The sequence below is a fragment of the Asterias rubens genome, chromosome 8 (assembly GCF_902459465.1).
Source record: "Asterias rubens chromosome 8, eAstRub1.3, whole genome shotgun sequence".
In the NCBI taxonomy this organism is placed as follows: Eukaryota; Metazoa; Echinodermata; class Asteroidea; order Forcipulatida; family Asteriidae; genus Asterias; species Asterias rubens.
In genome coordinates this window covers 11,027,187-11,088,134 of record NC_047069.1, presented here as the reverse complement: position 1 = coordinate 11,088,134, position 60,948 = coordinate 11,027,187, and the positions used below count along the sequence as shown (strand labels likewise).

Below are 60,948 nucleotides of genomic sequence, written 5' to 3'. Positions count from 1 at the left end.
TACGAGTTGAAGTACATCCAACCATACAGTCAGTACAATTTAGAAGTGTTTGGGAAACTACACTTTACCACTCTATGTCATATCCATTTCACTTTCAACATTCGTCATGTTTCCTGAAAAAGTTCGGGAAGATAACTAGATAGATTATACAACCAAAGAATTATTGGGACAATTAGTGACGAGGGTTTGTTCGACAGTAATAAGCCAGTTTTAACTGGAACTTAAAAGTTCCACTTATGTGAACAGTTCAGAACATAATATTTCTTCAGAAGACTTAATCACATTGTCTTGTTTACTTCATGTACCAATTCAATGCATGCACTGTGGTCTCTTGCTTAGCACATTAGGCAAAAAAAAAAGTCAACATGCAGTATCAATTAAAGACATTGGAAACTATTGGTAATTGTCAAAGACCAGTCTTCTCACTTGGTGTATCTCAACATATGCATAAAATAACAAGCCTGTGAACAATTGAGCTCAATTGGTTGTATAAGTTACGAGATAATAATGAGAGAAAAAACACCCTCGCCACACGAAGTTGCGTGCTTTCAAATGTTTGATTTTGAGACCTCAAAATCTAATTCTGAGGTCTCGAAATCACATTCATGGAAAATTACTTCTTTCTCGAAAACTACGTTACTTAAGAGGGAGCCAATTCTCACAATGTTTTATACTCTCAACATTACTCGTTACCAAGTAAGGTTATATGCTTAATACTTATTTTGAGTAATTACCAATAGGGTCCACTGCCTATTAATCAAACTGGCCAATTACTACAAGCTGTGTCATACAAGGGAATTTTAACAGGCAACTAGTGGGCAATCCAAATCTATGTATGCACAAGCAACACTTTTGTAGTAGCTTTCTCCAGAAGACGATCAGAGCATACTGATCGAAACGTCGAGTTGAAACCAACGGTTCGTTTCAGAACCACCCCAACTCATTAGAGATAGTCATTACATGGTGTTACCGCAAACCTTTCTATACTTTTGTAGTACACTAGATCTTTTCCTTGAAGCATGTTACTACATGTATTCCCCAAAAAGGTGAACATTTCTCTGAAATTTGTTTTCTCTTCTTGGTGAGTGCCTAGCGGTGCCTTGTAAGTTGCCTGAAGTCAAATGGCCACAAAGGTTTACAACAATAACCACATAATAATAGTCCAACTTTACTTTCTTCGGGAGATTGGAGTATATTTGTACTTCACATTACAAGGTTATATACATTTTGTTTGAAAAACCTCATTAAAATGATAAATCATCAAGAGATTGTTTTGTTTGACCGAACCACAATGTGTCTGTCACTCAATGCCAAAGTCAGGTTTCCCAGATTGGATATTTGGGCAAAAAACATTGGTGTGTATATTGAACAACATTGCAGATACCAAAGACACAAAATTGCTGCAATGTGAGAGGTACCTAGCCAGTGTGGATGGTATATGCCGTGTTCAAATTGGCGGTGTCAGCTAGGGCTACAGCGAGATTTGCCGATCAATATGTGTTGAGGTATAGGAGGTCCTTAGCAACATTCTTAGCAACAGCCGTAGCCGCAGCTGTAGATGCCTATTCGGATTCGACTGAACACTCTTCAGCAGCATTGGTGAATAGTCAGTGGACATTATCTATATTAACCAGTGTGTGGTGAGAAGACTCCACTTTCATGAGTCACAATACTTATTAGAGTCAATGTGAAATCAGCGGTTAACTTGGGGGATTCGAACCCACAACCTTGTGATTGCAGCAGCATTGATGAATAGTAAGTGGACAGCATCTCTATTAACCAGTGTGTGGTGAGAAGACTCCACTTTCATGACTCTCCATGGAGCTAGATCTTGACAAATCCTTCTTGGTGTTGGTTGGGGATCGAACCGGGGACCGTGACGGGGAGGTACAAGCGGTAAAACTATGAGGGGAAAGTCCCACAGGGGAAGAGTTCTCTGAGTGGAGAGATAGTCGCCATGATAACTGTTCCTTCTCCATAGAAAGGCGCTTTTTCTCGTTGACTTCTCGCTCATAGTTTTCCCGTAATGTGATGTGGTCTGATGAGAGTTGCCTGTAAAAGAAATCACATAAACTAAGTTAGAACTCTTAAATTCATCTCTAAAAATTATTTTGGTTCAATGTTTCTGACATTTGTTGTCACATTACAGTAACCACAGACTACAATCCTTCAAATTGGAAACGATATGCTTGTGTGTGTGTCGTACGGGATTGTGCATTTAGTACATCTTGATCGCCATTGGGTCAGCCTTTCGCTGCACTTTAGAGTAATCTCTTTTACGCTCATTCAAACAATAAAAAATGCTAGCGTGGGATGGATGATCGTGTTACCCCTAACGCACCCCCACCCTCATTTCAAACCGGGCTCACATTGAACTCTGAGAGATAACATTTTGCCTCCAAAACACAGGTAAATTCTCCTGCCTGTCATGTCTTCACGAATGCAACACAGGCAATTGCCACTGTTGCCCCTGGTAATTGCCTCGGTGCCCCTTGAACCATAAATTGGAAATTTCCTCATAGAAGTGCCCTATAAAAAGGTTAACATTTCCTGGTACCCTTGCCCTTTCAAGAACGAAGCCCGATGACTTTTATCTTGCCCCCTGAGTAAATGCTTTTTTGTTCATTGGAATGTTTACCGTTGATAGTTTTGCTTTTCCGCCACCATGGCTTGAAGGTCTTCTACTTTGGCTTGGAGTCGTAGAATCACATCTTCCTTTATAGGTAGTTTCTCCAACTGTAAACAAAAAAAGTGGAAATAAGCAAAATGCATGTCTGTGTAAAAAAGAAATTTAATAAGGAAGAACAGATTTAGAAAATGCTCTAGGGTTAAGAGGCAATACTGACGCTTTGAGGAGTTTGATTTTTCAAGTCAATTTGGATATCCGCTTGAATTAGCCAAAATTCCTTACAGTGGAGATAAAGACCCTGGCAATCTGCCCATCAGTAACCCATGGGGATATGCTAAGCTAGGTACCTTGATATACATGTACAGATGCATTCAGCACACCACAGGCCTAGAGTTACATGCTGGCCTCGGAGGCATAGAGAGAGGGTTTGGCAGGTGTGTTTTCTGGTATAGTTGGCTACAGATTGTAAGCCATTACATATGGTGCTAGAGTGAATGGATCTAACATTGAAAACAGTTCGGCATACTGCGTAGATGAGCACTTTGAGAAGTTCTCAGGGCCCAATTTCATAAAGCCTGTATATATAAGCACAACAAATTGCTTAGCATGAAATTTCTTCCTTAATAAAAACAGGATTACCAAACAAATTTCCGTTTGTTGCATAGTGCTTGATACTGGTATTCAGCTGTTGTTTGCTTATCCTGAAAATCATGTGGCAATTTGGTTGGTAATCCTGTTTTTATCAAGGAAGAAATTTCATGCTAGCAAATTTTTGTGCTTACAGGCTTTATGAAATTGGGCCCAGGTGTGCAAAAGCGACGTACAAGAACTGCATGTTTTATTAAAACTTACCTCTTTCTTGAGCAGCATACTTTCTCTTCTGAGCTCACTCAGCTGATTCGCTCTCAGGTCTACTACTGACTTCATGCTATCAACGTCTGCTTCAAGTTTCCTCTTCTCCAAGATCGCCGCCTGTAAAAATAGATCACAGCTCACAGATAAAGTGTGCTCAACCTTTAGAGGCTGGTTACTTGATGTGTATACATCATCTTGAAAATATATTAGTGTATCTGGTGTTTCCTAATCAGCAGAGTATGGGTTCGAATCCCTAGCCGTGACACTTGTGTCCTTAAGCAAGACACTAAACCATTGCTTCGTCCTTCGGATGGGACCATAAGCCGTTGGTCCCATGTGTTATGTAAAAGAACCCAGTGCACTTATCGAAAAGAGAAGGGTTTGTGACGTACAAAAAGTACCCAAAACCCTTTAAGACGGTCGTCTCATTCTCAACATCATCACCACAAGATAAGGTTAAGGTTTATCCTGAAACACTGATGAAAATACAAAATAATCTTGACTAAAACCTTCAGTCAATTTACCTGTACTTTGGAGTCCGAGTCTTTCTGAAGGGCCTCCTCTAATCTAATCACTCTCTCTTTCTGATTCTCACACTGGAATGTCCACTTGTAGATCTCATCCTGACGACAAAACAACAATAATAAAATAAAAGTGTTATTATTTTATTACTGACATCTCTAGTTTAACATCTATTATATCGCTGCGGTACCTGCTGCCAAAACATCGGATTTGAACTGCCTCTAGCTACTGGGCAATCTCGGTAGTCTAGTTGGTAAGACAATCTCATCCTGACAACAAACAACAACAATAGAACCCAGTCAAATATAATAATCAGGTCTTTTATAAAGCTCTTTATACACCCAAAGGGCATCTCAAAGCGCTTCCAACATTAGTACCCCTGGTCACTGGGCCATTTAAATCGCTCCTTAAATTATCTCAGCTCCCTGAGGAATATACAGCCTGTGCTGTCAAGTATGTAAAACACCAAGTTAAATCAATCACAAGAACCATCTCTGCCCTCACAGGTACCCATTTACCTCTGGGAGGAGAGAAGCAATTATAGTTAAGTGTCTTGCTCAATGGACAGATGGGCCGCGAGCGAAACAGAAAACACGAGAGCTTGAGTTCAGTGCTCTTATCCGCTCGGCCACGACAGCCCAAAAAGTATGTATAAATGCTCTACCCTACATTGAAACTGCACCATCTCTTTGTTTCTTAGAGGAGTGAATTCAATCTGATCCCTGTTCATTAGTAGCATATTTATTATGTGAAACACATGCAGATGGCACTCCCAGAATGGAGTTGTTATGTTCATCAATAGGCAGTCATGCATACATTTCATAGCTCATAGCTAGCTGTGAGACTTTTAAAGGCACTGGACACCTTTGGTAATTATCAAAGACCAGTATTCTCATTTGGTGTATCCCATCATATACATAAAATAATAAATCTGGGAAAATTTGGCCTAAATTGGTCATCGAAGTTGCAAGAGAACAGACAAAGAAAAAACACCCTTGTGGCACAAATTTTTGTCCTTTCAGATGCCTCAAACGGGTTCAGGTCTGAAGTCATTTATAAGATTCAAATATTTGAGTAAGAAATTACCTCTTTCTCATTAACTACGTTACATAAGAGGGAGCCATTTCTCACAATGTTTTATACTATCAACAGCTCTCCATTGCTTGTTACCAAGTAAGTATTTAACTAAGAATTATTACCAAATGTGTCAAATGCCTTTAAACACTACATGAAACACAAACAGATGGTAATCTAGGTCTCCCATGGAGTCATCATATTCCATAGCAGTGATGCAGATACAAATATCTTACTTGTAACTCTTGTTTCTTGGATTGCATTTCCTCCCTGAGTTGTTTCTTATCCTCATCATGTTGTCTGTTTAACTCCTCCATGTGTTCTTGATGTTGTTGTTGTATCTCGGATACTTCTTCAATATGATGCTCCTCCATCTCATGTACGGCTTGATGGTGTGAAGACGTAACCTCAGAGATCTTAAGAAACAAGATGAGAACATTTGTACAGTAGAAACATTTTAGGGGGAGAATGGGACTGCAGGTTTGACAAGAATCATCAAGCAGATTCAGACCTAGATTTAACATTGAATAACTTCAGTAAAAACGTATTTGAACTGATGAAATCTCTCTTAAAGGTGGACACTATTGGTAATTACTCAAAATAATTATTGGCATAAAACCTTTCTTGGTGACGAGTAATGGGGAGAGGTTGATGGTATAAAACATTGTGAGAAACGGCTCCCTCTGAAGTGCCATAATTTTCGAGAAAGAAGTAATTTTCCACGAATTTGATTTCGAGACCTCAGATTTAGAACTTGAGGTCTCGAAATCAACCATCTAAACGCACACAACTTCATGTGACAAGGGTGTTTTTTCTTTCATTATTATCTCGCAACTTCGATGACCGATTGAGCTCAAATTTTCATAGGTTTGTTATTTTATGCATATGTTGAGATACACCAACTGTGAAGGCTAGTCTTTGACAATTACCATTAGTGTCCACTGCCTTTTAAGATGCTATGTCAGAATTTTGGCCGATTTTACCCCAAAATTTTGATTTACAATTCAATAGGTGTTTTGATGGGGGTCGAGAAAGTTACAAGCTTTCATTTGAGCCATTGCTCGAAAAAGTCCGCCAATTATTAGTAGCAGTGAAATAAAGTGCTCAAAATTAGTTTTTGTCGGTATCCCGACAATATATCACGTGACCAATTCTTATGTGTTTTATAAGAAACGTTTTGAATTTTTTTCAAGGTTCCTGACCATTAAAAGTAAAACTTTTTTTCGTTAGAGCTGGTGATACTCTTTGAAATACCATTCACTCAAACAAATCTATTTTTTAATGTTTGGGTCCAAAAATCTGACATAGGATTCGGCTTCTTTTTCAAAATGTCCACAGATTTACATTAAACTTTCAGGGTTTGAAGATAATGATAGTGGAAAGCTTCCCTTCAAATATTACCAACTGAGGTTGTGTAGTTTTTGAGAAATGAGTAAAACAAGTCACAAAATAATTTTCGTCTCAGGAAGTTTAAAATTATTTTAGCATGCAAAATCCCATTAACCAGTTATGAAATTATACCAAAACCATAGCATAACTGGTTACGTTTTTACATGCTAAAACTTACACAAAAATTATTTGTTTTACTTATTTCTCAAAAACTACAGCACCTCAGTAAGTAAAATTTCAAGGAAAGCTTTCTTCAAACTGTGTAAGTTTAATGTAAATCTGTGGACATTGTGTTTTGTGTTAGGAAAAAGTACATAGACCCTTTAAAGGCACTGGACACTATTGGTAATTGTCAAAGACCAGAATTCTTCTTTGGTGTATCCCAACATATGAATCAAATAACAAATCTGTGAAAAATTGGACTCAATTGGCCATCGAAGTTGCAAGAGAAAAACAGAAAAAATATCCTTGTTAATTTGTGTTCTTTCATCAGATACCTAAAAAAGGCTTCAGGCCTTAAGTCTTTTAATATTTGAATGAGAAATTACCTCTTTCTCAAAAACTATGTTGCTTCAAAGGGAGCTGCTTCTCACAATGTTATACTATAACAATTATTTTTAGTAAATACCAATAGTGTCCAGTGCCTTTAAGTTAGTTGGAAAGATGAATAAATTCACAGCTTTCATTGAGTCATTACATACCTGAGCTATATGGTCTTCCTTCATGGAGGTAATTTCACTTTTGTGTTTGCCTTGTACTAAAACAGAGAGAAAAAACCAAGCTTTTTATAAAAGTGCAGCTATTGCCATTTTAACGGATGTGTATTGTAACCCACTTCTTATTACAGCATTCAGACTATACTATGCTTTAGAATCAACTCAGGTTTAATCTAGCCTCGCTACCATGGGCAGCGCGCTGTATCCATCTTGTCACTAACCCCTGGGAGGGATGAACTGGGAAACAACGCTGATTGGCTCAGGAAATTGGTTATGCATTAGATGTCAAGTGCGTGCGTGCGTACTTTTAAGGCATGTTGATCACGCCCGCCTTTTTAATGACACAATTTTTTATTTTTTTTTAACATTCTTTAAGATGAAAGACATGCGTGTGCGCGCAGAAAACATTGAAAATGTACACTCATTCATGGCTCATTTAAATGTGCTAGCATATACATGTAGCACATTTAAATTTGCCAATTCCAGGGGTTATGGTCGAGCAAGGCATGCCGGGAAAAAAATGGCGCAGTGAGATCGATCACCCCTGGGAATGAGGTTGGGTTTATTCCATAGAGTTATATATAAGAACTAGAGGGCGCACGAGTGATGCTTCGTGCACAAACGCCACGGGACCGCAATATGACAAGCGCGTCATTCTGCACGCGCGTTGAATATGAAATACACGTTTGAAGTTTTTTTTATTGAACGCTCACGTGATGCTGTTTGTTCAACTTACGAAATGGCTGCACAAAACACACGCTGTGAGATGCCAGTTTTGTCAACTTAGAAAATGGCCGCCTGCGCGCATGCCGGAGCGCGTATATAGGCCAGTGCGCCCTCTAGTTCTTATACATAACTCTATGGTTTATTCTTATGACAGTTCCAGTCAGTGTGCATACCTCTATCTAGTTCATCTACATGTTGGTTATTTAATCTCTGTTCTAGGCATGTGAGTTGTTCAAGGTGATCATTCTGTAGTTCACTGATTTGTTCCTCATGGCTCCGTCTTGTGTCCACCAACTCGCTCTGGATGCAACCAAGCTCATCCTCTTTTTGAACTACGAACAAATCAAAATCAGAGGGAAAAATTTGTCGGTCAAGTAAGGTTTTATTTTGGGAATTTTCACATTGCAAAGGTACAGCTGTTGCATGTTATGATCAGGGTCCAATTTTATGGCTACGCTTAGCCTTACCATGCAATTCTGTTCTTACAGGGACCTGAAAAGCACAGTTTAAAAAGTGCTAATAACAATAACAATATATTTGATTTATATAGCGCCTATTGATGGATGAATAGATAAATAGTTTATTAAAAAACTGTCCTCGCAGCACAAAGGCTGAATTACAACAATTTTACATAAGTTTAAAAATTGAAATTAAATAGGAGGCAAATTGGTAATAAAAATCTAAAAAATATGTGGAATAGTTTAGTCACTCCCCTAAACTAACACATTGAAAATTGCACATTGAAATTAATTTTACTCAAAAATATAACTTTACTCAATATAAATCGCTAGGTGCTTTACAAAGTATAATAAATAAAACAAAAGTAATGTAATATATATTCATTTTAAGGCAAGTTTGCCCCAATTAAGGCTTTAATCTACTCTTGATAAAGGGGTACAGGAAGAAAAATATCTGAGATGAAACAACTCAGGTGAGCTGAAGGTAGAACTGATACTCCTCTTAAAAAAAATAGATGTTGGGATGTACTTTTGAAGGACCCAATCACTAACAACCAAAGACAAAAGATTCATACCTGTAAGGCTCTTTGCATCTTCAAGTTGTACTTCAATTTCTTGAATTCTCGTCTTGAGGTATGGGTTTGCAAAGGCATCCAACTGAAACAGACACAAACAATGGGTGCAAAATATTAAATTTAAGATGGTTGTTTTTGGGGTTTTTATTAGACAATCTCCACAATTTTTGTTTAAGTACAACAAGTGGACAAAAACAAGTTAAACACAGACAAGAATCATAAAAGATCTGAGGAATCGTGGAGTTTATTTCCACTGTGGTCCTCTGTATAAAATTACAATCAAAAATGCACTCAAGAAGATAAAACACTAAAAAAACATGGATGACAAATTTGTTGTGCGGTTCAGTGTGGCAGTTCTGCCCCCCCCCATACAGCGACTGTGTACAAACTATACTTCTGCTTGAATTTTGACCCCTGCATTTCCTTGAGCAACATTATTTCCCAAAACGCTAAAAAAAACATGGATGACATTCCCCTTCACGATCAACATTATTTCCCAACACACTTCATACCATATTTGGCAATTTTCCATTTTGGTTAACTACAGGTTGACCTCTTTGCATGCTGTTTCTGATCTCAGACTATGCCCTCTGTAATTAGCCTCTTGATCTAATAAGTAGCAGACAGTTCATAAACCCACGAGAACAAACTTATTCTGTGGTTACGGTGTGGCAGGAGATTCTGTCGAAAATCTGTCGTCCCACCCCCGAGATTCTGTCCCTCCATACAGCAATAATTGTACAAACTACTTCTGATAACGCCCTCTTTTGAAACAACCTCCTTCAGCTCAACATAAGATGATTCCCTATTAACCCAGACCAGTATTGTGCAGTCTTTCATATCCATAAAAATAAAATGCTAGAAGACAGATATAAATACACAATGCACATGTATGCACAGTCAAAAAATCCCTTTAAAATACACCCGATAATTATCCCATCAAGTTAAAGGGTCTAGGTACTTTGTACATAATGTCCACAAATTTACATTAAACTTAAACAGTTTGAAGATAATGATAGTAGAAAGCTTCCCTTAAAATAGTACTTACTGGGGTGCTGTATTTTTTGAGAAATGAGCAAAACAGTGTCACAAAAATTATTTTAGTCTCAGTTTTAGCATGTACAAATGTATTAACCATTTATGGTATTTAACCATAACAACCCCTAACTGGTTAATAAATTTTTACATACAAATTTTTTTTCGTCTCACTGACAGACTGAGACGAAAATTACTTTCATGACATTGTTTTACTCATTTCTCAAGAACTACATCACCTCAGCAAGTAAAATTTTAAGGGAAGCTTTCTACCATCATTATCTTCACACTTCACACATTGTGTTTGTGCTAAAAAAAAAAAGAACCCAAGTCCTTTAAAGCCACTAAGGGAATATCACTTACTAACAACCAAGGTCTTCACAACAGTAAATGGTCATGGTCAGAGCTAAGTAGGTCAAAGCACAAAGCCTTAGATTTATTTCAAGTGTTCCCCAAAGAAAGCCTGCTCAAAGGAATTTTAAATAAGGTAAAGAACAAGGACACCCCTGTAAACAATGCAACTGTTTCTACCCTTTCTTAAAGGCACTGGACGCTGTTGGTAATCACTCACAATAATTGTTAGCATAAAAACTACATGGTAACGAGCAATGTAGAGCTGTTGATAATATAAAACATTGTGAGCAATCGTTTCCTCTGAAATAGTTTTTGAGAAAGAGGCAATTTCTCACTCAAATAATTTAAAAGACTTCAGGCCTGAAGCCTTTTATCTCAGGCACAAATTCTGCAACAAGGGAATTTTTTCCTTTCATTATTTTCTTGCAACTTTGATGACCAATTGAGTCCAAAGTTTCACAGATTTGTTATTCTGTGCATACATGTAGGGATACACCAAGTGAAAATACTGGTCTTTGACAATTACCAAAGGTGTCCAGTGTCTTTAAAGGCACTGGACACAAAATAGTTTTTAGCATAAAAACTTACTTGGTAACAAGCAATGGAGAACTGTTGTTTTTTACAGGACAATTACCAAAGCTGTCCATCAGATTTCACGAAACGCTAGGATTAATCCCATCTCAAGTTAGGACGAGTAACTTAGGACGGGGTCAATTCAAAGCGTCCTAACGTTTTTTGATACGGAACTTAACTCGTCCCAAGTCCTAGGATTAGTCCTAAGTTAGTGAGTTTTGGTGACGCAACAATTGGTACGCGCTACGTTTCCCTCTGTGACGCAATGAAATTCGCTTGCATGAAGTATGAACCAGGCTTCAGGAAGAGTTTGGTGAAATCGACGGCAGTGCCCTTAACTTATGCATAGTGTAAGGTAAGACCTACCTTCTGTGTGAGATACTGGACTAAGATGGTCATAGCTTCAAATCCCTGCAGTCCTGACTTGAGATTCATCTTGACCATGTTTAGTTCCTTAGTTCTGCCTTCACACAGAGCCTCTAAGCGCTTTACATCAGCATTAGCTTTGACTAAGAGACCATGGTCACTAGTTGGAGATGGGCTGGAACGACCCTTAGCAGACTTAGTGGCATCAGCTTCTGGACAGAAATCAAAGAGACATTGATATTGAAAACAGGAACGCTGTATATTATATTGAAAATTATAACATCTCTCTGTAAAATTTGAACTACACAAATAAGAAATATTAACACAAAATACATACACTTCATTATTTATTCACTGCAAGGAGTCAGTGATATTTGAATTATATAAAAATATATATAAAGGAGATGATTTGTCATGAGGTCACACTCCATTGTTTCTTCTTGTTAAAAAACAACACAGGAAACATGAGTACATCTTTATGTTATGGTTTATGCTGATTACAAGTGAGGTTATCTCTTAAATCTGACAACTTGCTGACAAACACCCAACAATCCATGCTACTGGAGGATGTTTTTACAATAAAACAATCTTTCGTCAGACCCCTGTGTTTTCCTGGATGTGGGTTTTGGGGTCGAGTTGTAGCCAGAGACATCAATTCTGAATCTTCCATAAACAATGACTCATCCAATCAAAACAAAGCAGCTCTGCATAAAGATGTTGTCTAGAGCCCCTTTCACACGAGAGCATTTTCTTGCTAAAATGTAGCATTTTACAAATAATGTACAGCGTGTGAAAAGTACAACTGTACAAATTCTCTTGCAGAATCTTGTCAACCGAAAATTTTACAACCATGCTAAAAATTAAGCAAGGGACCCCAGTTAAATTGCTGTTGTGTGAATAGCACTTAGTACTAGCTGCATGTTCATGTTTGTTGTTGCTGTCATTTAGCCTTCGAGAAAGACTCTGCTAGGGTTAAAACGTCAGGCCATTAACTATTTTTTGCCGGTACAAATATTTACAACACGAAAGTAATAAAATGTTCATTTATTTGTACAAGGCCAACTGCAAAAATAATGTTTCAAAATAGAAACAACATTTTTTCAAATACAAGCCAGTATCCCAATGACCCCACAACAATAGGGACTTTTCGTTTTCGGCGACGGATGGTTCTGCGACGGTTGTTCAGCTAAACGTTGTCGTTTTCAGCACAACGAAGATTCATCCCAAGTACTGTCGTAGAAATTGAGGGACGACCGTCCTCAAAGCCGACGCATGCGCAGATGACGCCAAATGTCATCTTTACCGTCGCAGAACTATCCGTCGTTGAAAACGAAAAGTCCCTACTACATCAAAAGCAGACATCTGTGAGTCCTGATACTGTAGCTTTCCTTATTCTCAAAATGTGTTCCTAATCTTGAAAGAATGTTAATAAGTATTGCCATCATGTAAAATTATGCATCAGTTAGACAATTACTCGCGATAATGTACTTCAATGTTTCACATCATTATAGCAGCTTATTTAGTTCTGGCCATTTTATGTAGAAAGGAATTTGTGTGAACAAAGTTATATGATGCTTCTTTCCATTGACGATTAATGACTGGCAGTCACACAATTTTAACTGATCTCATTTTATGTAAATCTCTTTTTCAGTAGTGATATGGTTCTGAAAAGAACCGGTGGTTAAAGAGATATTCACAAAGTAAACCTCTCTTAGTTGTACTTCCACAATGCAAACTATCAAATCCTACTAATCACATTTTGATATAATTTAATTCTCCTGAAGTCCAAAAATGTGGACAGCAAACCAAACAGCTCTTCATTCTTAGAACAGCAAGCACTTCTTCCAAATCAGATTTAACCAGGTGGTACCAACAAGAATTTACCAATCTTTGCGTTTTTTTTATAGTAAATCTTTATTATAATACCCACAGCCACACGGTATATCAGCAACATGAACCCAGACATTTTGGGTTGCCACTCGCACCGCAATGGTTCGCCGTAGAGGTGACGATCCTTTTGAGAAATGTCGGTTCATTCTCCACACCATCAGGACGTCGATCTACAAGTGGAAACTCCTTCTGAGAGTTGATCAGTTCAGACAACGGCGCCAACTTAAAAAAAAACTGCCCTCCTTCTCGGAGCTTGAAAACAATCAGCTCATCACAAACTCAGCTTTCAACTGAGTGTTTACCATTGCTTAGTGACAAAGCAGTTTCTGAAGATTCTCAAGTTGAAAGATTGACAGAATTGAGTTGAAAGTTTGACAAAGTCAAGGCTCAGTGAGTGCTGCCACAACAAATCACAGTGTCAAAGAGTCTCATGGCGACTCAGAAACTAAAATCCTCAAAAAAGGGAATACAAACTTTCCAAGTGATTGGAACAGGAAATATATAATCAAAGCTATTTCTGCGTTAGACTAGTTACTTTGCATGTGTGCAGTTCTTCTGCTGTATACATGTGTCTTACTTTGACATATACGGGTTACAATGTGCTGAGCGTTTGTGAGTAATAGACACAGGAAGAGGAAGCTGTCACAAATGCAGTGTCATAGCAACAGTGTTACATGACGGCCATTGTTGACTGCGCCAGAACAGAATCGATTGCAAACCAAAATATGTCATGCCCAAGATACATGTATCTGGACCTAAAAAAGCCATGATACTGGACCTAGACAAGCAAGGATACATTTGGGTTAATTGAAAAAACAAGAGATAGGTGACCGCTGCTAAAACATAGGATTGGAACTGCCTCTAGCTACCGGGTAATCTCGGTGATCTATAGTTGGTAAGACACTGCTCTAGAATTGCAAGGGGCGTGGGTTTGAATCCCACCAGAGTAATATGCCTACAGGTGATTTTTTTTTCCCACAGGACTCAAGAAAGGACTGAGTATACAGTGCTACACACATTGGTGTAAGGGTAAAACCCCAATTATCATTTAAAAAGAGACAACATTCATATTCAAGAAATGTTTGTCTGAATGAAGAAAGAGTATTTTAGAAGCATTCTACTGGTGGACTTGAAACTACAACTCCAGTGTATTTCAAAGAGTTTGTGACAGCTGCATCTTGGAACGGTAGATCGATGAATGCAAATATCATCAACAACAAGCGGCAGAATTTTTTTTACTCCCTCATGGCTGCCTATATCTCAATATTTCAACAAAACACAACTATCCAAACAACTGCAAATGGAAGACGAGTCTTCACAAGAACTAGCCAAGGTGTATCGTATAGTAGCTACAAATGTATATGACACCATATTTGATATGGCTCTAGTTTAAAGGCACTGGACACCTTTGTTAATCAAAGACCAGTCTTCCCACTTGGTGTATCTCAACATATCCATAAAATAACAAACCTGTACAATTTTGAACACAATTGGTCTTCGAAGTTGCATGAGAATAATGAAAGAAAAACACCCTTGTTGCACATAATTTATTGTGCTTTAGAATGCCAAAAGGCTTCAGGCTTTGAATTTTTTTATATTTGAGTGAGAAATTTTGAAAACTATGTAAGTTCAGAGGGAGCCGTTTCTCACAATGTGTTATACTATCAACAGCTCTCCATTGCTCTTTACCAAGTAGGTATTGATGCTAACAATTGTTTGAGTAATTACCAATAGTATCCAGTGCCTTTAAACTGTTCAGGGCTTTGCACTCTGCTCCCACTGTAACAGAAGTATCTGGGCATCTCATATAATATGATAGGATCTGAATCAGGTTACTACAACACACACGAAGGTATCAAATGGATAATCTCAAACCAAATAGGGCCACCATCATGTACCAGCTAGAGAATTTCACAAAATGTAATGTATTATGGACAAATAAAACATCACAGATCAGGCCTGTATTGATTTGTTTCTGAAAGGGCAAGGCAACCTAGGCATTTTCTCCTTGGTAATAGAGGGCACCCTATGAGGAAATAGTAAAATTCTACTGGAGCATTTCAAGGGCACCAAGGCAATCAGTAAGGGCACCAAGGCAATAGGGGGCATGCATGGAGGCAATTACCTCCATTGCCCATGTCAAGTATCAGGCCTGAAAGCTCCAATGGCAAAGGTAAAGGTACAGGCATACATGTATGTATTTGTCAAAAACTTTGAAATGTCACCACTGATCCATTGTAAGTATAAACCCGACCAGAATTTGCAAAAATAAATAAAAAATTTGTGCCTTTGACCAAATATCATGATGACTGGACTGGATTGTCTGTGTAATACATGGAGACTATCCATTAGAGGATTATTTTTATCAAGGGATGCTACACATGACAAGACCCGATAATGACCCCTCGAGGTCAACTCAACACAGGAAATGGTGACAGTGTTGAGGACTGTGATTCACTGGTACTATACCACAAGGCTGTTGTTGGATGTAACAGTTTTACACAGTGGTACCAGCTGTCTGACACCCAGACATCACCTATTGACTGACACATTGATAATTGGTGGTTGACCCTTAGCGAACTGACTACTCGTGCCTGTTGTAATGAGAGTGAAAGCGTGTCAGACTTCTGCAACAAAACCCTGGACCTACTTGTAATTTCATAGAGCTGCTTTTTAAAAAGCAGAAAATACTGTTTATTTTTTGGGGCTTAGCAGAAATGAGCGGGATACCAGTCACAAAGTCTAAATATGACATGGTATTTTGGCTGGTAAACCTAATCTAGTAATTAAGCATAATTATGTTGCACTAAGCTACTTTTTGTGGTTTAGCAGCTCTATAAAATTGGACCGTACAAACATGACTACAGTTGGATGAACCAGAAACACTTTGCGTATACTTTGTGTATCTTACTCCAGAATTCTTAGTTCTTGAACAAGTTTACTTTACCAGGGACTACAATTTATCCTCGGGTCCAACAAAACAAGGCATTGATTGCACTTGCCAACAAAAGTTGAGAATTTAAACTACAAGAGCTGACATAGCATTCGCCAAGGCAGTGGTGCAAGGTAAATATTGGCATGAAACGACAGGTGAACTGGACAAATGCCAGAAACTCTATCACATCATCATTCATGTGGTTCTTGTCTCTATTAATCTTATCGAAAGAAAGGAAAAAGTATGACCAGTGCAGGATATTATCATGTGGGAACTGAGCCAACATGATTCTGCAAACCGTAGGTTTTTTAAAGAAAGGTAAACATAAGTTTTAAATGCGCTCACTTTCTTCAGTTATCAGTTTTGAAAGAACGTATTCCCAAATTATTAGGATTTCAGTAAACGCAATTTGCAAAGTTTTGTAATTAGATTGTTGAATTTGTTGTGTTTTGATGTCAAGACAAAAAAAAAGAAAATTGTCCTGAGATTGAAATCAATAGAGTATTAATTTTTTCCAAAATTTAATCAACCCCCTCAAATAACAGTTTAAGATTTCTTTTTTTTGCAGTGAACTAAATACCTTTGATGGAAGCTGCTTATATGAAAATCAAAGAATCCCGTGACAGGTGCATGCACAAATCCAAGGAGCTAAATTGGAATACCTTTAAATTGACTTCTTTTGCAAACTGAAATTGGATGCCATGTGATGATGAATCACAACGTTGACATTTAAACTAGAATTAATCCCTGTGATTACACTACCCCATTACATCGGCAGGTGCATTCGTTTACACCTGCAGCAATCCACTAATAATAGATCCCAAAAGGTAAATCTGGATAATACCAAGGGACTTTAAACTAAATGGGTGGACCTGATTTGGCTTGGCCCTGATTGAAACAATTAGGTACATAACTATGGGCTCCATAAAGAAACTTGACTATGTCCCAGCAATGGTTGTCTTCTGGGTTTTTCTTTCCAAAATAAATTTCCTACAGGTTGTAATGTAAAGCTTAAGGTCCTCCATCCTTCACTGTTTATATCTGCACCAAATCAGTTAGCGTAGATGATCTTTCAATTCAATTCAATTAAATTCAAATCAACTTTGTTGGTCCTACCATGGAGGAAATTCACTATGCATACATGCAATACAGGACAAAATTAATAACACACAAACATAAATAAACTACTGGAAATAAATAAGATCGGTTCCGGAGCCGCTGCCAATTATCAATATTTTTACAAGCGTACAAACTGTACGCTGGGCGGAGGGGGTTTAGCCCCCGTTGTTTTTGTGTTCTATATATATATTTTTTTAAACATAGCTTCTTGGCCCTTTTGCACCATTAGGTAAGACACTTTAATACCTTTGGAAAGTCAGATTAGCTGCATCTTGTAAGCAGGAGATTACAGCATTATACTATTACTAATGTGTGTTTAACACGTATACATTCTTGATATAATTCGCATTTAAGCAGTCCTAGACCATCTGGCACAAATACATTGAGATCAATATTTACAGCAATCCGTAACAAATTTGTACTTTTACAAATTTTCAATTAGAACCTGCTTCCTCGGCTTACCACAAATAATTTAGCACTACAATTAGACCAAGTTCAGGTCAATAAGAGGTCAGTCAAGTCCTGCAGCAACAAAAAGCATAGTGTAATATACGCATTGTCCTTTCCAGATACTTTGAAGAAATCGATACTGTATACTTCAGAGTCTTATTGTGTAAGGCTCTTAACACCTTTTACATGACTGATGTATGAGGTAATTCAAATGAGAGATGTTTTTCTCTGAATCTAAAATTAGATCTTTTATAGGGTGCGTTCGTTTAGCTTCCCTGGGTCGACCCCGGTGTGTGGCGTGTTTTTTTCCAGGACAAACGTGTGCAGATAATAACCAACGTTCGTCCTGGGAAAAAAACTCGCCACACTACGGAGTCGACCCAGGGAAGCTAAACGAACGCACCCATTGTAAGTTCTCTTTCGATGACTCTAGGGTTATAAGTTACCAGTTAATACAGAAGTTGCCATGATAATAAAAATAATAATAAATAGTTCTTACATAGCACAGTTCACAATTAGTCCCCTGGTTATTGTGTCAATAACATTCCTTTAATCTTTCTTAGCTCCCTGGGGAGTATACAGCCCTGAGCTGCCAGTGGCGCTCCAGTGGCGCTCCAGTGGCTTTTTCATCATACACAATATTATCAACCTCTACCCTCACAGGTACCCATATTACCCATGGGAAGAGAGAAAGCATATCGCTCAAGGACACAAGTGTCATGACTGGGATTCATTGACTTAGCCACAAGAACTTGTATCTGATTTTCTAAACCACTTGGCCATATGACACCCTAAGATAGTAGCATTTTCACTTTAATCATTTCTTTTATGTTTTTGTATGAAACTATAATTCAGCGCGCAGTTTTCTGTGTTTTTCAGAATAGAAGCATATTTGCAGTAACTATTCTTGTCATCTACTAAAATAAGTAGATGAGAGTTGAAAATAAAGCTATACAAACATTTACTTTTCACTTCACTTCTAGAATTCTGCTTGGAGAAAATCACCCCCAAACTTGTGTTATAAGACAACATTCTGTGTTCTGCAAGCAAATGAAGTACACACTATCTTACCTTTACCAACAGAGGGCCTCCTTGTGACATCTTGATGTGTAGAGTCTGCCTTCTTGTTGGGTAGCAGAGAAGTTCTTTGCAGTCTTGTAGCACTTGTACGTCTCACCGGTGCTGTAAGCATCAAAACAATTTGTTGTAAGTCTGACAGTACTAATGGTTGCTACACAGTGTGAAACTCACTCAGGGTGGTTCTAAGATACTGCTTCAGACCTGGAATTTCATTTTTGAACATGTTAAAAGGGCAAGGCCATTTTCATTTTGCAAAGGGCACTTCTATTGGAAAATCTTAACATCAAAACTTTTGAAGGGCACCAAGGCCAACACAAAGGGCAACAGAGGCCCAGGCCTGCTGTTTCTAAAATGTTTCCTTCACAACCTCTGATGATAGTGTACACAATTCGTTGTTTCAAACTTAAATTTTCAGCACAACAACTGGTTCGAAAAAGGGTTCATTACAGTTTACGCTTAAGGCTTTAGTTGATATGCAAACTAAATCCTTGAAGGTCTTGAAATCTACCTGCAGCTGAAGTCTAATCACCTAGCACTATGACCATTGTTATCTAGGCTAGACATGTATGTTATGTGTGCAGGAAACCAGAGGTTTCAAGCAGGAGGTTAAAGATATTGACAAAAATGGAAGACTGCCAACATAGGGCTAGATAGCTCAGTTGGTAGAGCGCCGGCACCCAGAGATCGTTGGTTCGAGTCCAACTCTAGTCAAATTGTTCAATCCCAAATCATTTAAAATTTACCCAGTCAGTTTCCCTTGTGGTTTATAATATTTGATACCAATTTAGAATTCACACCGAAGTGGTTACAAAAATCCATTCAAGTATTTATCTATGTGCATGTTATCCATCATTTGCAAGATTTGTATGTGAAAGCTCAACACCTTGTAAAGTCCTGACACTCTGCTGACTACAAAGTAAATCAGCACATACATATCCATAATAAGTATTTTGCATTGAGCATGTATATTTTGGGTATGAAGGGAGAAGGTACACAGTCTCTTGTCAATGCCTATAGAGCAAGCTAATCAAACAAGTGTGACTTATTAAGAACTCACTCTATGGTAGTGAAGTTAAAAAGGCAGTGGACACGATTAGTAAATACTCAAAATAGTTATTAGCATAAAACAAGTAATGGCATGGTAACAAGTAATGGGGAGCTGTTGATAGTATAAAACATTTTGAGAAACCGCTCCCTCTGAAGTAACGTAGTTTTCGAGAAAGAAGTAGTTTTCCACGAATTTGATTAAGAGACCTCAGAATTAGATTTTGAGGTCTTGAAATTAAGCATCTAAAAGCACACAACTTTGTGTGACAAGGGCGTTTTTTCTTTCATTATTATCTCGCAACTTCGACGACCAATTGAGTTCAAATTTTCACAGGTTTGTTATTTTATGCATAGTGTTGAGATACACCAAGTGAGAATACTGGTCTTTAAACAATTACCAATAGTGTCCAGTGTCTTTAATAACAAGTCCCCAAACATACATTGATACCTCATCACGCAAAGCCTAAAGACATTCTGATAAGAAAAATGACATGTTACACTAAACCTGTGATCCATACCATCCTGCTATCCTTAAATACCTGTCATTTGTCCCACTATGCAAGCTCTCTATCCATCTGTCATCATCTACCCCCTTCCCTCTACCCGTACCACCTGAGGGACATCATATAACACTAGTACACTACCACACCCAAAATATAAACAGTTCCTGTCTACCCAAATGGCACTGAGCTACATGCACCCCTTCAACATTTCATAGCCATTTTATGGAATGTGACTGAAATGTTATATGAAAAGGTATTAAACACAGTACCTGTATGATTTGGCCATAGGAAAAAAATAGGCAAATATAATGGAGTACAAGGGCTGACCTACATGGCAAGAGGCTTAAAGGCAGTGGACACTATTGGTAATTACTCAAATTAATTATTGGCATAAAACCTTTCTTGGTGCAAGTAATGGGGAGAGGTTGATGGTATAAAACATTGTGAGAAACGGCTCCCTCTGAAGTGCCATAGTTTTCGAGAAAGAAGTAATTTTCCACGAATTTGATTTCGAGACCTCAGGTTTAGAACTTGAGGTCTCGAAATCAACCATCTAAACGCACACAACTTCGTGTGACAAGGTTTTTGTTTTTTACCTCGCAACTTCGATGCCCGATTGAGCTCAAATTTTCACAGGTTTGTTATTTTATGCATATGTTGACATACACCAACTGTGAAGGCTAGTCTTTGACAATTGCCAATAGTGTCCACTGTCTTTAAACACACTATTTAATCATAATTTCGTTGATTTTTCTGAGGGCCTCCCCCCCTCAAAAAAACCCCAAAAAACAACAACAACAACAACAACATGAAATCAGACTTTAGTAGGAAGAAGATCATGCCTGTAAACACTTGGTCTAAAAAAAGAGAGTAATTCTTCACACTTTTTGTGTGAATTGAATCGTGTATTGATTTTAAAGTCCTTTAAGAGGCCATTGCTAACACAATACCAAAATACAAGGACAAGTATAATGGATACATCATTCAACATAATAACATTAGAAGGATTATGATTGCCTTGTTAAGTTTGCTACTTATCTCAAAACAATAGCTGGATAATTTCTAGCCGAGGTCAAAGCTTAGTTAAGTTTTCTAGGGACCTTTAATCCAATAACAATGATCCTTTAATGGACTAATTCTTACCAGCATCCACAGCTGTTATCCCATTGGTTAATGAGCTGGATAGCTGAGAGTCATTCTTGGACTGGTTCCCGTCAGACTGTTTACCAGGAAAGCCCTTATTAGCTGCAGAAGACTTGGCCAGGGATACCGGTGCGGGTCGACTTGGCCTAGAGAAACTGAACGTCTGCAATCGAGGTGGTGGATTTGAATCTTCTGTAAGAATTGAACAAAAAAATCAAGTTATATGACAGGTAACTTTACCTTATTGCAGTATAGGGTCATACTAAGGTTTCTAATCAGCTAATTACTGTTGGTTGGAATTTATATCCAAAAGATTCTAAGAAATGAGTGAAAGATATGTTTAACCATAGATAAAGTCCTTGCCCTTTGGTTAACAATCAGTCACTTTCGATTAATGCGTAGTAATTTTGACCGCGTGAGGGCGCTCTCAATAGTATTTTGTATCACTTCCGGGGGTATACGCGAGTCGTCCTGCACAGTTTTAATGGGCGTTCTATCACTTTTGTTGCGCCGTAGTTAGAGGTTGATTATAACCGCAAAGGTCTTATTGTCCAAGATGGATATGATATATGTAGTCGTAATGTGTTCCAGTCTTTATAACTGTTTTGGTATGAATGAATATACACCCGGAAATGATATAAATATGTTTGAGAGCGCCGTCACGCCGTCACAAAATACGGCGCATTCGTTGTCAACTTTTAGTCAATGAGTGGGTCATTTGCAATGTCCATTATAATAACTCTTGAAATGTAAACAACAAAAACAGTTGAACTTTTTCACACAACACAGAAACAGCAGAATGAATGATACAAAAATGCTGGCTCAACATTTGAGGTTTACAAGGATAGAAAGAACTTCAGGAATCACATTTAAAATAACTTGGACTCATTCTTTCCCTCATGCAGGGAGACGCAAAAAGCGAGGAAAAACAAATAACACGTAATGACAGGCCAATTTACAAACACTCTCTTTTTAAACAGCTTTCAGCCACAGATAAAAACGCTTTGGGAAATTTATCATTTCTGTTCATTTGTGATAAAACAAAAAGCTACTCATGTGGCCTTGGAATTGAAGCTGGAAATAGACCAAGCTTTTTACTTGTCTACACCATTAAAGGATAAAATGTACATGGTGAACTATTGGTGCATTCAAATTCAGGTGAATTGAGTGCATATACATGTATATCAAACCCCAAGAAAAAATAGGAAAACAGGTTAATTACTTCTCTTTGAAGTTATAAAATGTATTCAATTCATATGTGTGGTTTACCTCCAGGTATTAAAGGGAAAATATAAAACTATTGGTGCATTCAAATTATTGTCTGAATTAAGTGCATATTAAAGGAACACATTGCCTTGGATCGGTCGAGTTGGTCTTTGAAAAGCATTTGTAATCGTTTGTTATAAAATGCATATGGTTAGAAGGATGTTTTAAAAGTAGAATACAATGATCCACACAAATTTACCTAAAAATCTGTGGTTTTCCTTTTACTTTGCGAACTAACACGGTCGGCCATTTATGGGAGTCAAATATGTCAGCCATTTATGGGAGTCAAACATTTGACTCCAATAAATGGCCGACCGTGTTAGTCGACCAGATAAAAGGAAAAAGAAAAAACATGCAATTTCGAGTGATACTTAAAACATCTTTCTAATCATACGCATATCATAAAAAACAGTTACAAAGTTTTCAAAGACCAACTCAACCAATCCAAGGCAACGTGTTCCTTTAAACCCCAAGAAAAAAAAAGGGAAGAAAATTGGTTAATTCCTTCTTTTTGCTGGTATAAAATTCATGTGGTTTACCTCCAGGTATTAAACAAAACAAACTACGTAACCATTTTTTTTTTACAAACTCTGAGGAGAACATAGTGGTGACTGGTGTGGAGGGTACACAAATTTATAAAATGTATCACAAAAGTTGAAATGGAAGTGCAAATGTAACAAGCGCATATTTTTATTCCCAAACAAACATGATCGAGTAAACTTTAATTTAAAATCATGACATGTGAAAATACATGAGGAAAACAAAATCTGATTTAAGTTTTAACAACAACAAAGAGCAAAATAACCAACTCCAAAAGAAAGGTGTTTAAAGGTAATTATTCATCAATTATGGCGCAATATTTTTAAAGGATTTCTGGGCCCTTAATTGAAGGAAATAAATCTTCTTATGTGGATAAGCTCTTCGTCAAATCTCACATAATGACATTTTCAAACTGACTGACTTGAATTTCTTTGCTTCGCAAACATTTAGTGGGGCACCAGTCACAACTATGTAATTTTGGATGGTAACCTGTTTCTGTTAAGCAACAATTTTCTGTGCTCAGCGAATCGTTGAGCTTACAGGCTTTATGAAATTGGGCCCTGCTACTGTCGTCATACAAGGGTTATAAATTGAAGTGGGGACTTTTTAAATGTATGAATGATCAACAAGATAATCACAGCCTCAAGTTCAGGCTGGTTCATTGTGAATATAAACGGGAAGTGGGTTATTACTGTGAACCAAACTACTGCCAAGGCCATAACATTTGCTTCAATTTCAGCTTCTTTGGTCATGTGTCAGATAACAATATTATGCTGAGTAATATAGCTGAAAAGTTGAGTAAATGCATCAAGGCAGGAATTATTTTAATGCAGTTCTTTCACCAATAGTAGGATTTGTTCTGTTCTGGGTTTTTATTTTTATTTTTTGTTTTTATATTTATTGTGTGCTTTTTGCTGGTTTATTTATTGTATTCGTTTTTATTTTGATTGGTTCGTTGCTTTTCGTTTAACTTTTGCTGTACTTTTTGATGTACTTGTATTTGTTGAGGTCAAATAAATAATAACAATAATAATAATAATAATAATAATAATAATAATAATAATAATAATAATTTGAACTGTCTCTAGCTACCGGGCAATCTCGGTGGTCAAGTTGGTATGACACTGCTCTAGAATTGCAAAGGTAGTGGGTTTGAATCCCACCAGAGTAACATGCCCAAATGATTTTTTTTTCACAGAACTCGGGGAAAGTACTGAGCACAAACTGCAGTGCTATGGGTAAAACCAAAATAGATACCAAAAGTGTTGAGCACTTTGATCATCACATGTAGTTGGTAATAATATACAATGTATGTTTAGAATTCTTAATTATTAGTATACATGTATTTCCCCTGTGCAATGTTGACATAGAGTGGGCAAAACAAACCTCGTTATATTGTCATTAACCTGTCAAATTACCAACCAATAATAAATGTAGCAAAATTATTTATTAATAACCAAGGGGGGAAAAGGGTTATGGGATAACACCAACACAGATTAAAAGGACAACTGAATGATCATAAAAGCAGTGCTGTAAAAAAAAAAGTAAAGTAAAAACTAACATGAGTTTAATGACACATGTAAAACGTCAAATTTAAAAAACACCCAACAAGACATGAAGAAAAAAATGAAGCATGGATGTGGTTCAATGACTACAGCATGTTGAGTTTAAGACAAGGTGGCTAAAGATGTCACACCGAATCAGATTTTATGATTTTTGTCAAACGATGCAGGACTAATATTAATTTTGGTTTTACCAAAATACACTGAGCAATATGCCTGTTATTTTTTTCACAGAGCAAAGGAAAGTACGGAGTATACAGTGCTAACAACACACATCGGTGTATATGGGTAAAACCAAAATGAAAATTTCCATTTATATGCTGGACTGATACACATAAAAACAAACAAAGAAAGTACAAATAGGCTTTGTGACCAAACAGTTCTGCCGAGTGATCTGAAGAGTGCATCTCTTTCTATCATAGAAGAAGTTGAAACTTCAATGCAATTTAAGAAAATGAAAACAGTTTCTGAAAGTATTACATGCACATAATTATTTGAAAAAAAAAAGCAAAATTGGATTTTTCTAAATGCAAATGAACAAAAACAGAGCAACCCTCAACATGCTAATGTCATAATTTGTCAAAGAAATGAAGCGATGAAAACTTAAATATTTTAGACACTTGAACTTTGACCTCTGGTCTGGTGTACTTACTCCTAGGGGCAGGGCGAGGGCGCTTTGCATGTTTAGCTGTTGTCAAAAGAAGTTGCGTTAATTATAAACATACATGAGAACACAAATACAAAGTAAACATGTATTACATAAAAGGAACTTCACACAATGATTTTTATTTCAGTGATAGCACTGCTTAAAATAATTAACAACGAAAATAAAATGTTCAGTTTGCTGCTGCTTTCTCATGGCAAAGGTATGCAAATTTCATTCCGTTCTGTTACAATGAAAATCATTGAAAGGTTTCATCATGTGATGTACTAGGGAAGTACATGTAGCGGTTACTTTTCGAAGACTGAAATTTACATTCCAACTCTTCGTTTTATCAAGTTAATTTGCAAGTTAAAATTTTTTTGTTACCAGGACTTTATAAATGCTGTACCTTCCCTTCAAAGTATAAAAAACAAACATACATGTATTGTGGTCAGATAATATCCTCATCTGATGCCTAGTGTTCATGCATAGTCATTTGTTCATAACAAGAAAAAGTGACCAGCCAACACTTTGTGTGAAACAATAAGGTGACTGTGGCAAAGAAGACACAATGTCAAGAAGTAAAATGTTAAAACACACAGGAAAGATTTAACCCCAAAACGAGGAGATACATGTAGCCTATAGACTAACAAATTTAAAATTAACATAAGCCATCTTGCTTTTGGCCTGACTGTAAAAAAGAGATATAAATATTTATTTCCTGGACCCAAATCCGTTCTAATGCATGAACTATACAAATTCTGTTGATTTTTAATAAATGTATAATTTACACTAACAATACAGCACCCATTTAGTTTATACTCAATGCAGCATATTAATGCATCTTATTTTATGCATGACTTGGTATTTATTATAAACAGATGTTGGACAGTGCGCTGTTTCCTTTGGATTATAGTTTTAAAATTTTCCATTGGGTTTGTTTGTAAGAAAGAGTTTATACTAACATTTCAGCGTTGGTTTATTGCAAATTTTCTCTCAGGTGATTTTGGTCTCAAGACGAAATGTTTGTGATATTACTTTGAAGAGACACATATTAAGTTTTTAAATGTTTATATGCAAGTTTTTATGTATTGCACCTCTAAAATAATGTCCCTTTTATATACTTGTAAATTTTTATGTAATCCGTGTCTGTATCTTATATAGAAATATCTTTATGGGCAGACTGAACCTTATAGGTTGTAGGAAAATTTACATTTTCCTCCTCAGCCTAGCCTTCTTCATATCTTTTTTATATCTCTTTTGTGTGTAATTTTGTTGAAATTATGAAGAGAAATAAAATAATAATAGATAATAATAACCAGAAAACAAAATGCTTGTGTTTGTAATATCTTTAATATAAAAAATTAGCCTAGACATGATTCCTCACAGCTGTTATCTACATATAGTGATTCAAAATCTACGTCCCGGAAATAAAAATTCAATCCAATTCGTTCTAAGTATGTTTCAGTCCCTTCAATGTTGTCATTACTACAAGGAAAGGCTTTTGATATGATAAGAAACAAAAACAAAAGCAAGAAAGTGCTTCAAGTATTATTTTCACTTTCAACACTCGACAGTCCGAAAGCCCTTGGCGAAAAAATCCATTTATTAAATCAATCAAACACGGCCTAAGTTGCCGACTTCCATGAAACCCTATCTGAAGTTAAAGGAATATTACAGAATTGGTTTTTGCTAACAAAACAGTTTCTGGCAGTGTAAGCATTTTATGTAATCCACTATATATCAACTGACAAACATGTAAAAGTTTGAGATCGATCGGCCATCTAGGTCGCGAGAAATTAGTGAAAAACCAATTACAAATTTTGCATGATATCGATTTTAAAAAAAATGAATAAAATGCACTGAGCGTTAAACTCCAAACGGGAAATTAGTTTTATTTATGTCTCACCAAATATGACATTTCAGACAGAAATATTTCAAGGAATGTTTTCTACTATCATCATCATTAGATCATGTAACTTTTATGTAAATCTGTGATCTTAGACGATTTTATTTTTATTTTTACCAATTCTGCAATGTTCCTAAAACATGAAGGAGCAGAGTATAGGGAGTTATGATGATGGAGTCTCTATGCAGCGTGTAATAATCTCATCTTTAGAAGTGACTGACATTTCATCTGATAGGAATGAGCTTGAATTCAGTGTAACATTATCTTGAGCTACTCTTAGATTACCCTGAAATGAATGTTTGCATCTTGATGCTATTACTACTTGGGATGTCGAGGGAAAACAATCTCCATATATGGTCAATAGGTCTTCTTAAGGATGCTACTCTTTAAAAGAAAACTGTGGATAAAATCATGTGTTTATTTATGCCCATAATATACATGAATACTGTAGTAGAGTAATTAGATACATCTACAACTGTTATCTCTGCTATGGTTTCATTTTCATTCCATACTGACTAAATATATCTAAGAGAAACATCAGGCCATTGCAATAAGATTCTAATTACATTTTGCTACATGTACTTCCTTGAAAACAGTAACGAGCTACAAAGTACACTAGTTCTAATATTGCATTTTTTAAATATTTTCTTTTAAAGAATATTATAGCATTTCAAGTTCTTTGTGCCCTCCAAAGCTTGCATTTTTATCTAACAATATGTTTATCTTCGAAAAGCAGAAATGTTTTGAAACAAATCAGAGTGATTTGTGGTTTTGCAGTATATATGCCAAACCTGTTAAAGTAAGAGCAAGTCTCTTGGGCCCAATTTCATAGAGCTGTTTAGCAGAAAACACTGCTTGATAAATTTATTCGCTAAGCAAAATATGAGTGGGGCACCAGTCGCAACAATGTAAACTTTATGAAATGTTGGCTGGTAACCTGTTTTTGCTAAGCAAGATTTTCCTGTGCTAAGCAGATTTTTGTGATTACAGGCTTACAGGCTTTAAGAAACTGGGCCCAGGTCAGAGCTATGATTGGCATGCATTCCTAGATGCTCGATCATTCCTTATCTTCCTGTATCTATGTATTTAACACGTGCTTCTACAATTCATGGCATACTTTCCCAGAGCATGCCCAGAGTAACCGGGTCGTGAGAGCCTGTAGATTATCGTCTACAGATGTGCGATTATGTTAAGGAGAGTGGACGAGATTGTAGATTCGTGGATAGTAGGAGCCGCAGGCGAGTGAATTGTAGCCACGAAAATCTGATCACAAAAATCTGGTGGATCTTTTGAGACAAACATGCATTACATACTTGCATTAATGCAAACATGTTTCACATAAAGTTTCAGTTGTTTTTGTGTAACACCTCTCTTCAAGACAGACCCGTAGATTCCCTTTCAACTGAAATATTTTAATTTTGCTGTATAAGCTTTAGTTTAAAAAGACTTCCTTCTCCCACTACTTTATATCCCAGCATTATTCTGTTAAGTGTTCTTGCTCATGACTACACAGTCTTCTACTGTAACTGATATGTTCAGACACCTTTTAATCAATCAAAGCTTCAAGGATGAAACATCATCCACAACACTGACTAGTACAGTAGCTTCAAGCTTCACTTGGATTATATCAAACGCTTACAGGCCAATACAATCACTGTGTAGTGTGCAGTGGAATCTGAGAACCATGCATCATGAAATAAGGCTTATTTAATAGACATCTTAGTGTCTTCTGCAAATTTTCTCCATCTTCCCTGTTACTAGAATGGGAATGTTCTAGATTGTTAATGAAGCATCAATCATGCAGCATAATTACAACCTACATGTAGTTTCACAGGTAAAGATGGTCAGTGCTGTTGTTGAACTGTACAGATAAAAATCGTTTTGCAAAGTAAAACTACATGTACCTTTCATATACTTTAAAACCTGAAAACTCCAATACAAACTGAGTGAATTGTTAGGAACTCATCTCAGATTGGATGTTGAAACTTTGTTCAAACTGACTCAAGCTACATTTGTTTTCACAGAGCTCGGGAAAGTATTGAGTATACAGTGCTTACGCAAATCGGTGCATCAGGGTAAAACCAACATTATAGGAAACTTAGTTTATAAAACCATTGCACAAATCTTCACAACATTCATACCCAGCCAATATGATGAGTCACAACAAAATATATTTACCATCTGAAGTGGAGGTGCTGAGTCTTGAAGACAGAGATGTTTTTGATTCAGTCCTCAACGAAGTGTCAGAGTTCACTGTTGATGTACTCGTCTTCCGTTCAGAATGATTGCGGTCTGTGTGGCGCAGAGATGAGGTGGTTTTATTGGCTGGTTTCCCTCCTGCGTCAATGCAAAAGGGGAAAAAAAATTACTAATGATAAATGACAGTTTTCTGTTTTTTGTCATCTTCAGGGAAACACCTCTTCCAAATTTTGTAGTTTCTAAATTTCGTACAACTTGATGTATGTAGCTTTAAAATGAACAAAATTTTCTCATGTAATATCCTACATGAATATGAAATACTAGGAGGAATCCACCAGTGCCAAATTTCAAAGCGATGCTTAACGGTAAGCTTATTTTTGTGCTTACTGTAGCACAACAAAATATGCTCATGTGTATAAAGCGTATTTCACAAGTTAGCAAGAAAATTAGGGGGCCATCTTGTACGTTCAACATGGTTTGCATTCTGACGTCATTCATTTTCGTGCAGTAAGCACTGGAGCGTTAGTATGCCTTTTCATGATTACAGTTAGCAGCGCTATGAAATGGAAATTGACAGCAAGCGCGAAATTGGCCAGTAAGCAGCTCTATGAAATTGGGCCAAGGATACAACGCAATTTGAAAAGCATGTACTTTAATGCAGTAGACACACTGTACGTATTGCTGTTCGTAGTGAAACAAGTCTCAATTTTATTTAATGTTAGTTGATATTTTCAACATGGGAATATCCTACTCATGGCCGAAGACAAATGCAAGCGTGGGTGGGCATGACACAGAGACAATGTGATGTAAATTCTGTTGGCTACTAAAGCAAGTGTTAACTGCTAGTGTTTTGGTTTTTGGTTTTTAAATCAGTCTAATCAATGTTAGTTTGTAATGACAAAACTTAAACTAATTCAATATGATGAATTTTTGCCAATGACAAACAAACACACTTCTTTTTCAAACTACAAATCTAAAATTATCACTTTTGTTCGTTTTAAAAGAGAGGCAACTCGAAAACAAAAAGTAACCTCTACATATAAGACACTGAATAAAAATACAAAACTAACAGCAGACGACTCACCAATAGAGCTGCTCCGACTACTTGTTCTGGTAACAACACCACTCAGATCAGACTTCATGCTCCTGTTGGACGAAGACAGGCTATTTGGTTCAACCTCCAAAGATGATGTACTATTTTGACCAGAGGACTTCTTGTTAGGCAGAGTGAAGCTTGACTTGTTGCCTGTCATGTCTATGGATTTTCTCCCTGTGTCTATTTTACTCTTTACACTAACACGTTTGATGGAAGAATTGCTGTCCTTGTTGGTAACTGCCTCTGCCGCCTTCTGTTTAGAAAGTTCTGCAGCCTTTTGTTTGAGAGGTTCTGCAGCCTTCTGTTTAAGTGGTCCTGCAGCCTTCTGTTTAGGAAGTTCCGCGGCCTTTTGTTTTGGAATGGCATTACTGCTGCTGCTGTGACCTTTGTTAGTAGCAGAAGTGGGATTCTTGTTAGATTTCCAAGAGCCTGGCTTGTAGCCTCTCTTGGCCTTGTTATCTACAGATGAACCTAAAGAAGATGTTTCTGTTTTACAGTCCAATGACTTAACAGCAGTCAGCTTCAGTTTTGTTGCAGCTACGTTGCTTTTCACAGATGATTCATTGTCTCTGGTAGAGCTGAATGACTTGGGCTGCTGGAGGTATGACATGCGTTTCTTAGGCAACTTTGAGCTGTCACCATTTTCCTTTCCCTTTTGTGACTCGATCTGTGTTATTTCATTTGACTGTGTCGCACTAAATGTAGAGTTAAGCAGTTCTGGTCCAAACTTCTTTTTGTCGTATGAGGGTGACGTCATTTCAGCCATTTCAAACTGTGTTACAGTCTCCAGCTCTGCAGAAGGACATCGTTCTTTGATTGTTAGTGGTTTGTTCTGTTCCTGGTCAGGAGACATGTCAGCAATGACAGTACTGGCACTTTCACTGCTACCTTCTGAAGCAAAGCTTCTCTCCTTCTCAGGGCTTGTTGCATTTTCATATCCTGTACTCAGAATATTCAGAGTCACAGAGGGGCTAACAGCTTTCAATTGATCCTTGGGCTGATTGGACTCTATACACACAGATGAATCTCTGTTCTCCACAGTTAAGTCCTTTTCATAATCGCCCACTGTCACAAACGTTGCCGTCATTTGCTGCTGTAGAGATTCCACATGGCAGTAATCCACTGCTGAGGTCAAGTCACTAGGATTACCTGAAGCTCCTCCACTATTGGTTTCAGGACTCAAACTCTTCTCTAATGTACAAGGATTAGGACATGAAGTTTCCCCAACAAAGTCTGTTTCTGCCTGTTGGACCAAATTCTGCCATTCGTTACTCAGATCATCAGTGTACACACACTTATCGTCCTCACTCGGTTCATTACAGTCTTCATGATGGGCATTACTGCTGGTGGAATGTCCATCTGGCACTTCAGTTATTGAGGCAGGTTTCTCTTGAAGATCTGACCCACAAGGATTTCCATCTGATTCATTCATTGCTATAGAATCTGCACAACTAGTTCTATCCTTGCCCTTAGGGCTAATCTTGGATTCAGGCTGGTTGACTATCTCTGTGTTGTTGTTTGTTATGTCACTACTGTCCTCTGTACTCCATTTAGGAACTGCTTTAAACTCTTCGCCTGGTAACTGTTCATCTCCTACTGCTGCTTGATCCAATACAGAATTACAGACTTGCTCCTCTGTTGATTCCAACTGACTTGCCTCTATTTCTGTTGTTTCTAACTCCATACTCCAGGCAGGAACCAGAAATGAAGGGATATTGTAAAATGTTGTATCACTTCCGACTAACAGGTCATCCTCGACGACTGTTAAAGACTCCAAGACCTTAGGCTTACAATGATCAGTGAGTTTGGGAGCTGAGTCTGACTCTTCAACGAGTGGTGGTGCAGTTTCACTTTGTGGACTGTCCAAAGGAATGTTGCAATCTTTTAAAGCTTGTTCAAACTCTTCCGGTGTCAGTAAATCAAATCGTAACCGACCTGTTGGAGTATCAAGTGCTGATGGTACAGCCCAGAATTCATTATACTCAATATCATCACCCTCCTCAGCGTCAGGAACTACAAATGTATCTTTTATATCAGATTGTGAGATTCCATCCGATTCCCAGTAGTACGTATTCTCTGTGGATGATAGAGGTGTGGATGTGACCTTATCATGTGCATCCCATGATAAAGGTGAAGTGGAGTTCAGATCTGTGGCTGTTGGGGTATAGCAAGTGGATTCTTTAGTGTGTTTTTTCTCTGTTTTTAAGGACGGAAATCCACGAGGACTTTTCCCAACTTTAAATGTTTCATTAAGGCTAGTTTTCTGTCTCGTACCGTCCTTTTTCAGCTTTGAACTATCGTCTTCCAACAGCTGTGTCAAATCATTTAGACTGGGCTGTGACGCCAGTCCCCTTTGCAGGCTTCCAGAGGACGATTTCCGGGTTCTCGGACTCGACTGCTCAGGAGTCTTCTTCCTTGAAGGGGGACTTCTTGAAGGGGGACTTCTGTGGCTGGATTGATTTCTCTGAGGTTGACTTTGGTCATGTGCTACTGTAAAGGTAGCATCATGGGATGTTGTTGAGGGGGATTTGGAATGGATTGAGGGAAGTCTACTCTGTAGAGTCCTGTCATGAGTCCAGCCTGGGACAGTGATCCCAGAGTCCGCAGGACTGATTCTCTTTTTTTGAAACAGCTTGCTGCCGTTTGATGCCTTCTCTGCAGAAAAACATTCAATTCTGGAGATTTCAGAACGTTTGGCAAGCCCTCTTCTGCCTACAGGCTGTGGTTTGTCATCATTCACTGCTAACGATTTAGGTCTGGCAATCTTTCCACTGAGTCCTAGAGCTGGTATCTTACTAGCAGGTTTAGTCTCCTTCCCGGATCCTTGCTGTAACAAAGCAATCTTCCCACTTGAATTAGGCGCCAGTTCTAATGGTTTCCCCTCGCTGGCCGAGTTCACAGCCTGCACTTTGAACGCATGGATAAAAATCCCATGGTTTGGGCTGCATTCAAAGTACTGAATCCCATCTACACTCCCGTCATTCTTCCCAAGGGGATCGTCAAGTCTAATGCCGCAGAGGCAGCCCTGCGAGAAATGAGTCTTTCCCTTGAACTCTAGCGTCCCGATGCGTCCGTCAGCTGTCCAGACGCGTTGACCAATCAGAAGATGCTTACTGTGTAACACACTGGTCTTCTGAGGGATTCCTGAAGGAGACACTGATGGGACAACGTTGATGGATTTGAGGTCTGGTGATTTGATGGAGTTGGAGATGGTCTTGGGAGCTTGCAGAAGTGATCTTCTGTGTCTGGTGGCTGGAAGCCTGCTCTCAACTTGAGTGGCCTGTACAGAAAAATAAAAAAAATAAAAAATATACAGTGAGATCACTAATGTCTTTAACATTACGGGTTGGTAAAAACCAATTCTAAATGTATCTATGACAATTTTAATAGAACCACCGAGTTGGATTTATTTTGAAGAACTGCATCAAAAAAAGAAAGCAATTAAGTTATAAAATCACTCAATAAATTGCAGGCAATAAAAGAATGTGTCTTTGTGTAGTTGAATCAGGTCCAGCAACAATAGATCTTTATCACCCTGTCACCATCTTGGTCATGTTCCCAGTTTCAAATAACAGTAATGAATGCTAACATTCATTGCACATGGCACCAGACTATTATTTCGTCCAGCCTCAGTTTGGTTACAATGAGTTGGAATGGAGTAAAATCAAGATGACCGCACCATGATAAAGGCCTATGAGTTACATTGCTCATCATCTGCGTTTACAGTGGGAAACCTCCTCTGGAGTGTAATCGCGTCATTGATACTTGATGAAGAAGTTAACATTAACCCATGCTTCATTTCTCAAAAGGGCAAGGGCACCAAGGCATTTTCTCCTTGGTAAAGGGCACCCTATGAGGAAATTGTTAATTTCTTCTTGGGCATTTCAAGGGCACAAAGGCAATGACCAAGGGGCATGGAGGCAATCCTGTCCCTTGCGTCCGTGAAGTATCAGGCATGTCGATGAAGAATTTGTTCCAATAGCCCCTCCATGGCTATCATCATTGCATACATTGGTATTCAACCTAGTCTGAGGTACAGGTAAGTATCACTCCAATATCTCTATTGCCATGACAACCGCCAAAAAGCAGAATAAATCAGACATGTTAATGCCAGGTGAGGTGGTATGACTCACACACACCATTAATAGCTAGCATGGTCTGCATCCTACTTCACTGTATAACAAAGACACAGATGCTGGATTTATTATCCCACAAGTATTAATATTTGCATCAGCTGCTAATTATTTATCCAACACAGGAATTTCCATCTTTGTTATATTATTGATTTAATTTGTGTTTCACATAACTCAATGATTTTAATCTAATTATAAACTTCTAGATTCAATAAACATGTAAAAAATGTATTTAATAATGTATGCCCTGTATCTCCAGGCCTGAAACAATATACATGGAGGGCCTTGAGGCAAATAAAGTGATTGCCTCCCTGCCCCCTGGTCATTGCTATGTATGGTGCTCTTGAAATGCTCCAGTACAAACTTACAATTTCCTCATAGGGTGCCCTTTATCGAAAAGAAAATGCCTTGCTGCCCTTGCCCCTTTGAAAAACGAAGCATACAGGCCTGAATTTCTTCATAAGCAAAGTGAGATAAAAACATTGCACTTGTACTCTTCCTACAATTAGTACAATAGACCTTAATGCACATGACATCATTTCAGTAGGGCGCCCTCACCTAGACGTCAAAAGGAGATTGTTCGTTGGCCAATCCTGTGCGCCGCGCATACAAATCTGTGCGTTTCGATTGTTTCGTCAGCGTTTTTCCACTAAGATGGCCGCTGGATGACGTCAATGCATAAGGTCTATATAGGTCTACATAAAGCTGTATTGCACAATGACCCCAAAACTCCAAGCGCAATCTAGAGTACAGTACAATGTGCTTGCTGTTGGTAAAACCGTCGAGCAAGGATAAAACTGTAGACCAATCTCACTCTGCCCCAAATCCAACCAAGTAGAAAGAAATCAATGGTGAGCAACTTAGGTAGAGTGACTAATGCAAATTCGTGCCACGCTGTACATGTACGTGTATGACAGGTATTTATTTACATTCCCAAGTGAAATACATTAGGTTTGCCACATAATATTAAAATTTGGGTCTGTGAACTTTTAAAAAGTGCTGATGGATATGGATTTGATGTGGAGTCATCTCTACACTTCGAAGTACATGTAGTGCAATAGTTTGACAACAGTACTTGACTGACTGAGACAATCCCTTTATTGCGATGCACTTTGAGGAAAATAATTTATTAGATATATAGTCAAGTTATAGGGTTCATCTAGTACTACACAGTCCGACTACATTATACATCCATTTCTGAGACTAGCAGAAGACAGGATAGAATGGGAGAATGGGAAAAGCTTATGTCTGCCATCTGTGAGTGCAGCCGACTGATGATGACATCCATGTTTGTGGACAAATGTTTTGCAGAAACATTGTTACATAATATTGTACAGAACGCTTATTACAGACACTTTGGCTTGCATGTGGCCTCAGTCATCCCATATCCCATAAGATTGCTAAGCTGACTCTGTAATTTACAAGCACTTGTTTAGGGTTACAGACACTTTGGCTTGCATGTGGCCTCAGTCATCCCATATCCCATAAGATTGCTAAGCTGACTCTGTAATTTACAAGCACTTGTTTAGGGTTCAATGGCCTCATACTCAATTATTTACTTTGGCAACTGGAAGCAAGAATTTGGACTAAATATTACTGTGATAACAACTCTAGAAATTTAAACATTTAAAAGTACAAGATCAGGTACATGTACATCAGCAACAATGTTGTATTTTTATACCAGCTTCGATGAGAATTAAACAAAAAATAAATCGTAAGGTTGTAAATCTCGGCCCCAGTAACGCACAACAAATCCAGTACATCTTTAATACAGACAGACTTCAAAGAGTGTGTTTGGATTAGACAAATTGAAGGAAATTTTCCTTAGTACCCCTGGGTTAAGGTTATGTCATAGCCTAAACCCATACATGTAATAAGGGTGATGTAAACGGAAATATTAGACACAGTGGGATACTGCAAGGCAGTTTAATATCGTAATGACTCTCTTATTATTACAAGACTGCATCAGCAAGCAGAAACTTGTTACCTACAGGAGGTCTTCATGCATCATGAGATAACATCCTAAAGGTGTACCCCCAAGAGACTCTTTCCATATGGTACATGTACATGAATTCTACAGAACCTGGGCTTCTTAAGCAGAAATTAATGCATAAAGATTAACTGCTTAGCCAAAATAATCAGGATACCAGTCACAGATTGTATGTGACATGGTACATGTAGTTTAGTTGGTAAACACATCCTGGTTAGCATAATTTTGTTGTGCTTAGCAATTTTTGTGCTTACGAAGAATAGAATTGGGCCCTGGTTGTGTTTATAAAATTCTTTAATGTCAGATGTCAGACTCAGAATTTCCAGGTGTGAAGAACATCAGAGCTATTGTTCTCATTTGAAGGATTACATTCCATGGATATTTGAAGGCAATTGAGCAGCCTTAATTAAAAATGTAGCAGCTTCCTTCATTGGACAGCATTATGATAATTGCATTTTATAGAAGCTGAAAAAACAAAAACATCACTGTTGTGTATTTGGCATATATGAGATGGCTGTTTATTAATTACGTCAATTGTGCTTTGTTTGAAAAGGCTTTGAAAATACTCTTACGCTATTTGTTTGTATGTTGGTTTTTTTTTTTCCCGTCTATCTTGTTTCTTTTATTTCTGTCTTCTTTTTTTAAGGGAAGGAGGTGGTTTGTTGTGAGATCAGCATAGTTTGCAATAATATAGCGTGTCGGTTTAGAGCCCTTTTCACACGGCACACCAATTACCATGGTCCTAAATTTTGAGATCGCTGATTATTGTCATCGTGCACTGATTTAGCAAGCTTTCACACGAGGTACATTTTACAACCATGCTACAATTTACAGTAGCAAGGAACCATTGATAAATTGCTCTCGTGTGAAAGGGGTAAGTCAATACTTGATTTGAAAAAACCTAAAGCCTAATCAGTCAAAGAAAAAACCTCTTCTAATATCATCTCTTGATGATGCAAAGTTTTAAGTTCTAAAATATTCTTCAAATTTGTAAATTAAAAAGAAGAAACTTTCAACAAGGGTTAATTTTTAAAAAGAATACTAACCAGTCTGTAGCATTAAAAAAACACTACATTAAAAAGAGAACTATTTAATTTTGTGTTTTTTAATGCGATACAACTTGTATTTAATTGGATTAAATAGAAGAATGTGTACAAATCCTGACTACAGTGCATAGTCAACAAATAATATTTTGATATCAGGCAAGTTGTGAATCCAATCAATTTGGTCTAAAGTACTGTAATTGGATCTCATTCTTTTCTCTTCATTCCTGACAATATAGCATAAAGCGGTCTCAATAACAGACAATTCCACTTGCTATCAAACAAACCTTCAGCAGGTGTTTTTAAATCCATGGAGATTTATTCCAGAGAGAACCCCTGCACGGACGCTCAGATATGATTACAGGGTTGCCGTATGGCATGTATATGGTGCACAACATCCACAATATGTGCCACGTCAATTCAAACACATCAACATGCTCAACTCAATAGTATTATAATCAGCTTGAAAATGTCACATAACAAGAGCACATGAACAGTAAGGGTATTGTATTTATAGGCCTAATTGTAATGTTTTATTTTTTGAAGGGTTGCCCTTAACTGTTACAGTGACTAACCAGCCAGGACCAGGCCACTCGCTTTTGATTCTACATTGAGTCCTGTCGTTCATATCTTTAAATACATGTTGTGATACTTTCGGACAATGAACTGGCTAGCCACTTGGTTGGAGTGAATTTAGACTGATCCTCCATTGTTTTAACTTGCATTTAACTGGAAAGCTGTTTAGGCATTTGTTTAACTCTATAATACTCATAATCTTTTAACATACATGTATAGGCAGACTTTTAACATGTTTAAGGGAAACTTAAGCCAGATAATATATAAACATGCAGGTACCTGTAGCCTGTACAGTATCCACATCAATTACTGTGTGTAGGCCTACACTCATGTGCGTGCATTTTGTACATTGTATTTGTACATGATTTTACCAAATAAGCACTATATAAACTCAACTCATACATATTTTTCTGAATAGAAACAACAACTAAACTTAAAAAATTTACAACAATGAGAGTGAATGGTGTCTGTCGAAAATTCACATCAAAGCCACCAAGTTTTCTTACCCAAAATGGTGTAGAATGCATACGAGGATATATAAATGCTGGCTGTGCCATGAAGACCTCCTGATCATCTACATCCAGAACTCAGAAAACAATTCCAGGTATCAGATGAAGTACAGAGCTACATAATCCGTATTGTTTGAAACAACAAATCCGTATTGGTACAACCCTGCTGCGTGCCACATGTTCCAAACGACACTCCTCGTTCGATCCATCCAACAATTTCACTGACAAATATGCCACATCTCAACCACTGCTAGCCTCCTCCGACAGCAGCTCATCAATATTCATGAGCTTGGAGCTTTACTAGATGCTGATGTCACTAGGTGTTGCTAGGCAACCCTTCATAATGGTCATTAGAATGGTAAATCTTTCATGAACATCTACATTGCATGGTTTTGATGAGAGTTTTACAACGATGTAATTTTTGGTACATTTGTAGGCTTTGAGGAATTCATCAAAACACCTTGGCCATGTTGGCTAGATTCAAGTATTTACCCCTTAATAATCCTGACATGATGTAAAGATACCGTAACGTTGATCAATAATCCTGTCATGTTGATCTTTATGTACAGGTGAAATGTTGGAAAAGTGCTGGCCATGCAGTATAGACTAGAAAGCGTTGACGAACGCTACATTACATAAAATTATTCTTCTTTTTTTCCATTCTTTTTTATCTACCTAAAAAAAACCACAAGAAAGTGTTGATGAATGCTTCATGTTCATTAAATTCTTCTTCTCCTTCTTTTTGTTTCTTCTTCTTTTTTTTTCTTTTTTCTATTATTCATCTGTTTTGCCAGCAAACTATTCTCTTTGAATGGATAGCATTGTTCAACTTATTTTTTTTTTACAAAAGCAAAACATTTGTTTGGTTTGGTATAAAAATACTGATGTTAAGGAAATGCCCCTTTTCATTCAGAGTCTTACTTGAAAATAGTTTAATGACAAACACCTTCCTGTGCCGATTGATGGTGAAGGTCATAATTTAGTATTTTAGTATTCTCAGGTTAGATTAAAAACACAATTTTATTTAATTTGGTGTTTTTTTGTCAAGCAAAAGCACGTAATGAAGTCGCCACTTTAAGAAACATGTAAGGCCTTATGTAATTTAGTCCACCTTTGAAGCTACTACATGTAATCCTTGCTCTGTGCTACACTCAATCCAAGGATACTCTATATGAATTCTCAACATCACCTCCAGAACCGAGATGTCATAACAATAAACATCAACATAAAATGACAAGTGCTACATACAAGTAATGTCATGTCAGGTGCACACATTGCAAGTAAACTCAAATCTTCACCATCAAAATAATAAGACTCCTCATCCTTAACTGTAACAGTTTCAGACTTATAACAACAAGTCTGTGAATAAATCCGGGCTACTATTTTAAAAATTCAGTAGAATTTGGTAGATTTCACTTCCATTTTGTGAAGAAGAAAAAAAAAGTGAAAAAATAGTTAATGGCCTGATGTTTCGACCCTAAGCACTAAAAGTGACAGAATAAGACTCATAACAAACAATCTGTCAATAAATCCAGGCTACTATTCTGAAAGAGTCGGTATATTCCCACTTCCATTTTGTGAAAAAAAGGGTGTTAAAATTGAGAATGTTCTTGTACATGCACTTCACATTTTCTCCATATGATCACCAAAGAGTAAATTTTCTCCTGAACAAAAAAAATTGTCTTCCCTTTCTAGTCAATCTGCTCAGAAACTACACACTGAATACCAACTACACACTGAATACCATCTTAATCCTAACATCTTGCACTCTCTTTAAATTCAGTAGATTTCCACTTTCATTTTGAGAAAAAGGTGTCAGAATAAGATAAAGAATGTTCTTTGGTTTGAGAGTACACCTGTACACTTACATGAACTTCACATTTTCTTCATAATGATCACCAAAGAGTAAATTTCCTCTTTCAAGAACAAAAGTATCTATTCGGAAACTACACAATGAATACCATTGATACATCACATCATCTTAATCCAAACATCGTTGCATTCTCTTCAGCATCCTCCCTAAGTGCACCCCTGAAATTGACTTGCCAGATGAATGAGCAATGACCGATACCAAAAGGAAAAATAATCACAACATCTTCAGACTGCAAACATACATAGTTTATGAAGGACGTAAATGTCACTGCACTAGAGTAAAAGGTGGGTGCATGTAGATGGAATGTAAGGCAAATACCTTCTTGATTAATTAGATTTCATATGGGGGGACTTCGGTAGGAATTATTTTAATATACGTGGATGATGCTTGTATGTAGCAGATGTGCACACTCAAAACACTCTTACATATTTTCATAGAGTCCTACATGTTTTCAATGCTTTATGAACGCAAGATCTAATTAAGATTGATTTATTGAAGAGTGAATTGATCCATTTTTATAAAAAAAAGTGGCAAAACACTTGTCATGACGGCCAGACCTGGTCTATGCTCATTTTCTCCAGGATGTTGTTTTGTTAATAAAGAGAAGACTGTTTAGTGGTTATATAGAGTGAACCAGTTATTTGTTGCAGAAAATGTCAAAATTCAGACCGAGTCACTTGACCTATGTACATGGAGTGAGGGACCAACTGAAACAATTAGAAGGTTGGTTTCTAATGAACCCCTCGAACTTTCATCCCAAAATTCAAATGTTACAAAACAAAACACCTAACAATCTGGCCTGTGAGGAGGGGGATGAGGTGCTGTGGGTGCTGTGGGTATCGATACGGCGCGCTGCCCATGGTAGCGAGGCTGGGCGCTTTATCCCATGGGATAATGGATTCACGCTCCGCACTTGCGAGTTGTCTTGGGGAAAAAACCAGAATCTCTTAGCACAAATTTGTTCGTGTAGGTCTGCTTACATTAAATAATTCTAAATCAATTTTTTCTTCAAAGATTAAAATACTATGATTAATTCTTAGAATATAAAACTTAAAATTATTGCAATGCTTTATTCATACTATAAAGTGGAATGGCTTACGGGTACATGGACTGGGTCTCTGTAAAAACATTCAAATTAAAATTCTGAAACCAGCATTACATGACGATTTCCTCCAAGAACGTTTTAAGAGCACAGGAAGACCTCTACTCCCTGTGGCCAATTCCGTTCTGGTCACTGATATTAGACAGGCACATTTCCTGGATTTTCCCAAAAAAGGCTAACGAGGTCTTGTTGACAAATTGACAACTGATTGCCATTTAAGCTTGAGGGTTTAAATGCGATACGAATTTTGACGTCACAAACTCGCAACGAATACTTCGCAACAGTTGAGTTGTGCTGAACTCCTTCGAACCATTCCCTGCGGAAACAGCTCCGTGACAAAAAAAAATTGTTTTGCATTCACATGAAGTATGAACCGGGCTTGACTGAGTTGGATTGCAGCAGATAAGATTTAGGTTATTTAAATGGATTAAAGACACTGGACACTATTGGTAATTGTCAAAGACCAGTCTTCTCACTTGGTGTATCTCAACATGCATAAAATAACAAACCTGTGAAAATCTGAGCTCAATTGGTCGTCGAAGTATGAAAGAAAAAACACCCTTGTCACATAAAGTTGTGTTCTTTCAGATGCTTGATTTCGAGACCTCAAATTCTAAATCTGAGGTCTCGAAATCAAATTTTCAGAAAATTAGCTGGCACACACATGCCATTTGCGATAACCGTAACCCTCCCTTCTCTTCGCAGTCGGGAGGAGGGTTACGATTATCGCAACTAGCACACACAACACATTCACAAACCTTTAGCACAAGCACCACTAACTAACTTATAATTGTCTAAGACCAGTCTTCTCACTTGGTGTATCTCAACATGCATAAAATAACAAACCTGTGAAAATCTGAGCTCAATTAGTCGTCGAAGTATGAAAGAAAAAACACCCTTGTCACACGAAGTTGTGTTCTTTCAGATGCTTGATTTCGAGACCTCAAATTCTAAATCTGAGGTCTCGAAATCAAACTTTCAGAAAATTACTTCTTTCTCGAAAACTACGTGACTTCAGAGGGAGCCGTTTCGCACAATGTTTTATACTATCAACCTCCCAAGTAAGGTTTCATGTAGTTGCGATAACGTAACCCTCCTCCCGACGGCCGCCAGGCTGGAGGCCGTCGGGAGGAGGGTTACGTTATCGCAACTAGGTTTCATGCTGATAATTATTTTGAGTAATTACCAATAGTGTCCACTGCCTTTAACATCAGGTCCTGAGAATTCTTGGCAGGTTAGAAGGAAAATAATCTTGAGATCTTTTAATATAGTAGGGGATGATGATGGAGTCTCATAGAACTGTTAGGCTTTTATTAATGCAAGAGTGATGGATAGAAAGTGAGGTGTTGGTACACAGCTAGGGCTAAGGGTCCTACTACTTGCCGTCAACTCGCCGTCAACTCACTTGTGCCGTCAACTCGCCTTCAACTCCTCCAATATACATTTAAAATCCACAAAAGAAGCATAGAACGGTGACGTATCAGCTAAAAGAGAATTTGCGTAAGTTTTAGGTCATATTTCGGAATAAAAATTGAGTTTTTTTCTTGTGAAATTTTTTTCTCGAAGCAGCAAAACCGTCGGCCGCCATCTTGCTTTTTCATATGGATTAATCTTGGCCCAAGATGTCAATGGTTGGTACTTTTTTTATCAACACAAAGTCGTTTTTGTGAATGAATTTGTACCGAAAACCATGATAAATATGTAGTTTAGCCCAGACTTAACACTTCCGTGCCCCATTTATAAATTTGTTTAAGTAAATTTAATGAGTTGACGGCACGAAAATGATTTGACGGCGAGTTGACAGCAAGTCGGCGAGTTGACGGCAAGTAGTAGGACCGGGGTCTAAGCATCCATTACTGTTATTTCTAGTCAGGGCAAGAATAATCACAATTGTACTTTATGTATAGGCAGTGAGCAAGGACCAGATAACTAGCTGGCACACACATGCCATTTGCGATAACCGTAACCCTCCCTTCTCTTCTTAGTCGGGAGGAGGGTTACGATTATTGCAACTAGCACACACAACACATTCACAAACCTTTAGCACAAGCACCACTAACTAACTTATACCGAACAAAATACTCTAAAGATATGTGATTTAAAGTACAAAAGTTTAATCGCAAACACTTGATTTAAATCGCAACAAAATAAAACGGCGGGGCATAAAAAACAATAAAGATCTGTTGTTGTGTGTATTCTTACCATTGTATCAATCCTCAAATCTCACCAGATCAAAGTACCTGCTTCAAAAGTTACAGCACCTATGCCACCTGTGTGAACTTTAGCTTCATAAACATGAGAACATACATGTAGAGCAAGTCCTTGCTCTTAGGTGATAATGGTGAGAACATGCATGGAGCTAACAACTCACAACACACACTGTAGGCCTACAGATGTATGGTTTCACTTCAGCCAAAGTACACATAAATTCCTTCAAAACACCAGCATGATGGTCCAGTAGCCTGTGGTGTCTGGGATGTTTATTAGATGTATGAATGAAGAGGTAAACTATTAAAACCACAGGTCAAACCATCACTCCATCACCGCCCTCCATGGTCAAATGTCCCAATGCTTAAACACAACTAAATTCCTTCCTCAATGTTCCAGGCTCTGGATAAAGTTGCAGACTTGTAGCCAAATGATTTCCATATAATATATCAACATAATCCATCACAGAGAAAGGAATCCAAGTGCAATCACAAATCCAGATGAAACTAAAGTGAAATCCAGCAACCTTTCAACTGCACAATCTAGAACACAATCCCAGCAGTATGACTTGACACTACACATCACATTATACCTCCAACAGTCAAGTCCCAATTGTGCCCCCAATGAGTGTATTATATAATCCCATCCTGCGTGCCTTTTATATGCCCTTTTGTCAAAACTCAGTGACAGAGCTATTGTCTGGCAGTAACACTTGGGTGACAAGAATAGCAAATGGCCCTGCAGTTTATTGACTAATAGATAAGTAGGATAGATTCACAGTAAATGTCATTGATTGTAACCCTAACAGGGTTGCTCTGCAGACATTAGTGATTGACTATAATGCTTACAAATCAATTACATTAGGCCTAACTCTAGCAGTGATTGGTGTCAATGATTTTATTAATGCCATTTGATTTTATGTAAGTTAAGATGCGCTTTTTTTAATTACCATTAATCATTAATCATGTATTTTTATACAGAGGACCACGATGGAAATAAGCTTTTTAGTTTTTTTTGTGATATCCTTGACAATTCATCAGATTCCACTGTCTTTTATGATTCTTGCCTGTATTTAACTTGTGTTTTTGTCCACTTGCTGTATTTTTAAGAATTCTGTGGAGATTGTCAAATAAAAACAAACAAACAAACACTTCTTTGATCATTTAAGGATATTTCTTGATGTTTTTAGTGAAACAGGATCAAAAAATAAACCATTATAAATGAAAGTGTGGACAAATCAAAACAACATGCTTTTCAAAAAGTTGCAAGGGATGCAAAATAAAAAAAAATAAAAAAAATACCATTGATATATATGTCATTGGAACCTTTGACGGGAAATGGAGAGTACAAATTGGCAAACCACTCAATCCTTATAAATAAAATTGACTTGGTTTTTTGAGTTATTTTTCTTTTGTTGGAATAAATGAATGAAGGAAACAGGCTGTCATTTCAATCAGGGGCAGAAATCAGGGGCAGAAAGCAGGGGGTGAGCCACCACCTCCTTCCATTACTGTCCTATGAATACAGGGTTCACCAGTAACAGTGGATCGCTGGCCAAATGTCAGTTAAAGGGTCTATGTACTTTTTGTAGGACAAAAACACAATGTCCACAGATTTACATCAAACTTTCACAGTTTGAAGATAATGATAATAGAAAGCTTCCCTGAAAATATAATTTGCTGAGGTGCTGTAGTATTTGAGAAATAAGTAAAACAATGTCATGAAAATAATTTTCGTCTCGGTGATCATGAGACAAAAATTATTTAGGCATGTCAAAACGTATTTTCATGACATTGTTTTACTCATTTCTTACAAACTACAGCACCCCAGCAACTAATATATTTCAAGGTACGCTTTCTACTTTCATTATCTTCAAACGGTGTAAGTTTAATGTAAATCTGTGGACATTGTGTTTTGTTGTAACTACAAAAAGTACCCAAATCCTTTAAAACACACAAGGACTAGTCAAAATTATTTCCCTGTGGTCTGGTTGGCTATTGTTAAATGAATCCATAATTGCTATAAAATATGCACTGGTGAATAAACTAGTGGACCAGTGAAACGACAAGCACTGGTGAATAAACTAGTGGACCAGTGAAATGACAAGCACGGGTCCTGCTGGCTGTTCATTAATAAATTTAAAGGGCAAACACTGGAAGGGCTAGGTACGGGGTAGGCCTACATACATACCATGTACATCTGTAAATAAAAAATAACCTAATTTAATAGTGTCCTTACAGACCGTCATAAATTAAGCCTTAACTACAATCACCATGCCCATATAAAGAAGCCCCAGTGGAGTTCTAAATATAAACAGGCACTGACCTTACCAACTTGAACTAATTCAATTATCAGAGAATCCTGAGCTGGTCAATAAATAATCCATAATCACATCAGGGTTTGTTTCTCCATGGTTTCTCCTATCCCTGTTAAAGGGTTTAGGTACTTTTTGCACAATGTCTACACATTTACATTAAACTTACACAGTTTGAAGATAATAATGGTAGAAGTCTTCCTTTAAAATATTACTTGCTGAGGTGATGTATTCTTTTGAGAAATGAGTAAAAGAAGACACACAAAATCATTTTTGTCTCTCCATAACTGGTTATATACTTTTTGCATGCTAAAACTGAGACGAAAATTTTTGTGAAATTGTTAATTACTAATTTCTCAAAAACTACAGCACCTCAGCAAGTAATATTTTAAAGGAAGCTTTCATTTTCAAACCATGTAATTTTTATGGTAAATCTGTAGACACTGTGCAAAAAGTACCCAGACCCTTTTTAAGCACTATTTTTAAACTCTCAGTCTATACTTGACTGAAACCTGCTTGTACGAGATAAAAGTGTGGACAACATCCGCAGGGAGGGGAAAAGGAGGAGAAGGAAAGTAAAGATTGTCTGGAAGACAAAAACTTCTGATGGAAAATTTTGATAGTAAAACCGTGTTCCCAATTGGACTTTTTTTCCCCAAGGCAACGCGGAAAGTTACTGCGACTGGCTTTGGTGTTATTCTACCGTGCGTTCCCACCTGGAATTCCACAATGTTTGAATTTCGCTTTACAGCATGGTTAGGGAAGGTTTAGTAGAGCAGAGCTGTTCCCATTGGACTAATTTGCTGCCCTGTCAGTTTACCATGGCTGTGCGGAAGTCTTCAGCGATCTCTTTTGGCCTATTTTTTTTTTTTACATCATGGTCACACAGTAAGTTGACTGGTAGGTCAGTTTACCATGCATACCCATTGGATTTAACTGTGTCCTCTACAGAGACGTCGCAGCACTTTGAAACAACAAAAAAGTCCAATGGAAACACGACTTCAGAAACATGACACATTTTTGGAAGGTTACAAATACATAAAGAGTGAAGAAATGCATGGAATAGCAATAAGAAAATACTTCAGATGACTTAGGTAGAGCATGCGTGATAAACGAAAACAAATTGTATGAACTTCAGACCTGCATTCTGGTGGAAGTTCCCTGGACAAGGTCTCAGCTTGCATGATCACCAGATGAAGCAGATGGTAAGATGGTGATGGCCTTTGCTTATCAGGGGCTGGAACGGTGAACAGTGTGAAGATAAACTCCCAAGAAAAGTGCACTCTGTATGCCTAATATCAATTCCAATCAAGACAGTCAAGGATGATGCAGTTTCAACATTCTAGCCGCACTGAGAAATTATACTGACGATCACAGAGGGAAAATAACTCCCTCTCTCCCTCGACTGTAGCAAAGTAAATGACGGTAAAAGCAATAAGTAAAGTGCCCAGTTGCGCCAACACAGATGATGAGATATTCAGCTTTGATGAAATTAAAGTTCTGCCTTTCTGAATTTTAAATCATGAGCAGACCTTGCAGAGGTAGTTTACTTGCAAGCCAGTTCTGGAAATAGATTGACCTGGGGCATATCTTGCAAGCATTGAAATATTAACTGACCGGAGCAGTCTTCCCGATGCCAATAGCAGACTATCATTTACAGATGATGACCGGTGTGTGTGTTCACAAACTCTTGAAACTTCTCCTTCATTTGTAGAAACGGATTAATTGTTTCAGCTATTCTTGTCTAACCTTTTTAAGTACTCTGACTCTCTTCATGTGATCATCCATGAATTAAAAACGAGTATCTCGGTCTGAATCCTTCAAATCAGCAGATGATAAAAGAGTTCAGTCCAATGAGCCACATACATCAAGGGGTGTTCACCTCATAACAGGATATCTGTAAGCTCCAATCTCCTATGAACGAACGCTGTATATAGTAGTATTAACTAACGTACACCCAAAGACATTACCACTTCTCTTAACAGCAGTAACACCTGATTGAGAAAGACACATTTGGGAGGGAAAAGTGTTCAAATGGTTTTCAGGTGAAATTTAGTTTAGTAGGTTATCAGAAAAATGCAGACTCGCTGTGGATGCTCTTGTAACTAGGGGAGAAAGGGATTCTACGAAATATGGTGTACTCCTGATGACGCCAAAAACTGACTTCCTGAGTTTTGATGATTTTACTTCCCCAATTCATCGTTCTTCCCAAAGTGTGAAGTTCCCACACAACTGTTTTTCAACCAGTTCTGCCTTCAATGTTCATTGTTGTTCGGTACAATAACTCATTGTACATTTTATTCAGCAGAGCTGTCAAGTTTGGTGCAAATACGCTTTTGCAAACTGGAGATGTTGACAAGTAGAACTGTGGAATCCACGGTGTAAATTGCTTGACCAGGACTGGGCGAGCACTTATCTTATACTGAGTTGTAGATTAACACAATGTGAGGCTGCCACTTTGATGAACTTGTGCCTGCCAGCTACTCCCAGATTAACTCTCCACACCGGGTCAATGCATCTATTGCCATGATAATTCAACAGTCAATACCACGATTCCCTCTAGCCCCTATTGCGGTATCCATTCTCCAAATGATACAGCGGCTGGATTAGGATCACACATGCGTTGTTGATAACACCAAACCAATCTAGAAGCCGACCAATAATATTTTGAGCAGTGAACGATTTTCCTTGTATAGCAGAGCAAAATGCTACACAAAATGTATCAGTTGCTACTCAAGAATCACAGATTGCTACTTCATAGTAAGCAGTCAGTGTGCACAACACAAGTTTATTCTGGATATTTGGCTATGCAAATTTGCTGGATGAAATGAAATCGTTCCCTGTTATGTACATGTGTGATAAACCTCCTCCTCAGTAGTATTATGACCACAGATGGTTAGATCTAAAGCTCCATCACTATGCGAAAGAGGATGGCAGAGTGGAAAAGGTCATAGCAAGGATGCTGTTACTAAGGACTCTATCAAAAACACAACGAAGTGAGGAGACTCAAAGTCGGAGCGGTGGTCGGTGGCACGCTGGGTCAACTAGCATGTGTCTTTTCTTTCTCGCCAATCGGCTGCCAGATCAATCCCAGTTGGTGGCGTCAAACGCGATTATAGGAAGACCAGAATGCTGGGAGATTCAAGCATAACACAGTTAATCCAGTGACGAAGTTGACAATGTTGACTAATGGATTGTGGCAGCCGGTTTGTGGTGTGCACTGTATGCTTGCACTTCACACACCATGGGCTACTGTGCAGCCTAAAATTATATTACTGAATACCACCACAAAGCTCCCTTTAAATCACACTGTGTGAATAATCCCTTAGGCATGCAGTTTACTGTACTGTGGAACCATGGTTCACAACCTGGTTCTACTTTCTTTCAAAGGATGGTTGAAAAATGAATACAGTTCAAGGTTGCTGCACAATTGTGTTAAGGCACTCTGACAAAAAAAATGAAGAAATGAATCAAATTTCAATTTAGTAGCCATGGTTACTTATTGAAACACAAGAAAACTGATGTCAAATTATGGTCATTGAGCGTATCGGTGAGAAATCCTTGATGAACAAAACCTAAACAAAAGATTTTAGTTCAAAGCCATCTTGAGGGTGTTGACGGAAAATGAAACTACAAGAGAATAAATCTCTCATTACTTATTGAACATTTTAGTGCTGGAATGTACGAATGGACCCTTTGAGTCAGAGGGATAAAGGCTCTCCGTCATTAGTGGGTTTCAGATTCAAAGAATCAACTTCAATAATAAACTTTGTTATAACTAAAATGCACATTTTGGGATAAAAATTCTCCCGGATCAAAATGTGTACTGGACCTGAGAAAAACTTCCTGACACGTAGTATTTTATTTGAACAAGCACTAAGGCATTTAAGAGAAGATTTATCATATAGTGTGTTATTGGTATTAATAACAACACAATTGAATTAATAGTACTCAAAGTGACAACTTTAACATAATTAATTTCTGTTCAAGATGTTACTCAATTGAAAAAGAGGGGGGAAAAACGCACTTCTCCCATCCTGAGTTTGCTAACTAAAATCACGTGCCACTAGCCTGTGGTCCAGTGTAAAAATTCAACACTGCATTCATAAAAACAAAAATATTTGTAAAATCCAACATTCTTTAGCAGAAGTTGAAGAAAAAACAAACCGAAACACTTGTATCTTTTTAAAATTAAAATCAAATTGAATGAATGTGTAATGTATGTTCCTACAATTCCCCTGAGATTGCAACAGGAAATGATGCTAATAAAATCTTATTTAAAGACACTGAACACTATTGGTGATTGTCAAAGACCAGTCTTCTCACTTGGTGTATCCCAACATATGCATAAAATAACAAACCTCTGAAAAATTGAGCTCAATCGGTCGTCGAAGTTGCGAGATAAAAATGAAAGGAAAAACACCCTTGTTACACGAAGTTGTGTGCGTTTAGATGGTTGATTTTGAGACCTCAAATACTAAACTTGAGGTCTCGAAATCAAAATCATGGAAAATTACATCTTTCTCAAAAACTACGTCACTTCAGAGGGAGCAGTTTCTCACAATGTTTTATACTATCAACCTCTCCCCGTTACTCATTACCAAGTGAGGTTTTATGCTCATAATTATTTTGAGTAATTACCAATAGTGTCCACTGCCTTTAAACGATTCTGCAAAGAGGGAAAAAAATGTTGTAAATTTTGTTAGAATTTTGTTGGAATTGAAAACAAAAATTAACAACACCATGGCCCACCCACACAATTTCCCTGTTAAATTCCTGAAATTGCAGCTCAGTACACTGCCTCAAAGCACATCAGAAGTTCTCATTTACAAATAAAGAGGTTTGAAATGCCAATGTACATAAAACAAGAGCGGTCATGAATGTAGCATCCTGTAGAGTACAGGCCAATGTCCAAGGAAAGAAAAACACAACCAGTAAAAAGTACGTTGGGAACGTAATTGACACAGCTGACCTTTAATTTGGGGTCTATTTTGCTAATGCTATGTTAAAAGGTGGCATTTCAAATGAAATTAAATTATAGAGTATATTTTTATGGTAATGTACATTATTTTACAAGCACCTTGGTAGAAAAAAGTTATATCGTTAATGGAAGGTGGTTCAATACACTGTATAGCCCAGTATAATATCTAAAAAGTACTGCCACTAAAAAGTAATTAACTGTATAGTCCATGCTTACCTTATATTCTGTTATTTTTGTATTTTTTCCATCTTTTAATGCTGAATTTCTGAAATATCTTGTCTACATGTATGTTCATACTTTGGTTATAATTTTCCCAAATCCCTTTATTTATTTATTTTAAAAATAAAAGCGTTTTACTTCATATAATAGATGGAAATTTGCATCGGGGATAAAGAATATTAATTGTGGTTTTAACACTGATGTTTGTTAGCACTGTATACTCAGTACTTTCCCCTTACACTGATGTGTGTTAGCACTGTATACTCAGTACTTTCCCCTTACACCTGTGTGTTAGTAATGTATACTCAGTACTTTCTTGAGCTCTGTGAAAACAGATCCCAGGCATGTTACTTGGGTGGGATTCAAACCTACGACCTTTGCCATTCTAGAGCAGTGTCTTACCAACTAGACAACCGACCGAGATTTCACTGTAGCCAGAGGCAGTTGTACTTCATGTTGAGGAATAAAATCAACCTAAGGAAAGCCAGGTTATGACAAGTGGGTCCCGGTGACTGCAAGCTTTTTTCAATTTAACGTCAACATGAATCATACATACGTACAACCTTGTTTGCCTCACAGGTTTTTTAATTCTTAACTATTCACATGTACGTACATGTACGTAGTCAAAGTGGAAATAGATCATCGCTTGCTAATTCCCTTCAGATTCTACATTTTTTTCTCAAAGCCAGATGTCTGGCAGGAGTAATTCTCAGGAATTTTTGGACCTGAAGTACTATCTTTCATACAAGATAGCTTTTACGAAATTACGGGATCATTTTTAAACTCAGGTTAATTACAAAGGATGCATTCTCTCTTTACAGGGTTTTGATCGTTTTGGGCCACAACATGAATCCCTAACTGTTAATGAAGATGGTTTGTAATTTTATTTACCTGTAGAAGTTTAAGCTTAATTGGTCATCAAGTTTTTGCGGAAACAAAATGTGAAAATCACAGAGCAATGTTTCAGGAGAGTCACGTAAATCACTAAAATAATTTGTTTCCCCAAGACAAAAATTATTTTTGTGAATTTGTTATACTCATTTCTCAAAAACTACAGCACCTCTTCAAATAATATTTAAAAGGAAGCTTTCTACCATAATCATCTTCAAACCATGTAAATTTAATGTAAACCTGTGGAGATTGTGTTTTGTGTTGTGCAAAAAAGGAACCCAAACCCTTTAAATCCAGACTGTTTCTGAGGGCAAAGAGCAGTTTGATAACAGATCCCCTTTAACTTTCTAACACGCTGAATTTGGTTTGGACAGATGTTTAGCCAAGAGCACTAGTATGGCACAAAGAGCAAAGTCAGTTTTTGTTGAGTTGAGGCAAAATGAGAAGAATGAGGACAATGCTCTGGAGCAGTCTGAGACGGAAAGAGACGGGGAAAAGAGACGGGGGAAAGATGGAGAGATGAGGTGAGAGAACGCTGTTAGCCCCAAGGGAGAAAGCGTCAATATTCCTTCAACAAAATTCATTAAAGGAACCATACAATATTGATACAAAACAAAACTTGTCACAAAATTGTAAGGTTTAATCTGAGTAGTGACATGAAAGCTGTTATTACATCGTCCAGGAAATAAATTTGTGTACTGTGAATTAATTGATGAGATAACTAAAGAACTGCTTCTGTCCAGTAATCATTTCTGGCGAGTGGAGTACATGTAATTTCATGTACAGTCCATTCCCCTTGAGCAAATGAGTATATTTCTACATACAAACAGGATAAAATAAGTAATTAATATGATTTGTATACAGTTTGTTGTCAGAGTATGATTTCATTATTGTGTGTGTGTTAAACTTAAATATTTCATCTTACATACATGTAATTGTGCATTATCCACTCAACTCAGGCCTGGAACTTCAAAGAGAACACAAAGGCCTTGGCCTTAGTGCCCCTTCAAAAGTTATGATCAACAAACAAGTAAACCTTCAAAAAAAAAAAAAAAAAAAAGACAAACAAACAACTTACAGAACTGTTGATGTAACAATTCCAAGACTAAGAGAAACAGTCTTGGATTTGAAATGATAAATCAGTCCCTAAGCAGATGTTTATTTATAGATCATGTAGAGGGCCATGGGTCTGGACTCTGTGAGTCACTGTACAATGTTAGTAATGATCTCTCCAGGGGGAGTAGTGTGGTATTTTACTGAACTGTAATGAACCCATGAGAACCTTGTACAGTTGTATGAGAAACTGGCAGTTGGAGTGGAATTAGCACGACCTCTGTAAATCGGAGGTCGATATCTCTGCAGCCGATTTCACAAAATGCTTGGATTAATCCTATCTCGAGTAAGAATGGGTTTAATGCGTCCTAGCGTCTATGGATACGGAAATTAACTCGTCCTAAGTCTTAAGATTAATCCTAAGTTAGGACAAATCTGGTGCAATCGACAGCTGGTTTTCATTTGCGCAGGAAATTTGCAAAAAAACAAGTTAAAAACAAAAAACCTGTTGGAAATCATTCGAAATATTATGCAAAAATCATTAAAACAAAACCCAACCAAAACAGTTGTAGATTTGCTGTCAATCAAGAAAGTATTATAATAGGACTAAATAATACAAACTGAATTCAAAAGTACACCCTTTTTAGAAATGGTGCAACAAAATTATACAGAAAAATAATGGAGTGGCCTGGAAAAAAAAGATCTCATTCTTAGCAGTACTTTTTTCTACAATATTAGATTTTTTTGCACATAATGAAACATTACATGTACGTAGTGTCATACATCTTTTCATCTGTCTTTTTGTCTGTCTGTCTGGTTGTCTTGTTTTCTTGTCTGTCTGTCTGTCTGTCAGTTGTTTACAAGCTCATGCTTACCAAAACGCCCCTTACTCTATTTGTTTATTTATGTTTACTGTTACTTAATGATATGTTTGCTTTGCTCCGTAATACATGTAACAGTCGTTGTTCTTTTATGAGAGTATGGCAATAAATGTATTCTTGAATTGAAAAATTGAATACTTCAGACCTGTTAGGGCTATTTTATCCAATCTATAAATGTGTCATCTTATTAATATATACTCATGGTTACAGTAACACTCAGTCTCTTTATGTTTGTAAACCTTATAAAAGTGAATTAAGATCTTTAAACTGAACTTTTTAAATTGAATCAGAGGTAATGTATTTGTACGGATTCCACTAACCTTATCCAATTCATCTTGTGGTATGGAAGTTTTTAATTATACCATCAATTTGAATTAGAGGATAAGTAATTGGAAAAGTGAGCCAGGGGTAATTGGTTTTACCCAGGGATCTGTTTCTCTGAAATAAAGTAAGAAATTACGAGTAATAAATGACAATTTCCGTCACCCTAATTTGTTGGTCATGAGGTGAAGTGGCTTCTTGCATGATCCAAGTCATGTAAGATTAATAACTTTCCAACGAAAATTGAAAAGGATCAATGATTGAAATTGCAGTATTCCTAAGTCGGTAATTACTACTAGTAATTTCTCAAAATAATTGTTTGCACAAAAACTTATTTTGTAATGAGCAATGGAAAGCTGATAAAAACAATGTGAGAAATGGCTCCCTCTGAAGTAACATATTTTTTGAGAAAGAGGGAATTTCTCACTCAAATATTTAAATACGTTTGGGCTGAAGCTATTTATTATGCATCTGAAAGCAACAAATATGTGCAAAAAGGGTGTATTTTCTGTGTTCATTATTCTCTTGCAACTTTAGATGAGCAATTGAGTCAAAACTTTCACAGATTTGTAAGTGAGAGAATAATTTAAGTTATTTGGAATGTATATAAAGGAGTGATTGTCAGAGTCTCACAATTCTTGACTAAACCGACCCTGATAAGATGTCAATGAACAGGATGAAGGAGTAAGGTCATCTTATACTGAAGGGTCAAGGGTTGCAAGGATGACTGGTTTGGCCATCATCTAAGAAATATACTGACAAGTGACAGCAGCTTACTGGTGAACTGCAATTGAAGACTAAAGAGGTACAGGAACATCATGGAAGAAGAAATTGGTTCATGCAGCAATTATCTGTCTAATCTGTTGTCATCCACCACCAATGTAGTTTTATTTCAAGCATTTCTATTTATTGAAATGTTTGTATGCAAGTTCGCCACAAACAAGTATAAAAACCACTCTAGGTATTAAAGGGGCTACAAGAGGAAACTGATTAAACATGAAAATAACTCAGGAGAGCTGGATAATAATATTCAGCAAACAGTTGTAATGGCAGTCTGAAGGTGTCAATAAATTACTCAGTTCATGGGGGTAGAAATAGAACCTCCATGTCAGTTGAAATAAATTAAAAACTCTTTATTTCATTTTCAATTAACAAGCATATTTGGTTCCTGAAAAAAAGTAGGGGTCGAGTACAGCAAGGGCTGAAATACATCATGTGCACATGGTGTTAAACACATTTTAAAAAGATTTTTCAAGGGCAAACAAAAATCAGAAAACAGACTAATATAGAAGAAAAATAATGTCTGTTATTAAAAAAATGAGTATATTTACAATACCTGAACTGGATGGTGTACAGCCAACATCTTGTCTTCTTTAAATCCAAGTATACATGTAAATACAAGTTCCAGAAATGCTCTTCCTTGATTTTAAAACTCAACTTCACTGTGTCTATTGCAAGTCCACTGGTGGCATATTACCAGCATTAAATGACCTCACAGTTCTCTGTACAATCCAATGCACTTCCTGCCCATTGTCATCCAGATGTACAGAGGTGTGACTTTTCAACAACAGTTCCCCAAAACTTCATTCAAGAGATGAACAAAAAAGAACATGTTTTATTTCACCGCAGGTAATGGATGTTGAAAATCTCCACAATAAAAAAATTCCAAGCGCTTTGACAAAATGTTATGACGCTCTACTTCAAGTTGCAATCATAAAGGATAAACCAGAGGTGCATTTCCTTTTGTCCTTCCTGTACGACAGCCATGCGGATCATACACCTGTATCAAATCACTGAATCACTGAATAGGAACCCTATAGAAGTCGGATACACCACTAAATTCATGTCACGGTCATTACTAGTGTAGAATGCAGCTCCTGCACACTGCTGGCTTTTCTACAGCGGCGTTATCCTTTTAACTCTGCACGCTTCCCAATGAGAAAATACAATTATGGAATCCAGATATTAGAATTTGGTGAGCCATGGAGCGCTGTCCTCTGTATCCACAAGTGTGTGTGAAAACTGACACATTCGCGTAGGGTTTGAACATGTTTACTCAGCACCCATGGATTCCCCCACACACGACACCAAATAAAGAGCTGGCTTTCACCACAGACACCCAGTCAAGGACTGAACTGAACCAGTAGAGTTGGTATGGCAACAACAATGGCACTTCAGAGAGTCTGTCTCCAAACTTTTAAAAATGTGATAATACAAAAGTACAAGCTTTAGTTGACACATTAATGACGCAAGGAGGAACATTCACCATCAACTTCACCATCTTATCCCACTATGTCCGTCCACTGATCCTCTAAAGATCCTTTGTTGTATGGCTAAGGCATAAAGCAACATTGACAGTACAGTGTGCACCCAACTCCCAGTCACACACACACACTCATACCTCGGAGTCTGATTGGACATGAATTTGGGGAAGGTTTATTTAGCGGAGGGAAAACCCATAGGGTTTCTAACACTAATTTAATTGGGCACAACCAATCACTTCAATAGGGTGGTACAGTATTGTGGTTTCTTATATAAATTTACATTTTGCGTTCAGTCGTTTCAATCATGGAGCTATTTTATAGCTCCATGTTTCAATGCAAGTAACACATGTGGTCTGGCAAATGTCAGATATTTCACAGCTGCTGTAAGATGTTTGTCATTGAAGATCTGAGTAGCATATTACAATGATCATGCAAGTCCAGGGGCCGATTTCACAAAGATCTCAAATTGATCTGAACTTCAAATCAATCGCAGTTGCTTAGTAAAGTGTGATGTCACAATACAAATCACTGTGGTGATACTGAAAATTTGTCTTGCGATGAATTTTATTGCTTTGTGAAATCGGCCCCAGAGCCCGATTTCATAAAGCAGAAAATACTGCTGAACAAATTTCTTTCCAAAGCAAAAAATGAGTGGGGCACCAATCGCAACAATGTCAACTTTATGGAATGTTAGCTGGTAACCTGTTTTGCTGAGCTTTGCTCGGTGCTCTTATTTCAAATACTGTATTTCTAAAATTATTTATATGCAAAATTTATTGTTTTTGATTGCCCTGTTTTATCTTTCCTTATAGTCCTTACATCTTAAACTGAGATAGTTTTTTTCTCTGTGTTTTTGTTATTTTTTTTTGTTATTTTTTTTTTTTGGGGGGGGGGGGGGGTACGTGTAATTTATTCCTTCAAGTGTGATCTTAACCGTCAGTTCATTCTGTAAAATCTGCATTTCATCAATTGTCTTATTAGTATCAATGAGACTCAACAGGATATTTTTGACCGATTGACAAATGCCTAAATAAAAATTGAAGTTCCCACATGAGCCATGGGTCCTTGTGATGCAAATACAGCATGGAAGTTTACGAACAGACACTCCATTACCGAGTGTAATCACAGCCTTGGGTGAACGCATACTGACCATGATAAATACCCTCACAATATTTTGTAGAACGATAAAATGTATACCTGGCGCGTCTAACAATTTAACAACACAATCTGCCTGGTTGGTCGATATGCTGCCAACAGAGGGGGTACTTCAAGAAAAACTTCAGGTGAAGATCAACTACATTTAATATTGTAGTACAGGGGTGGGGTCCCTTGGTTTATTTTTGCATGGTTGATTTTACTAATTATAAATGATTTTACAAATTATAAAACATTGGACAATAATGTTGGGAATGTCCAATGGGAGACTTTCTGGGACGATAGAGGGCAGCAGACTTACCGGGTAAATCCATTGTTCTCAGAATTATGCGCATGTTCAGAACTACGTAAACAATGGAAATTTACCCGGTATGTCTGCTGCCACCTAGCGTTGGAAAGTCTCCTATTAAGTGCCTAAAGCGAAATAGTCTCTCGGCTCTGACCTGCAACAAAGTCTAATATGTCATTGAGTTTTTCGCTGGTGACTTATGTGTGCATATCATATCAAACATTGGTTGTTAGCTTTTTACTTAAAACTAATCTGTGTGAAAGCTCGCTAAATCTTGTCATGCACGATGACAACAAAAAACTTGATGCTCACAAAACTCAAAGCAAAGATTTTTCAGCAGGTGGAAAGGGCTTGTACTGTACTATATTATGGGCAAGAATTAGACTCACTTCTTTTAGTACTATTATTGCGTAGGCTTTATATAGTTCATTTAAAAGCTGTACATGTATGGAAACCACATGGAAATTCCTAATCACGCTCCTAAACTAAAAGTATAATTCATTGTTACTGGTTTTCAATAGAAGGAACAACTGTTAAATCTGTGTGTGTTAAGACCTGGTTTTAGACCATGTCAGGCCTTGTCACATGGTTATGTACGCCATAGCTCTATTAATAAAACTCTGATAATGACTGATACACACATTGCCCTCTACTATGTCACCATGCACACACCATATGGATGTCTGTGTAATGACGTCAAACTTCAAACCACTGTACATAATGTGGTTAATGTGCATGAACTGTATTATATCTCATGAGTCAGATTTTCTCAAGGGCCACGAATGCTTCTTGCCAGGCCGGAAAACGAATTTCTGTACGAATTGCCAGTCGAAGTATTTTTCTAAATTGAATCAAAATAGGGAATCCTTTAACAAAAAATTGCTGCCAGCCCCTGTCACATGGTTATGTCCACCCTCTCTCTAGCCCTATAAATAAACTCTATGGTTATGACTGATATACACATGTATGGCGCCCTCTGTAGATGTCTGTGTATTGACGTCAAACCCTTCTACTGTACATGATGCTCTCTGAATGAGTCAATAGTTAACAAGCAGTGACAGGGAAAGATGCATTTGAATAAATCAGCACACTTGCATATTATTATTTGAAACATGATGTCATTGGACATCACAAACAAGTGGGTCTGTACATTCAAAGGAATTTTTGTGGCAGTAAAAAATGTCAAATGGTTGACTTTTGTGACGCTGCCGATGGCGGCAGACTTACTACGTAAAACCATTGCACTTGGTAGTGCTCAGACTGCGTAACCAAATGAAAATCTACCGGTAAGTCTGCTGCCACCAACATTCCAAAGTATCCGGTTGGATTGAACTTCAGTCTATTATTGACAGAGAATGAGATTCCTAAAGGATCCACAACACAGCAGGCCATTTCACTAGGCAAAGGTTCTTACATCTTTAAAAAAAAAAACAGAAGCCAGACTTCTCCTCTATTCTAGCAACTGTATGTGTATTTCTCATCTCATATCAGTATTCTTGACCTCACCCCAATAGAAAATCTGGATGCATTCTTTGCGGCTGATATCAATTGGTTTATCTCATACGGTAAAATTCCTTGCAAAGTTTCAGGAGATAAGCATGCAGATGAAGTATTCAGCTGGAAGGTGATCTAAAATAAGTTTAATGTAAGTGAACAAAAATACTGCTTCAGGGTAGTCTATGTACAGTATGTGACATTGTAAAATTATCAGGCCGGACACATATACTTCACTGAGGCAAGGAATGTGATTACCTCCATGCCCCTTGAATTACTCTTCCTCATAGGAGAAAACGCCTTAATGCCCTTGCCCTTGAGGTAGACAGGCCTGGAATACTATTTCTTTTTGTCTTCCTACAAACTAAACGAGCTTGAAATTTGACATTAACAATTATCCAACGGTCAATGCCAAGTTAGATAAACAATCAAGATAATTCATTATGAACTTCAAGTTGAACACATACAATTATTTCTAAAGGTTGCAGTGTCCAAACAATGGACACGCATGAGTCATCAGTAATTTCATTCAATTTCAAGAAGGGACCGGTCACAAGAACACAAGTGTCTATTTATTTGGAGAGGTCCATAGATGTTTGTTTATAGAAGCCAGAGATATGCCATGAAGTATGTCTAAATGGACCGCTATACAAACAATCGCTAATACTACTGGATCATCCAACTGATATCAAATGCTTTCTACTCCAAGTACGTATGTGAGATTAATTGAAGTCAAATTTTGAAATTCTGTTTATTAAACCTCAAGGTCTACCTTTGGGCCGGGACTCAAATTTTTGGGAAAAGTCCACAATAATATTTGAGCCCTGTTGTGTACAACAAATATTTGTCAAACAAGATCCATGTACCTGGGCCTAATTACAGAAAGCATGGTAAGCACAAAAACTTGCTAAGCACAGAAAAGTGTTGCTTAGGTAACAGAAACAGATTACCTGCCAAAATTGCATAAAGTTGTCATTCTTGTAACTCGTGCCAAACTC

General features: G+C 37.4%; 1 protein-coding gene across 6 annotated transcripts; it reads right to left on the bottom strand.

Annotated features, from left to right (window-relative positions):
• Positions 1–681: 681 nt before the first annotated feature.
• On the bottom strand, positions 682–56,670 carry LOC117293911 (restin homolog). Of its 6 annotated transcripts, none has more exons than XM_033776392.1 (15): positions 56,085–56,670; positions 30,643–33,934; positions 29,538–29,696; positions 25,460–25,495; positions 21,440–21,631; positions 18,738–18,848; positions 11,273–11,484; positions 8,945–9,026; positions 8,085–8,243; positions 7,171–7,226; positions 5,317–5,496; positions 4,009–4,107; positions 3,482–3,601; positions 2,639–2,736; positions 682–2,052 (listed from the first exon to the last, which is right to left on the bottom strand). In XM_033776392.1, exons 1-15 carry the CDS (start codon positions 56,109–56,111, stop codon positions 1,776–1,778), a joined length of 5,100 nt encoding a protein of 1,699 aa, XP_033632283.1. In that variant the 5' UTR covers positions 56,112–56,670; the 3' UTR covers positions 682–1,775. The 6 variants fall into 6 exon arrangements, with proteins under 6 accessions (XP_033632283.1, XP_033632285.1, XP_033632286.1 ...); XM_033776394.1 differs by lacking the exon at positions 56,085–56,670 and adding an exon at positions 47,543–47,956; XM_033776395.1 differs by lacking the exon at positions 56,085–56,670 and adding an exon at positions 44,083–44,350.
• Positions 56,671–60,948: the final 4,278 nt, after the last annotated feature.

Excerpts from the sequence above, each read along its gene's own strand:
- LOC117293911 (XM_033776389.1), bottom strand. The coding sequence starts at position 38,953 with ATGGCACAGCCAGCATTTATATATCCTCGTATGCATTCTACACCATTT. Across the intron at positions 21,632-25,459 it reads CCCTCGCCCTGCCCCTAGGA|AAGATTCAAATCCACCACCT; the intron begins GTAAGTACACCA and ends CAATTCTTACAG. Across the intron at positions 2,737-3,481 it reads GTATGCTGCTCAAGAAAGAG|TTGGAGAAACTACCTATAAA; the intron begins GTAAGTTTTAAT and ends TTTTGTTTACAG.